Raw genomic sequence first — 66,995 nt, forward strand, 5'->3', positions numbered from 1 at the left:
CAGGATTTCAAGTATGATTCAGAAGATACAGACTGAAATAAACAGACTGCATACCAAGATGGATATGGATGGAGTTTGCAGCCATTTTGCGTCCTTTTATATGAGGAGTGGCCAAAGATGGGAGTGTTTGTGTGCAGTGTAAATGTACCATGTGTAAATGTTGCTGATGTTCTGTTTCTCTGCAAGTAGTTTATTAATAAGTAATTGTGTTCAGAAATTTGGAAGTCACTTTTGCTTACAGTTGACCTTATTCCTGTAGTTTTAGCAGATGTTAAACAATTGCAATTAGACCAAGAAAAAAAAAATCACTATTTACAGGTGATTTTTGACTATCCTTGTGGAACTTTTGGAAGAGTACAATAAGAAAAAAGGTTCTCTGTCTCATAAAAATAGCAGAATCCTTTGTGTCATAAAGAACCATTTTAAAAGGTTCTTTAAAGAAACAATATACAACAGATTCCATGTGAAACCTTTTGGATGCATTTTCTGAATAAATGGTTCTTTTTAACTCATGATGCTTTGTGACATTATTTATGTAAATTAATTTATAAAACAGTTATTCACTATGTTAAAATGTTACCCAGAGGGGCGCTGCTGAGCATGGATAGCGAGTAGACGTGTCCCAAACCAGCTCCTGAAACATTCGACAATAATTTAATGCAAACTTAGTTTACAGCTGTACACCTGCCAGTGTAAACCACAGTGACACATTTTACTAGCGAAATGTCAAAACCGAGAAAGACCACGGGGGAACGCGAAACTTCGACTCTAACGAGGGCCAAAGCGGATGACAAGGCGAAGGCTAATGACACCGAGCCTACCTTGGCTAACGTGATGAGTCTCATAAAGTTCAGGGAAGAGACTCACCTCGATTGCAGCTGTACAATCAACTGTAATGTCTTTTGGGGGGGGGGTGCTTGACAGATGTTGAAAACTCGCTGGGAGATATAGACTCCAGAACATTACAATTGGAGAGCCTGTGTGCCAAGCTAGCTAAAGAAAATGCTACCCTAAGTGAGAGACTAGAAGACCTGGAAGCTCGCAGTCACCGTCAAAACTTAAGAATGATAGGCATTCCGGAGGATACAGAGGGACCAAGGATTACAGAGTTTATGGAGGCATTTTTCAGCGAGACTTTAGACATGCCCAACCAACCGAATCAGCTGCCTATCTGTGACAGGGCTCACCGAAGTTTCGTTGCTAAAAACCCCAGGCGCCCCCCTCAACCGATCATTGTACAGGTGCATCACGACCAGGTGAGACAACAAATACTTCGGCGATCAAGGGAGAAGGGTGCGCTGACTTTCCAAAACAACAGGGTTCACATTTTCCAGGATTGGCCCCCAGACGTTGCGAAAAAGAGAGCTGCATTCAAGGATGTAAAAGCCAAGATGAAAGATCTCCCTGATGTACGGTATGACCTGATTCCCCCAGCAAAGCTGCAGATCACCTTCTGAGGTAAGCGACAAGTTTTTGACAAACCAGAGGACGTGGAGATTTTCTTTGCCAACACTATCGTCCCTGCACTAGAGACCACTCCAGATGAAGCCATTGGAGTCGAACATGACAGTGAAATTGCTGACTGATGCATAATTAATACAATTTACAATAACGTTACGCACGTCCTGTTAACTGCTGTCTAAGATGCGTCCACAATGAAGGGAGGATGGAAAATACCACATTCGGACACCAGATGTCACGTTGTTACTGTTGTTTGATAGGGCTCTAGTCTGTTAACATAGTGAGTAATGATTGATGTTTGCAGATTGATAATGTATATTATGTTAAGAAGCGCTGGTTCTAGTGCTAAATGCACCAACTTGTGCACTTCGACGGGAAGAATGGAAGTGTCAGGGGGGAGGTGGGTTTTGTTTCTGGGGGGTTTTGTGTGTTACTTCTTTTGGTACATTTTTTTTTTCTCCTTGTTTGGACAACATTTTTATGTTGTCTACAGTAGAAATGGCAGATTGCAGGGTACAAGTGATTCTTTTAAGTGCACCACAATTATTTACTTCTTATATTTCAATACATCAGTATAGACCCCTTTCACATGACGTCACCGAGCCACGAGATTTTGTTAGGCGCCATATTGGAAGACCAAGTACATGCACTCACAATATAAAACAAAGTACGAGCGAGAGTAAAGTGACATGATGGATGATAATTCTGGTTTTGTGAGTACATTACCAGTTGCAGAAAGGGCACGGTATGTGGAGAAACTGGCTGTGATTGATGGGTTTGACCCATATGATAAGACTCGGGGCAAGGGAGAATGGAAACATAAGGAGGACCTGACACCAATTCTGCCATCTGTTTGCTACCCAGACATTGTAAACTATTTGTTGTTTACACCCAGTGCCTACACTCAGTGTTCGAACTATGCCGATATTTTCGGGGGGTCTCTTTTTTTTCCCCTTGGGGCGCTTGCGCTTGTCTTGGAGTGCAGATCTCCAAACACATGAGAAGCCTATCTTGCGCACATATCACGCGGACTCCACACCTCCACACACGCATCGCGTCTGAAGTCATAACTCATCAGGGGAAATCGTGTCCGCATTGGCATGTTCAAAAAACAACCTCGCATCAACAATGATACCACACGCAAGAAAAAAAAACAGTCAGGCTACTCAACAACCAACCTGGCAGCAGCGAGCAAGCCCCAAACCATCCTAAATTATTATTATTATTATTATTAAATTGTAGAAGTCTGGGAGGCTTGCTCCTCATACAGTTATCAACTTGGGGCCAATTTAGCATGTTTTAAATCTGAATTTCTTGTGTTTGCTTACCTCAAAGTGTCCACAGATCATGCACAGACTTATCCATTATATCCACAGTTTTTTGCCAAGTCTCACACAGGTTTCTTTCAAGTCTACTGTTGGGCCAATAAATCATAAAACAGCTCAGATTTGTTTGTTTAAGTCGTTTGCCACTCCACTTTATTCTCGTGGGTTCACATACCGCTGCTGTTATTTTCCCCTAATCACGAGTTTGTTGGTCTTCCAATATGGCGCAGGGTCTGTTTACTTCCGGTTTCGGGTGACGTCAGTGAAAGGGGTCTATTGCTATTGAGGTATTTCACTCACGTGACCAAGTCATGTGACACTGCCATTTTGGACGGCACGGCTCGAATCAGTTTGAATGCGAGGAAGGCGACAAACGAAAAACATAAAAGAAAAAGGAGCGAGATGCAGAAAACACCTTCACTATCCAGCGACGTAGGGCATTTACAGGGCGAGCAGAGGGAGAGGTATTTGCAAAAATTGAGGTTAGCAGGCTTAGAGAACGACGTTTACCTGCTTCCACCAGGATTGTTCACTGACAGCTAAGATTTGTTCACATTTTCATTTACTTTCGGTCCTCAGGATAAACAAAATGTTATTAAATGTCATTGAAATAACTTCTTAGTCTGTTGAGACATGGCCCGTTATAAGTTTTTCCTTTACTGTATTTACTAGTTTACTGAGCGCACTCCGGGGCGGGCTGGCTGGCTGGCTAGCTAGCGCTCCGGGGCTAGCTAGCGCTCCGGAGCCGGCTGGCTGGCTGGCTAGCGCTCCGGAGCCGGCTGGCTGGCTGGCTAGCGCTCCGGGGCCGGCAGGCTAGCGCTCCGGGGCCGGCAGGCTAGCGCTCCGGGGCCGGCTGGCTAGCGCTCCGGAGCCGGCCGGCTAGCTAGCGCTCCGGAGCCGGCCGGCTAGCTAGCGCTCCGGGGCCGGCAGGCTAGCGCTCCGGGGCCGGCTGGCTAGCGCTCCGGGGCCGGCTGGCTGGCTAGCTAGCTAGCTAGCGCTCCGGGGCCGGCTGGCTGGCTAGCTAGCTAGCGCTCCGGGGCCGGCTGGCTCAGTAAACTAGTAAATCCAGTAAAGGAAAAACTTGAGACTGAAAGGTTTTAACAGTCATCCAAATGACTGACCGTAAACATTGCTACAGTAACATACCAGCTACTGTTGTTGACATTAGCTAGCTTGCCGTCCAAAATGGTGGACACCGGGGCGTCACGTGACCCTGTGACGTCAGGTGAAATACCTCAATAGCAGCCCTTAAGGTGTGCTCATGGAATGTACATGGCATTCATAACCCAATTAAACGGAAAAAAAAATCTTCTCAAAAAGGAGAAGATTCAGATAGCTATGTTACAGGAAACACGTACATTTAACTGATTCAGAACACCTCAAATTAAAAAAAGACTGGGTAAGTCAAGTATATCACGCCTCTTAACAGTAGGAGTAGAGGCGTTGCCATTTTGATACACAAGTCCCTTCCACTGACTGAAGTGGAGGTTAGGACAGATAAATTAGGTCGATACGTTTTAATCAAAGGCCTTTTATATGGAGAATATACATCTTTTTTGAATATTTATGCCCCTCCAAACCACCCAATAACATTCCACATGTATATATTTTCTATTTTTTCAGACTGGTTGTTTCCCTCTTCAGTGTTGGGTGGGGACTTCAATTGTTGTCTACATCGTCTTGATAAGTCCCATAAGCTGCAACTTAGGCCAAGTTTACATTAGACCGTATCTGTCTCATTTTCCTCGCGGATGCACTGTCCGTTTACATTAAAACGCCTGGAAACGCCAGGAAACAGGAATCCGCCAGGGTCCACGTATTCAATCCAAATCGTGTCTGGTCCGGTGCTGTGTAAACATTGAGGATACGCGGATACGCTGTGCTAAGCTCTAGCTGGTGTCGTCATTGGACAACATCACTGTGACATCCACCTTCCTGATTCGCTGGCGTTGGTCATGTGACGCGACTGCTGAAAAACGGCACGGACTTCCGCCTTGTATCACCTTTCATTAAAGAGTATAAAAGTATGAAAATACTGCAAATACTGCCCATTGTGTATTTATGATTGTCTTTAGGCTTGCCATCCTTCCACTTGCAAGTGGTAAGTGACGCGCATGCCCGACATGCACTGAGATCACACACACAGCGGCTCAGTCCCAAATCACTGCTCGTGCGCTATACTCGCGCGCTCTGTGAGCTGCGCAGGGCCGGAGTGCGCACCCTCCAGAGGGCACTCGCTGTTCAGGGCGGAGTGATTTGGAGCGCAGGATGCCTGCGGAGCCGAGCGTATCCGTGTATTGGCGTTGCTATGTGCACGCGAATCGTGTATTGGCGTTGCTGTGTGCACACTAATCGTTTTAAAAACGTTAATCTGATGATCCGCTGATACGGTCTAATGTAAACCCCACCTTAGTTCTAACCTCAGTCAGTCTCTCTTGCAATGCCTTTCTGAGTTAGGCCTGCTTGACACCTGGAGAACATTGCACCCCAATGCTAAAGAGTATACATTTTATTCAAATGTACACAAGACCTCCTCTAGAATTGATTATTTTTTTTACACCTAAAGTGTCAATGGGGAAACTTATTTCATGTTCAATTGGAAATATTTTGATATCTGACCATGCACCAGTGTTTCTTGAAATTTCATGTTTGGCTGAGAGACAACATGGCGGGTGGAGATTTAAAAATTACCTGTTAAAAGACCCCTATTTCAAAATGTGTGTCAGGGCACAGTTCCAATATTTTATGGCAGTCAATAAAACGCCCGAGGTAAGACCTCAACTCTTATGGGACACATCTAAAGCATTCATATGAGGGGGCATTATCTCATACATGGCACACCAAAAACAAAAAACCTCAAGCCAATAAGCGCCTGGAGTTGGAAAATCAGTTATCAGATTTACAGAGGAAGTTTAATGTTAGTCTATCACCTGAAATACGGTTACAACTTGATGCAACTAAAACTGCCCTTGAGACCATTCTTACTTCAGAGGCTGAGAAATCTTTACTTTTTTGTAAACAGAGGATGTATGAGTATGGGAATAAGCCTAGCAGATACCTTGCAAACTTAGTACGCGAAAAAACACAATCACAATAGACAATATCATAATAAGGACATTAATGCCATTTTCCAGTCCTTTTACAAAAATTTATACAAATCTGAGACAACACAGGAGTCCAAACAAAATATGCTGAGTTTGTCTAACATTGAGTTGCCCTGTCTCTCTTCAGATCAGAGGAAATCACTCAATGACCCCATTACTAGGGAAGAACTACTTACTGCAATAGGCCAACTCAGTAATAATAAGGCTCCTGGGCCTGATGGCCTCACAGCAGAATTTTATAAAGAATTTAAAGACTGCTTAGTAGAGCCACTACTTTCTGCACTGGAACAGTCTTTTGAAGATGGTACTCTGCCAAGCTCTGCAACTGAAACTCGTATATCTCTAATTCACAAGAAGGGTAGACTAGCAGATGAGTGTGCATCATTCCACCCAATCTCCCTGTTAAATTTACAGAAAACTGCTAGCTAAAATATTAGCAATGCGACTTGAGACTGTGATGCCACAGCTAGTGTCTGCTGACCAGACAGGGTTTATAAAGGGTCGCAACTCTTGTAATAAATGTAAGGAGGCTTTTAAATTTAATACCATATGGCACCAGGATGACAGACGAGGCATTGTGTCACTAGACGCAGAAAAAGCCTTTGACAGAATAGAATGGCCTTATTTGTTTCATATTCTAGAGTGTTTTGGGCTTGGGGATAATTTTATAAAATGGGTAAAAGTGTTATATGCTGCGCTAAAAGCATGTGTGCTAACTAATGGCAAACATTCTAATGTCTTTCCACTTGGGCGGGGTACTGCTCAGGGATGTCCATTGTCATCCCTCCTCTTTGCACTGGCCATAGAGCCATTAGCAGAGGCTGTTTGCACAGATTCTTGCATTAAAGGTATCCAGACACAAATGAAGCAGCATAAAATTTCACTTTATGCTGACATCCTATTATATATAAGCAAACCCATGGACTATCCGTCGCATTATTGAACTCATCGATATGTTTTCTACATTTTCTGGATACAAGATCAATTACCTAAACTCAAAGGCAATGTCTCTCTCCAAGCAGAATCCCTGTGTCTCTGCTGATACCTCCCCATTTAAATGGTCCCCCTCAGGGTTTACATATCTAGGCATTCATATCACCCCTCTCTTACCTGATCTGTATAAGGCTAATTTTGTTCCCCTTATTCACCGTATTAAACAAGACCTTGCTTGCTGGTCTGGTCTACCACTTTCACTTCTGGGTAGGGTGCACCTATTCAAAATGAACATACTCCCACGTCTATTATACCCCTTCCAAATGGTTCCAATACTATTGACACGCGCATCCTCTAAAGAGTTAAATAGTGCACTCATATCTTTTCTATGGCGTAACAAAGGCTCAAGATTGAAATTGGCAAGATTACAACTCCCAGTAGAGAAGGGTGGACTAGCTGTTCCCGACATTAAGTTATACCAATTGGCATGCCAATGCAGATATATTCGAGACTGGTTTCAGGAAGATCCAGAATCCACATGGCTGGATATCGAGTCTGAGAAAATATCCCCTATACCTTTAAAGAACATTCTATACACATCAAAGAAATGGGCAAGCTCAGCTGTCAAGGGAGATTTTCTTTTACAAAACACTCTTAAAGTTTGGAGGTTGATAAGGAAAATAGAAGGCCAGGATAAAGTCACATCTCTATTGACCCCACTACATTTCAATCCAGATTTCCCTCCCAGTCTTGAGAAAGGTTCTTTCAGTGTGTGGTATGACAAAGGCATTAGGACATTAGGGGATATATGGGTAAATGGCTCAGTGTTAAGCTTTAATCAGCTAACAACTGGAAAAGAAATACCAGCCACACAACTTTTTAGATATTTCCAACTGCGTAACTATGTTGTAAACACTCTCAAGCAGTGTCAGGCTAGTTGTACAACTTCCTCTCTGGAGATTATATTCATTGGCGAAAATGACTCAAAATTAGTTACAAGAATTTATTCAGAGTTCTGCAAGATGATGAAAAAGAACACAACAAAAGTTCATTCAAAATGGGAGGCTGACTTTGGTGTTCAAATACAAACAGAAGATTGGGACGAGTTGTGGATTAATCTAAATGGGTGTTTTACCACTAATAAAGCAAAGGAGTTACAATTTAGAATTACACACAGACTACATATCACCCCATTGCGACGTAATAAAATGAACCCGGATCTATCAAAGTTCTGTAATAAGTGCAAGATTGAGGAAGGTTCATACATCCATTGCCTGTGGGATTGTGTACACATTAATAAATTTTGGGGAGATGTACTAAAGGAAATCAATGTCATTGTGGGTAAAACAATTCACATCTCTCCTTTATTTTGTATCCTGGGTATGGACTACCCCCCAGCTATCTCTGTTAACAAGTTGATACTTGTAAAACTTTTGCTTTTCTGTGCCAGAAGATGTATTCAGTGTAACACAGTGGATAAATGGGGTATTGGAACTCATGCCACTTGAGGCCCTCAGCTTTTACTTAAAAGAGGAACCTTACAAGTTTGACAAAATTTGGGGGCCATTTATGACTTACCTGGGCCCTGACTGTTTAGAGACACTGACAAAAGGGGTATGTGGGTTGGCTTGGAGAGAATAGATTGTGATGTCCATATGATTATGCCTGTACACTCCTTATTCTTATTGTACTGAATTATTGTGCCTTTGTTTGATGCCAATTGCCATAACATGTAATTCTGTCTATGTTCAATAAAAAATAAATAAATAAATAAAAACTAAATAAAATGCAAAAAAAAAATGTTACCCAGATGACAATACAGCCAAAATGCTGCTATCACACATTGTGTACATCTGTGCACATGCATTTGACAGGAACGAAACATGAAATCAATTCTGAAAAGGAATGCTATTACACACATTCACTGTTCAGTAGATATCTGCCAGTTATTTGCCAGTTACTGCTTTTCTGTCCCACAACAATACCCCCCCCCCCCCATTTTTTTTCTGCAATTTGGTCACCTGGCTATTCTTGCCAAACAGCCAGCTCTCTATCTTATGATGACTACTAACGAGGGTGAAGACTATCATACATGCTTCCTCCAAAGACATGTGAAGCCCATCAACAGCTGCCCATGCTGTGTCGCAGGGCAGTTTAACACACATTTAGAGGAAAGTGCTGTCTGCCCTCTTCTGTATGCACCTCCTCACCGTTTCTCACAACTGGCTAGTGTCGCTGTGTATGAACTCGATCTCCAAATGACAGTGTATATACACTGTTGTGTATATAGATTGTTGTGTATAAAGATTTGGAGATCTTTCAAGTATGTAGTTATTTAACAGAACACTTAGCAACTAATGTCTTAAGTGCTTTTGATTCAAAATCAGTAAAAAGGTTGACTACAAAAAATGTGGTTCAGCTAACTCAAATATACAGTACGTTACACATACATGTCTACTTAATAGTAGACAGTGCTCAAAGAAACTAATCTAAGCCTGTTGTGTCATTCTTTTGCCCATTCTTGTCAAGCAGTTGAGGGAGTCAGAATGTCAGAATACTGTAATCCTTTTTTTCTTTTTATACCCCCACTCCGAAGGAGGGAGGGTATACTGGTTTACCTCTGTCCGTCTATCTCTGGGTTTGTCCGAAACACCCTTTTTCTCAGCAACCACAAATCATAGCCACTTGGTACCAAACTTCAGCTTGGGGTTCTATACAGTGTATACCGTTTTCAGGTCTGTCGCACATCAACTTCCTGTTTACCGACTGAATGTATTTACAAAACATATAGGGTGGATTTACAAAATTTTAGTAACACTTTTCTTCACAACTACAAATCACAACTGCTTGATATTTAGGACCGAGTTTCAGCTTAGGGTATACCGTTTTCAGGTCTGTTGCATGTCGACTTCCTATTTATCGAGTGAATGTATTTACAAAACATAGCATGGATTTACAAAATTTTCATACCATTTTTTTCCTCAGCAACTACAAATCACAACTGCTTGATATTTGGTACTGAGCTTCAGCTTGGGGTTCTATACCATGTATACCGTGAATGCATTTACGAAACATAAGGTAGATTTTGATGCCATTTCAAGAAGCAAAATGCAATTTCAAAATGACAGTTTACCAGGATGCTATTTGAAATACCCGGGGAGAATACTGCTCTTTACTTACTTGTTTCAGGGTTAATTATTCGTTGAAGTCAACATTCATAATAAGTGTCCTATTCCTTTGATTGCATTTTGATATGAGCGGGGGGGGGGGGGGGGGGGGGGGAATATGTAAGTGAGCAGTAGCTCACAGTTGATTTTTTTTTCTTTTTCTTTTTTTTTTTTTTTTAATCTACTCAAATTTGCACCTGAGTATGTTTAGGCACACCAAGTTATAGCTTGTCTGAATTGTTTCCCAACCTTTTGTATATTTCCAGGCAGAATGGTGAGTGTTGTTTTGGCAAGCCTTGATGGAACTGGATGATGGACATGATCAATGCCAAAATTATTTGGGACCTGAGCACCTACAACAGGCACTTACAGAGCCCTGCCCTAACTGCATTAAAATGCCATTAGCAATATGTGTGAAGCTTGCTTAACAGGATATGAAAGTACTACTGCCTATTCATCACCTTCCTCTAGCACTGTGCAGCCACAGCAAGTGAAGTAACAGCAGTTACAGCTGCAGAACCCAAAAGGAAATGTCAGATAAATCCCTTCACAGTGTGGTACAAAAGTGGGCAGAATACTCTGCCCAGCAGTTGCATGGATGAGGAGAGTGCGCCTTTACAGTGTGGGAACAGATTTTAGGAGCAGATTTGAGAGTATGGGCCAAATGGAAGTAGTGTTAAGTGTATTGAAGTATAGCCACCTGATATACAGATGCAACCACAACAGCAATGCTACATAGGACCTCACCGGTGGTCCTATGCAGCTCAGGAAACAAAGGTGTTTTCATGCCAAAACAGGGTGTGATCAAGTTTGATTTACAGAAATGACCAGGAGCTTCTGACATTGATACTGAACTCACACAACCAACACACAACCAGATGGTTCGCCCCTCTGCAACTAAAAGCACTGGAGCTTGATAACAGATCAGGGGCTACTGAACACTATCTGCATGGTATCATTTATAGTTTCACCATTGGTCGCTGCCAAATGCAGCAGTCCACCCTACAGACCAAAGACCTCAGCTAATTGGCTATACTGTGGTCACTTCTACAAAAATGGGCAATAAAAACATTTCATTTACCAAAGATCAAATGCAATTTAGAACCAAGAGACTTAAAGGTCTTCTGAACATTACTGTGGCTCTGTGTGAAATGTGAACAACCACAGTTGTTTCATAACCATAGATCTGAAGGATGCTACATAATTGTTGTAGAGCACAGACGATTCCTCTAAATATCAGTTCAGGATCCTTCCCTTTTTTCATGGGCTGAGTGAACTGAGGCACTAGGTCACATTTGGTGTGAAGGCCTTGAGTTTCACACTTGACCTTGGGTATACACAAAGTTTGAGGCTTGCCTCAGGGTCTGCGAGTACACCCTATACAATTGCCTGCTGGATCAATGACCCAACAGGAGGTATTTAACCAATTTCCTGATCACACATGTAGAAGCACTAGAAATAAAATCATGGAAAGTCACTGAACTCTGCTGCAAACTGTTCATTGACATTAGATTCAATTTGTGCATCATATGAGCCTTCTTAACAAAACACAGAGCCATCTCAATTATGGTTAGAATCTTGAAATTTTGACATCAGCTGAGTGCTTGTCCACTGCATTTTCTTTTTTTGTTTGTTTGTTTGTTTTTTCCCTACAAAGAGGGAAATTTATGAAAGATGCCTCCCACCATGGCTGGAGTGTGTGGGGAAAAACTTCAAGGTAGAGTAAAGGTGGAAAAATGAAATCACCATATTAACATCTTATTTACACAATAAACATCTTATTTATGGAGTTCAGGCTTCCCTCAGGTAGTTTCTCATGCACACCAAAAGCTCTCTCATGCACACCAGTGGTGGGTTTCCCCAAAAGCCTCTTAATGCTAAGAGCATCTTAACTAGGAGAGAGAGTGTTCATTGTGCTGCTCGTGCTACCATTTAATGATGATCTTTATGATATATGATGTTTTTTGGGAAACTGCACAAATAGATAGGCAATTATTATTATTATTATTATTAATTTTAATAAAAATAATTTAAACATCAGCCAACATGGGAGCACAAAATCACTTTTTGTGCATACTTGAGGTTGAGCAAGCTAACTCTGGAAGAAAACAGATGAGCACCTGTCTAAAAAGAGCTGCCTGCTGACAAATTTACAGGTAGATAGTTTAGTAACCCATCCGACAGACCATGGGTGCTGATGGCATCAATCTGTAACTAGACCATAGCTCTGTCTATTATTACTAATTAATATTACAAATGAGCTCTCCATGCCTGTTACCCATGAGACCTGGGGCCCCCACTGTGGCACAGTACAGATAATCAGTCTGGTCCCTGCACATGACCTGGCTTATGCACAGTCAATCAATCATTCTTGTGAGTGCATGTGCAAAAGCTATGCACTAGTTCTGAGCTGACTATTTGCAAATCATTGTACATAAACCCCTTATGCACCATGAATGGTGTTTTTAAGCATTAGCAGAGTCAATTAGAAGTGGCTCAATCTGGGTCTACCCTGTAGTGAGGGCTCTCAAGCATTATAAGGAACTGACAAACAGATGAGTCACTGACTAAATGGTGTGCTTTTGGGAGCACCATAAAGGGGTTTGTTGTCTAAAGGCAATTTATGCCATTGGGCACAATAATTATGTAGGACTGTGCAAATGTTCTTGCATGCAGGTCAAGAAGTGCTTTCTTCCATGGAAAGACATTTGATGCAAAGAATGGTTACCTCCTGGGTCACATTAAAAGGCACAAAGAACTAGAGACAAGAGGTTTAAGCTGTGACATGTGGAACGTGGGGTGGATGCGTCGCATGGTGAGTGGTAGTGCCAGTCTGACGGAACATGGGTTGATTACCTTTTTGATGAGGAAGGGTCCTAGGTACCTGGGAGCCAGCTTGTGGCAGACGGTTCTGAGTGGCAGATGGCGTGTGGAGAGCATGACTCGTTGCCCCACCCAGTAAGTGGGCTCCTTAGAGCGGCATTTGTTGGCCTGCCTCTTGGATGCTAGGGCGGAGTGAATGAGTTTTCTCCAGGCCAATGCCCACGTCCTCCTGCAGCGGCGTATGAAGGTCTGGGCTGAGGGTATGGTGACCTCCTCCTCTTGGTTGGGGAAGAGTGGTGGTTGGTAACCTAGGGAGCACTGGAAGGGTGAGAGACCTGTGGCAGATGAAGGAAGAGTGTGTTATGAGCGTACTCGATCCAGGGTAGGTACTTACTCCAAGAACTGGCATCCCTGGACACCATGCACGTGAGTGCAACCTCCAAAGCCTGGTTCGCCCATTCTGCCTGGCCGTTGGTCTGTGGGTGGAAGCCTGAGGTGAGACTACAGGAGGCCACGATGAGTTTGCAGAAGGCCCTCCAGAACTGTGCAGTGAACTGAGTCCTGTGACGAAGTCCAGCGCAATGTGAGACCAAGGTTGATGTGGAGTCGGAAGGGGTCTTAACAAGCCGACAGGGGGTCGATTGGCTGTCTTGTTCTGGGAGCATGTGTCGCAGACTGTCACGAACTCCTGGACATCTTGCTTGAAGATCACGGGCACCCAGTATGGTTTTCCGGCCTTGACCCTTATGCACAGAGATTCTTCCAGATTCTCTGAATCTTTTGATGATATTATGCACTGGAGATGATGATATGTTCAAACTCTTTGCAATTTTACACTGTTGAACTCCTTTCTGATATTGCTCCACTATTTGTCGGTGCAGAATTAGGGGGATTGGTGATCCTCTTCCCATCTTTACTTCTGAGAGCCACTGCCACTCCAAGATACTCTTTTTATACCCAGTCATGTTAATGACCTATTGCCAATTGACTTAATGAGTTGCAATTTGGTCCTCCAGCTGTTCCTTTTTTGTACCTTTAACTTTTCCAGCCTCTTATTGCCCCTGTCCCAACTTTTTTGAGATGTGTTGCTGTCATGAAATTTCAAATGAGCCAATATTTGGCATGAAATTTCAAAATGTCTCACTTTTGACATTTGATATGTTGTCTATGTGGGCGGCACGGTGGTGTAGTGGTTAGCGCTGTCGCCTCACAGCAAGAAGGTCCGGGTTCGAGCCCCGTGGCCGGCGAGGGCCTTTCTGTGCGGAGTTTGCATGTTCTCCCCGTGTCCGTGTGGGTTTCCTCCAGGTGCTCCGGTTTCCTCCACAGTCCAAAGGCATGCAGGTTAGGTTAACTGGTGACTCTAAATTGACCGTAGGTGTGAATGTGAGTGTGAATGGTTGTCTGTGTCTATGTATCAGCCCTGTGATGACCTGGCAACTTGTCCAGGGTGTATCCCACCTTTCGCCCGTAGTCAGCTGGGATAGGCTCCAGCTTGCCTACGACCCTGTAGAACAGGATAAAGTGGCTAGAGATAATGAGATGAGATGTTGTCTATGTTCTATTGTGAATACAATATCAGTTTTTGAGATTTGTAAATTATTGCATTCCGTTTTTATTTACAATTTGTACTTTGTCCCAACTTTTTTGGAATCGGGGTTGTAGTTAAAATGCTTTTTTCTATAAATAAATGCTTAAATTTTGCAAACTATACTAATTTCAGGCTTAAAATTCACAACAAAACCCAAACAAACAAAAAAGTCTCGAAATAAAAAGCAGCCCAGAATGACAATGGTTTGCTTCCTACCTGGAGGGATGGTCATATCAGGTGACATAAATGGGATGCACATCTGCTCCATCCAAACTGTCCACTAGGATCCCAAAAGATTGAGTGCTTGGCCCTCTTCTGTTTCTCTGTGAGGTTATGTTCTGACATGTCTTTTTATTAAAAGACATGTCAGAACATAACCTCACAGAGAAACAGCTGCTTTGCTGTAGTTGTAAACAATAAACAATTATCACCAGGTTCCATGGTACTGTGCTCACTTTAAGCAATAAGTGCAAGTACTGGCACCCAGGTGCTTCCTTCTTTTGGTTGTCTTCAGATGAAGACACAGCAGAGGATATACTTCCTGCGGCAGTTAAAGAAGTTCAACCTGTCAAAGACAATGATGGTGCACTTCTACACAACCATCATTGAGTCCATCCTCACCTTCTCCATCACCATCTGCTACGCTGCTGCCTTTGCCAGGGACAAGGGTAGACTGCAAGGTATCAATCGCTCAGCAGAGAAGGTGATCGGCTGCAGCCTGCCTTCACTTGAGGACCTGTTCTCCTCCAGGACACTAAGGTGGGCAGGAAAGATTGTGGCTGATCCCTCTGTCCCCAGACATAAACTCTTTGAAACGCTCCCCTCCAGCAGGAGGCTGCGGTCCATCAAGACCAAGATCTCATGCCACAGAAACAGTTTCTTTCCTACCACTGCTGGCCTCATAAACATGACTAGTGACCCCCACTTATTCTGCCCCCTCCCCGCCAGTACCATACCTCAGACTCCTGGCCCACTCTGCCCTTCCCCCCAACCTCAATAAACAAGACCAGTGACCCCATTTACTCTGCCCCCCCCAGTTGTTTACCTGATTTGCACATTTGTTTATCTTATTGTTTACTTGATTTGCACAGTTGCACAGTTGTTTGTTTATTTATTTTATCTTATTTTTATCTTGCTTATTTAGTTCTTATTTCTTAATAACTTAGAATAGACTGTTTTTATGTATGGTGCCTTGCAAAAGTATTCATCCCCCTTGGTGTTTGTCTTGCTTTGTTGCATTACAAGCTGGAATTAAAATGGAATTTTTGGGGGTTAGCACCATTTGATTTACACAACATGCCTGCCACTTTTAAAGGTGCACTTTTTTTATTGTGAAACAAACAATAAGATGAAAAAACAGAAATCTGGAGTGTGCATAAGTATTCACCCCCTTTCATATGAAACCCCTAAATAAGAGCTGGTCCAACCAATTCACTTCATAAGTCACATAATTAGCTGATTAAGATCCACCTGTGTGCAATCAAAGTGTCACATGATCTGTCACATGATGTCTGTATAAATCAACCTGTTCTGGAAGGACCCTGACTCTGCACCACTACTAAGCAAGCAACATGAAAACCAAGGAGCACTCCAAACAGGTCAGAGACAAAGTTGTGAAGAAGTATAGATCAGGGTTTGGTCAAAAAAAAATATCCCAAACTTTGTATCCCAAAATATCCCAAAATATCCCAGGGAGCACCATTAAATCCATTATAGCAAAATGGAAAGAATATGGCACCACTACAAACCTGACAAGAGAAGGCCACCCACCAAAACTCACAGACCGGGCAAGGAGGGCATTAATCAGAGATGCAACAAAAACACCAACGATAACGCCAAGGGAGCTGCAAAGATCCAAAGCAGAGATGGGAGTATCTGTCTGTAAGGTTTTATTCCTTTGTAAGGATAAATAATTGTAAGTATTTATTCTTGACCAAGAAGGCATTGAATTCTGTGTAACTTGACCAAGTTACTGTGTGACCTTCTGTCTAAGCTAGACACATTGCTCGAGACGTAATACTGATATCTTTTGGAACATTCTATCAGAACATAAGGTTGTGCGTAAATGTTGATATGAAATGTTTTGCTTATGATTGACTCAAGGCTCTACATATTGATGAAATTAAGATGTGATTTGCTGACTTAGCACAAGAACACATCCTACGGCGCACACACACACACACACACACACACACACACACACACACACACACACACACACACATAGCATAGCTGCATATCCACACGGACACACACACATAGACAGATATCAAACAGTGATGTCATTTCATCCACACAGATAAGACACGTATAAAAACCCTGTATACTCTCGTTGTATTGGGGGACTTGTGAATAAAGATGCGAACTACTTTGTGGGTTCCTGTCTTTCTTTCGCGACTCACCCCCAGACGTCTGGGTGACACGGGGGGACTGATCTCGAGATGGTGAGGGCCAGAGATGAAAAAGAAAAAACCTAACAATTTGGTGGCCCGTACGGGGAATACTTCCAATCAGGTAAGGGGTCTCTTTTAATTGATTAGTTGGGGGGGACTTCCGCCTGGTTGGTAGTATCAAAAAAACAACAGTTGTTTATTTATTTATTATTATTTTTGGTTAACCTCGTGTAGAGGCACGGGAAGATTTTTGTTTGGTTATCCTCGTAATTGGTTTACGGGAAGATTTTTGTTTGGTTATCCTTGTAACTTGTTTATGGGAAGGTTATCCTCGTAATTTGTTTATAGGAAGGTTATCCTCGTAATTTGTTTACGGGAAGGTTATCCTCGTGAAGTGAATGAGCTGTCACGGGAAGAGCGCGCTTTATGAGTTAAACCCATAATAATTACCCATAATAATTAATCTCGAGACTGTCCTTTCGTGTCACCAATGGGAGGGGAAATTGTGTTAAGGTACCCAGGCCCTGAGAAAAGCCCACGGGATTGGATGAATCGCTGTGGTTAGCATTCTACACAAATTCTAGACAATTTGGCTGGCTCAGTTTTGATTTATCCTTGTGCAGGCATTTGCAATCTTTAGGAGCTGTGTAATGTATATATATATATTTTTTTAATTGTTTCAGCATTTATATGGCATTATCAATATTCTGGACATGACCAGTCAGAACTATGTTTCTGGTGTGCATACATTTCAACCTTTGGTCAATCAAAGTATAAGATGCAAATTAAAATAATTTACCTAAAATTTGAATGATAATTAACAATGATATATCCCAGTTACTTTTTATTCAATATTAATAACAATAACCTTAAGAATGAATACAAAGCTCCAATGTTTTGACAAAAAACACAAAGTGTAAATGTTATGCGCTCTTTTATCATCGTGGGAATTGATTATAGCTCTGAATAAATATTGAGAAAAATTGGTTTTGTCTCACCCATTGATCTTGCACTCGTCACATCAAGTTAAACAGGTGTTGCAAAATTTACAGACCCAACGTGTAAAATAATAAAGACTATAATAATATGACTGCTCTGTTCTACTAACAATCTTGAAATTCGTGCCACATCCTCTTTTGATACTGTAGGTCATGCTCTCGCATGCCTCCTTAATTCTCGGGATGACACTTGGGATGACACTGATATTGGCTGTCTAAAAATCGTACATACTACTAGTATCATGTCTGATCTCTCCTCCAGCCCTCTAGGGATGGGGGAAGTACTCTTTGTTGATGGTTCTTGTTCTAAACCCTCAGACGGTGTATAATATTTATAATTGATGATATTTATAATACCTCTGTGGTTACTCTGTGTGTTCACTGCCTGATATTGTACATGAGGCATACACTCTTCCTTTCTCATTTGATTTTTGTCATCTTGATTGTGGACAAATTCTCTAAATGGGTAGAAGCCTTTCCTTGTTCTTTAGAGAACACGAAGGTAGTTACTCATATTCTGGCAAAAGAAATAATACCTAGTTATAATAATAATAATAATAATAATAATAATAATAATAATAATACATTTTATTTATAAGCGCCTTTCAAGGTACCCAAGGACACTGAACAGTAAAACAAATGAACAATAAAAGCAGAACAATAAAATAATAAGAAATTAATAATAATAATTACCTCAAAAGTCACACAAAACCTTTGTAAGTATCTCTCACTAAACTGGTGTTTTCACATTCCGTACCACCCTCAATCCTCTGGTATTGTAGAACATACTAATCAAACATTGAAAGACAAACTAACTAAGGCCATGCAGGCCACAGGTTCAAAAAATTGGGTAGACTTATTGCCAGCCACTCTGGCTGAAATTCGTATGACACTACGAAATTATTTTGGAAGACCTTTCCCTCTCCCCTGGAAGAAGGGAACTCCGGCTCCGGGTACCTCTGATTTGAAAACACATATGGATGAGTATTCTGCAGCCCTTATAGATAAGTTGCATAAAATTTGTGCCAAGGTCAATAGTACAATATTATCTCCACCAGGAGCACCCACACACCCCTTTCACGTGGGAGACAAGGTGCTGGTGTGTCTTTTTAAACGATTTGGACAATTGGGAGAACCTAGATATAGTGGGCCTGCAGAAATAGTCGCCATTACTTTTACTGTTGTTTTAACTGATCTTTTTCCACAGTGGATCCATGCCACGTGATTGAAGAAGGCTCCATAACAAGGCTGTGTTACAATGACAAGTTTGCTATTAACATTTTTTCTATGTCCCTATCCAGAGATCTTGCGCCCCGTTTGGGACCAATCATCCTCACTACAACCATGACAGTCCTCATCACGAGCTTTCATGACCACTCTACTGCTGCTCGGAGCAGGGTTACCCGCTCGAGCTTTGGTGACCACTCTACTGCTGCTCAGGGCAGGGTTACCTGCTCGAGCTGGACCTCGAGACAACATCTTTTGGAACCGGACTGCACAAGCACACACCACGCGTAGTGTCATACGAATTTCAGCCAGAGTGGCTGGCAATAAGTCTACCCAATTTTTTGAACCTGTGGCCTGCATGGCCTTAGTTAGTTTGTCTTTCAATGTTCGATTAGTACGTTCTACGATACCAGAGGATTGAGGGTGGTACGGAATGTGAAAACCACTTTAAGCCATACACTCCACAGAGTAGGGCTTTATGGAAAAGTGGCCAGAAAAAAGTCGTTGCTTAAAAAATCATGTTTGGAGTTTGCCCAACAGCATGTGGCAGACTCCCCAAACACATGGAAGAAGATTCTCTGACGAAATTAGACAAAAATTGAACTTTTTGGCCATCACGGGAAATGCCATGTGTGGCGCAAACCCAACACCCTGAGAACATCATCCCTGAAGCATGGTGGTAGCAGCATCATGCTGTGGGGATGTTTTTCATCTGAAAGGACAGGAAAGCTTGTCAGGACTGAAAAAAAGATGGATGGCACTAAATATAGGGCAATTCTGGAGGAAAAGCTGTTTGAGTCAGCCAGAGGTTTGAGACTGGGACAAAGGTTCATGGTCTAGCAGGACAATGACCCCAAATATACTGCTAAAGCTAGACTGGAGTGGTTTAAAGGGAAACATTTAAATGTCTTGGAATGGCCTAGTCAAAGCCCAGACCTCAATCCAACTGAGAATCTGTGGCATAACTTGAAGATTGCTGTACACCAACGCAACCCATCTAACTTGAAGGAGTTGGAGCAGTTTTGCCTTGAGGAATGGGCAAAAATTCCAGTGGCTACATGTGCTAAGCTAATAGAGACATACCCCAAGAGACTTGCAGCCGTAATTGTAGCAAAAGGTGGCTCTATAAAGTATTGACTTTGGGTGGATGAGTACTTATGCACACTCCGGATTTCTGTTTTTTTTATCTTAATTATTGTTTTTGTCATGATAAAAAACAATGTGCACTTTTAAAGTGGTAGGCATGTTGTGTAAATCAAATGGTGCTAATCCCCCAAAAATCCATTTTAATTCCAGCTTGTAATGCAACAAAACAGGACAAACACCAAGGGGGATGAGTACTTTTGCAAGGCACTATAGCTCCTTTATTAGAATAGACTGTCTTTATTTACTATTTATTTATTTAGCACTTTAACTCCAAGCCAAATTCCTTGTAGTTGCAACAATTACTTGGCAGTAAAGCTTTTTTCTGATTCTGATGAACTCAGAACACCCCCTTTCCCACACTCTTGCACTCCTAACAAGATTTAAGTCTTATGGTATGTTTGCACTATTGTGAATATGTTTTTCAATAGAGTTTTCAATGTACTTCTCTATTTTACTCTAGATGAGAGCATCTGGAAAATTATATGTACTATTACTACATATCAATTTGAATTCTAAAATATTTTTCTTCTTTATTTCTACTTTTTTGTTTCATTTAAAATGTTAGGTACCATTAAATAAATTTATACTGATTATTATAATACTTAATGGATAAATTGAGACAACATAAGTTTTTAACTCTGCTTTGCAGACGTCAATTAATTGTCATGCAGTGCTTTGTTCTTTTTACTTCTATTACTTATTACTTCTACTTCTATTGAAGATAATTAACATTAATACATGAAATCTGCTTAATAATACAGAAAATAATGGAACAATAGCTCCCAGAAACAGCTTGGCCAAATAAAATAGTTTGCATATTGCAAAATTAAATAATATTTCCATCCACATACTTTTCTTTGATTAGATTTTAGGGGATTATTAATAAGTCAGGGAAAAAAAAAAAACATTTGAAAGGCTTGTCATTGTCCAGGTGGCATAAAATTTGGTAGACTGATAGAGGCCTAGGCAAGAAGGCCTCTATCTGTCTCTATCTTCAAATTAGGTATGTGCCACTTTAGCCCTCTAGTACTACCAATAGTTCAAATCTAAACTTAATATTTGCTCATATCTTCGGACCTGAATGCTTTGACTATAGTCCTTTCTTTTGAATCTGTGGTATATGCCAAGTTCAAAGCACTGTTCTCATTTATTAATTGATTGTCAGGTGCCTGTAATTCGAACTAAGTTTGTTCAGCCATTTTAAAGGGACTATGCACTTGTGAATATATTATCCAGTTTTCAGTACTCTTGATATACCATTCCTTCTTCCATGTCTTAATATTTACTAAAATAATAGTTTAAGCAACAGTCACCTGCCAATCACAATTTAATGGCCAAAAATGATAAAATAATATTAATGTTGGCACATAGAGTCAGTGTTGTGAAACAGTGCTCTCAGCAGTGCCCTGAGTAGTCAGGGGCAGAACTGCAGCATTTTAGCCAGTACATTTGTACTGAGGCCCCTGGGAGGTTTGGGAAACATGCATTATGTCCAACAGGATACCAGCAGCTCTTATTTCAACTGGTTATTTAGAAGTCACTAATGCTCAGTCCAATTATCTTAGCTTTGGATTGTCTTAAGTTTCTAAATGTTGTTTCTAACAGTGCAGCAGCCACCAGCCTTTTTGGAGAAATTATCTTTTTTTTTTTTTTAAATTATCAGAATGCCTTTAAATTTATAATTTTGCATGAATATAAAAGTGGCACCCAAAAGTAGAATAGAAATAGAAAAAAAACCCAGAAAAGAAAGAACTAAACAAGACAGAGTTTCCATGATTAGATCAAGCTTTTACATCTGGTTATTTTGCTCCTTGGCTAATGGATACTGTAAATGTAACTGTTTGTTAACTCAGTAGGTGCTTTAAATGTACCAACATTCAATCCGCAAATAACAGCAGCAATTTATGTTTTTCTTTATGTTGTTGCATTTCTAAGTGTGACTATTTGCTGAAAGGAAGATCTGTTGAGTTGCCATCAATTTTTATTTACATACAATGCTGTGATTTTTAAGGCTTAAGCAGCAGTGCCAAAATCATACAGTGGGTGCAATCGCTAAAACTTGTGTCTCTGTGAATTACTTTGTGCTTTGCTATGATAGTGTTTGATCATGTTAAGCAGGTGTAGGCCATAATGGGGCTACCATGTCTACAAAATCAGTTTACCATTAACACTGTCTACAAAATATTAAGGGTGTTTGCACATGCAAATATTTTTTTCTGGAAAGCCAACATTCGTAGAGCATGTAATAGCAGGGCATAATGGTTATCATAACAATACACTCTTACAATGTTTTGTAGATGTACTTAAAATTATTTTAAATGTATTTATTTTATATTTATTTAATACAGTATTTTTAGTCAAGGCAGTTCTTTACTGTAATATTTTTGCATTTAATCAAGTGTTCATTTTGCTTTTCAAAGGCTAAAATATATGATGAATCCTGAATGCCAGAAAAATTTAAAAATAATCTTGTACAATTTTAATGCCAAATCTGAAAAGCAATAAATACTAAGAACATAAGACAGTCAGCCAATTGGAGTTAATTAAATTAAGCCTTTTTCACAGATATACTAATATTTACATGAATTTAATGGTAATGTTTCTACATAATACGCACAAAAGAAGCAGGACTCCCTCACCTCCTAAATCCCAACTTAATATCATTTGCATCATTTGTAGATACTGCTAAGAATTATTTGATTGATTGCCCAAACATGCAAGAATTATAAATTGTCATACATTGCCATGTTTGTGAATTAGACATTAAGGATTCCTACTTTGGGTTATATTTCCATTTGAAAATGAAGTGCTATGAATCGAGCCTTAGCGGTTTAAAAAAGATCACGAAATATATGTTGATGTGTATGAAATAAACAGCATTCTTTGTTTCTCTCTAGACAGTGCTCTGTTGTTGACTGCGAGGCTGTACAGTGTATGAGTGTGTGTAGTGTGATGTAATGCTGGGAGGGGGTACTCAGGCTGTGTTAGCTAATGAGGACTGAATGGATCTGGGCAGGGCTGATAAATGAACAATAACATCATGACCTCATAGAGAGAATACGCAAGCAGGGGAGAAACTAAGACTGTAAGGGAGAGGGTTGGCCTTCACAGAGATAGAGAGAGAGAAAGAGAGAGAGAGAAAGGGGAGGAGGGATAGCGTATGCATAGAAAAGACTACAGCATTGCACCAACCCCAAAGGAGGCTGTCTTCACTGAGGATTTTGGAAGAATTGCCTTTCTCTTCCGTTACATCTATCCATTTTTCTTTCCTTTTTCCACTATTATCCACTGGCAGTGATACCCACTCATCATTGCCCTCCCTGCACCAGGCTGTTCTTCCGGGCATGCTACTTAAGCCCAAGTATGGCCGCTTTCGCAACGACTCTGTGACCTCCTCAGACGACCTGATACAGAGCTTAGCCATGAGCGGGAAGGTGGCAGCCACAACAGTGGCTCCTTCTTCAGTACCAAACTCACCAGTGCCACCCATGGAGCCCACCATCCTCACTCCACCCTTAGTCCAGGCATTGGCTGAGTCTCCTGGCCTGGATGGTGAGCAGGACAGTGCCACCACCTTCTGCATGCTCATCCCCAAGATGCCCCAGTGGAAGTTCTCCAACTCACTGCTTAGCTGCAGCCCTTCTAGCAGTGCCAGCTCCAGTAAGGATTCTAACAAAACCTCCATGGCTAAAACATCCCCAGCCGCCTCAAGTATAGCTGCAACTTCCAGCGGTCCCATGACCAGCCTTGCTGCTGCACTTAACTCCTGTGACCCTGTCTGTATGGGTCCCTGTTCCCTGCAGGCTGTGAGAAGACAAAGGGTCGTTGCAGGCTCAGCTAGTCCTAGTGGCTTTGGAGGTACAGAGACAGCAGAGGGGAATCCAGGCAGTGCTGGGAGCTACCGCACAGGCATAAACCGCAGGACCAGGGTGGAGGGCATATGGCTTGGGGGAGAAGATCTTAGCCACAAAGGCAATTTCATCCATAAGCCCTCGCGGGGCTGGCTGCACCCAGACAACAAAATAAACAGCACAGGGGCCTCCTACATTGTCAAGGTGAGTTAATGAATTATTAAACAAAAAAATCTATCAAATATGTTTCAGGACAAGTCATTGCTTTCTCCTGAATATCATTTTGCAGATTTTTAGAATTCGGATGGCTTATCATTTCATTCATTAATTCATTTATTTATCTACTGCTTTATGTTATATGGTTCTAAGGAAGAGAAAAGACATTTGCAATTTTTAAAAATATTTTTACAAAAGTAATTTAAATAGTATAGCAAAATTTTTATTTATTTATAGTCAGTACAAGATAGGCACTTTTACATTTGGCATCATGGAAATGTAGCTGCAAAATCAAAACAATGAGCTTTGTCTTGGGCATAATGCCTGTGTCTAAGTTGTACTGTTGATGGCAAGAAGCAGGATGTCCATCCATCCATCCATCCATCCATCCATCCATTATTTATACCGCTTATCCGTCAGGATCACAGGAAGAAGTAGGACGTATAATTGAATTCAGTGATAAAGACACTGCATCAGCACAGTGACTGGGTGTGGGTACATATGCAAAAGACATTTTTAAATATTTCTACAGTTTTAAGGACCAGACACAAGTGTTGTTATATATAATAAGTATGTTATAAATTGTGTACTATCCCCACACAAATGCTATTGACCAACATTTTCATAATGATTATGGAATATTCCTAATATTTGCTCTCGCCTCTGTGCTCCCTCATGCTTCATGAAGTTGGCAAACTTATTGGCCTTAATTCTCCAGTTCTGCTAACAGCCTCTTTCTTTAATTCTCTTACCTCGGACAGAGAGAGAGAGGCCAGTCTGAGCATGCATAATTGCATTACTCAGGCACATTTCTCTATTCAATTACTTTTAATCACAATAATTTGTATCACATGTTTTCCAGAGAGCCCAGAATTATATTGGCATCACAATAAAATAAGCTACAATGCAACATTGTCTCAGGGTATGAATCTTTGCTCTAGGTGTCTTGTTTTGCTCTGCCTTCAACGATAGCATCTAAACACACATTGCAGGTTATCTGTAGGATAGCAGGTCCATTAGTTGAGTAGAATGGGAACATACCAATAGCCATGTTTCCAAATCTAGTGGAAAGACTTCCCAGAAGAGCAGAGGTTATTATAACAGCAAAGGGGGAATAAATCTGGAATGGCATGTTCCAGAAGCACACATGGGTGTGATGGTCAATCATGTGTCCATAAACAACATAAAAATGAACATGATAATAGATGAATGAGAAGATAGCAGAAACTGAAATAAACATCTGATGGAGTCTGGTATATTGCCATAGTATGTTCTGCCTGAATCACTGCAAATGTGATTTAATAGAACAACATGACTTCCATTCTTTTTATTCAGTAGTGTATAAAATACCACAAGCACATCCTATTATTTACATTTGGTTTTGTATATCAGAAAGAGAGAGTTTCTCACTCATGCACTAAACAATACTGAGGTCATGAAATCATAATGTGTGCAGGAGACAAATTATTTTATCATGCATTTAATTAGCTTTTTTTATTCAATGCATTTTCTTGAAAATAAATGTTACTCACAGTTTAAGGATAAACTGACCCAGCATTGATCTGACATGCTTACATCTCATGTAAATTTACTTAATAGCTTTATCCTTAATAATATTAGTCCTCTTGATAAGCAATGTCTGTGATAGAGATGTTGTCTCCTCCAATGCTCTCTAAGTGAAAATGTATTTAATTTTGGCCTCAAATGGCATTCCAAGTGTTTTTGTGTACAAAATGTATATGAAGAAATAGTTACAACTGAGATCAAATCAATATACTTTCCTTAGCTTGGAGGGTTGTGCATGAAGCTTTTTTCCTTAGACAAGTGGAAAGACTTTCATGGTTGGTTTGTGTGACAAATACTGAAATTAGCAACAAGTTACTAAATGTTATTTTAAATGATAGCTTTTAGTGTCCTCTGTCCGCCCATCCTGTAAGAGCAGTCTACAACATACCCATTACACTGTCTCTTAAATGTTGAGGATACAAAGATATATTTTGTTCTCTTTCATGGTGCTCAGCTGGAGGCGTGTGAGAATTTCTTTGCATGCTTCTTCCAATATCAGTGCGATGTATGTCTTCTAAGATCAGCATTACTTTGTTTGTTTGTGTATGTGAGTGTGAGGGTGTGTCAGCTGGCTGATGCAGGTCTTGCAGTTATTTTGTGACTGAAATTATGAAGCCAAGTCTTTGCCATTTGGATTGGTCTTTTCCCTTTTTTAAACATCAGTGGCTATCACAAAACAAAAGATTTTTCCTCTGTTTGTTCATATCGTTACAGTATTTAGGCTGTATTGAGGTGCTTAAATCAATGCGTTCACTGGACTTCACTACAAGAACACAAGTGACAAGGTAAGCTTCTCAGTTTGGTCTTTTAGTGGCATTAATGATTTGTAGTTTATACCATATAACTGATGTAAATTCAGTATATTGTTACAAGAGCCTTAAAACTGTTCAGTTTAGCATAGCACAGAAACATTTTGCTGCTCACAGAGCTGGTTTTCCTGCAGGAATGGTGCAGTCTTCTCCTGCTCCTGGTTATTGATCAGCAGTAACCTAATCCCCAAAGCCCACAGTGGCCTTAAGTGCTGCCAGAGCCAAGCAAATGCAGATAGACATGTATTATTGATGCTGCTGCTTAATGACTGAAGAGCTGCAGTGAGTTGGACCATGAAGAGTGTTGAAAACAAAGAAGGCTGGGGTAGAGTGGTGTGTTTGGAAGAGGAATGTGTTTGAGAGGAGTTTCACACTCATGGAGTGTTATAAAGTGGTGTACTGGGGAGAAACGCAGTCTCTGATTGGTAGAATGTTTATAGAGTAATATGTTTAGAGAATAAAGTCGACATGTATTCCTGATACTAACTTGCAAAAGCCACTAATGAATCTTTTGAGTAACCATGTGGCTAGAGACATCTACCATTTATTATATAAAAATAATTATATGACTATATTACGTAAGTATTGATGCTAAAATGTTTGAGACATATCTTGAGACTGATTAGATTGGACATCAATGATTATCTCTTGTGTGTATCTCTGAGTAGTGCTGATCATCTTACTGGAGGTAAAAAGCACAAATTATGTGGGTGCATTGGATCAGTTTAGAGTAAATTATTTTAGTATTGATTATTATAGACTGTGGACCTTTTGTTAAAAGAGAGATGAACCAATACTACAGTGCTATAATAATCTTATTTTATACATACGTACAGTATATTAAAAATATAACCTAAAAGTCTAAATGTGTCTTCAGAGAGGCTATCAACAGGCTGTGTGAAATAGTTCCAGGAGGGAAAGGGGTGTGGAAGAAGAAGGTGAGCACTTGAGAGCATACAAATTTATTTATAAAATGGGAATTTATATTAAAGATACATAAATTATGTAGCTTTAATATAAATTATTCTGATTTTGTCTGTTGCAGGCTGCCAACAAATCCCTTCATGCTGTCATGGGAAAGAGTAATTTGCATTTCGCTGGCATGTGTATTGCTATCAACATCTCAATAGAGGGGCTGAATTTGCTTGACCCGACAACAAGACAGGTTAGAATCCTTCACAGGTTCTAGTATCCTGAGCATCTTACAAAATACAGATGAGATGGGATGTGAAAACAGGAGTCAAAGACAATATCAGTATGAGAAAGTAATGGAAAGCTTATGTCAGTAGATCAGTCCAACCTTTTATGGAAATCAGTTTTGGCCTTTTATCATTATATTAATTTAGAGGTGCTCTCTCTCTCTCTCTCTCTCTCTCTCTCAGGTGATAGCACATCACCCTATGCAGTCCATCTCCTTTGCTTCTGGAGGAGACACGGTGAGGCCTCAAAACTCTCAGTCACAACATATAGTGTATCTTTTAGCAAGATGAAAACTTCCTTTAACAGACATCTTTAAAGGCTTACTGATTGTTTTCTTCACATTACAAAACACAATTTTTGGATCTTTAGGCTCATATCTAGCAGCTTGTGTGTAGTGGATTGTTTACGGATATCTTGATGCTATCTTGGCAAATAATGCTTCAATACAAATCATGCAGTATGCCACAAAGACTGTATAACTCACTGTAGCAAAGACTATGAAGAAGAACAAAAACTCATTTAATTAAAGGGTACCTGAAGTGAATTTTAATTACTAACTATTTCAAAAGATCACGTATGATACCAGTGGTTCCGTCATATAACATTCGTCATAAGTGCTTGTCAAGTACACGTGAGTTTTAAGTCACTGCTCCGCCAGTCAGGCATGGTCAGCGGCATGTTGCCTCCTTCATGGGCTGTTCTAGCACTGGTAGTGATGCACAGTCATTAGTTTGTCCGACTGATGGGCTGCAGTTGACTGGTTACTGACTCCATGCTGCAAACAACAGTCTAATGCCGCTTTTCCACTACCAATGTGGCTGAGTTGGGCTGAGCCGTGCCGTGCTGAGTTGGGCTGAGTCGAGCTGAGTGGGGCTGTTGGAGTTGCATTTCGACTACAACCGAGCTGAACTGTGCTGGCTGGAAGTGGGTGGAGTTAGCGAAAGTGGGTGGACGTCATGTGATGTCGTTAGGCGGCGCAAACAGTGACATCAGTGACCTTTTAAGCGGTAGTCTCACGACCCGGAGAGTAAACAATAAACATGGAGTCGTTAGTGTTGCTGGTCTTGGTGCTGTGGCTTGTTGTCACCGACAACGCCAACAGATACTGGCAAGAGCGTATAGATGAGGCGAGGCGCATAAGGCTTCAGAAATTCTCGTAATTCGTAATTCTTCTTCTTCTGGGTTTACGGTGTTTACAGATCCCAGTGTGCTCGCGGAGTGTGTGTGGGCATGTGAGGACACTCCTCCTCACCAATCAGTGCACAGGGGAGTGTCTCCTCACGCCCCTAGCCCCACTCGGCTCGGTTTGGCTCGCTTCAGCCCCACTCCAAAACCGTGCGAGTTTTGGGTGCTGGGTAGGGCTGAAGCGAGCTGAGTCGCGCCGCTCTGAGGTAGTCGAAACGCGAGCCGTGTCGGGCTGAAATGAGCTGAAGTGAGCTGAAAAAGGGTAGTGGAAAAGGGCCATAAGATAACACTTTATCAACAGATCTGCTCATAAGAAATATAAGAAATATTTACACTTACTCGAGCTGATCTTTGGCTGGATCAAGTCGAAGTAAAAAAAAGCACCTTTCATTGTCAGTGCTGCAGTTCTTAAGATTGAACTGAATCGCTGTCCTGAATCATGAACTGAATAATGAATTGATTTCCTGTCCTGAAATTGAATCACTGTCCTCATCTCATCTCTCATTATCTCTAGCCGCTTTATCCTGTTCTACAGGGTCACAGGCAAGCTGGAGCCTATCCCAGCTGACTACGGGCGAAAGGCGGGGTACACCCTGGACAAGTCGCCAGGTCATCACAGGGCTGACACATAAACACAGACAACCATTCACACTCACACCTACGGTCAATTTAGAGTCACCAGTTAACCTAACCTGCATGTCTTTGGACTGTGGGGGAAACCGGAGCACCCGGAGGAAACCCACGCAGACACGGGGAGAACATGCAAACTCCGCACAGAAAGGCCCTCGCCGGCCACGGGGCTTGAACCCAGAACCTTCTTGTTGTGAGGCAACAGCGCTAACCACTACACCACCATGCCGCCTGAATCGCTGTCCTGAATCATAAAATGAATCGTGGATTGAATCGCTGTCCTGAATCATCCGAAGCGCATAAAATCTGTGTGCCATCTCGCAACAAGTTTTACCTCCAAATAGCCCAAACTATGTCTGACAGATTTTATCCTGTTTATGGTAGGCGTTCCCACCACGAAAGAGAAACCAATCGAAACCGAAAGAGTGAAAGTGATTATCATGCCGTTACCATGTGAATAATCTTTTATGAATGCGGAAGTGGGCGATCAGTGCTCCGACTCTGGTGTGACCAAGTAAGGTGACAAGTTTTATGATTCATCTAATTTAGGTAATTTAAAAGCTATAATATTATTTGGCAGTGGGCACAGAGGAAAGTGTAAAGTATAACGTTTATGTCAATATGTTTATCATGCTTATATGATAAAAAACTCATGAAGATATTTATCTCAATACATAACCTACTCATTCTAAACCTCTGGAGCTTTGCCGGCGAAGCTCTCAACCCCAAAGTACAACCAAATCTACTTGCACATAATGCCATGAAATAATATATATATGCCCTAAAATAAAGATCTATTACAACTATTAGATCTATATTTATTCAACGTGTTCTGAAGTTAATTGACTGGGAACTGGGAATCTTGACCCACAGAACACTGCTTGTTTACTCGCACCCGATAACCCGGAATCAACGACTGTACGCCACTTCCTGTCCGACAATGGCTGCTCCCTGTGGTTCTGCCTCCGTGGGTAATTCATGGAATAAAATTGTCCACAAAAGTGCTTTTACAGTGTTTTTTTTACTGAATGTGCGCATCTTTTGTCTATAAATAATACATAAAGCATGATTAATGTTGTAAGCATGACCAGTACTGGTACACTTTAATGGTCCATCAGAAAACTATTTTGGATGTAATTCTTTATCAGGGATTTTTTTTTCATAAAAAAAGTCATGACACCAACTTCTGCTGACACTTTTTTCTTCTTCACAGAATACCATTAATTACTTCAGAAAAACATGCAAAATTTCAATGACTTGGCCAAATTTTAGTACATCTGGTCTTTTATGAAGCGTTTGTCACCATGGCAGGATGACTGGTCATTCAGAAGTTAAAGCGGCTCTTTAATTTCTAGTTAATTGCTTTGTTTGATGTGCCACCACAACTGTGATCAGGATAGAGTCGTTACTGAATAAGAATGAATGAATATCTGTCACATTCACAGCTGCTGAAAATGTTGTGGTACTGAATATAACAAAAGTCGTTTTATTTTTCAGGATACACCTGATTATGTTGCATATGTGGCCAAAGATCCTGTCAATCAAAGAGGTTAGTTGTTAATCTCAGAATTCTGCTACGGAGTAGGTTTTTAATTTAATTATGCACTTCTGCATTGCTAATAATTTGTATGATTGCATAAGCAATTAGACTATTGATCTTTATTATTATTATGCACATTTCTTCTCTGGCTATCTTCTCCTACAGTTTTAGAGATATCAATGCCATCCATCACTCACAGGTCTGTCCTAACACTGTGATCACAGCTTTTTGATTGGCCCAGTCATTCTTTTGTTTTTCTTTCCTCATTGAAATGAATGGGGAAACACTTGGGAGAACTCTGTAACCCTTCGGGTTTCCGATAGCCACAGTTCAAGAATATCCAATATTGTTTGGGTGGGTGGAGGTATGGTGAAGTTAGGATCCACAAGCAGAACACAGACAGTAATCCAATAAATAATATAATTTAATTCAGGGAAAAAAGGGCATGGCAAAAAGGCAAACAAACAGGACAAAAAAACAAATGGCAAAAATAGTCCGGACAAAATAAGACAAACAACTTGACAAAAGCATGAGACAGGCAGAGACAAAAACACTGGCGCAAAAAACCATGAACAAGAAAAGACCCTTAGTGCAAGAAATGATGAATCTGAAATAACCCTTAGTGCAAAAAAAAACACCATGAACCAGAAGAATGCTAGTGCAAAAACCATGAACAAGAAAAAGTCACTAGAGAAAACTAGACTGCATTTCCGCAGAGAAAATGCAAAGTGTGCTTGCTGAGCTGTAGCAGAACAGCTATCATGCTAGCATGCTAAAAGCTAGCATGCCAACATGCTAATGCCAACATGCTAACAACTAGTATGCTAACAGTTAGCATACTAACATGCTAAAAGCTAACATGTTAACACGTTAATGCTAACATGCTAATAGATAACATGCTAACAGCTAGCATTCTAGCATGCTAATGATTAACATGCTATTTGTTAAAATTCTAACACTTTAAGGCTAATATGCTGACAGCTATCATGTTAACAGCTAACATGCTAATGGCTAGTATGTTAACTTTTAGCATGCTAACACGCTGAGGGTGACATGCTAACAGGCTAACATGCTAACAGTTAGCATGCTAACATGCTCAGGCGAACTCACTAACAGCAAACATGCGAACTCTGCATGCTACCATGCTAATGCTAACATGTTAACAGCTCTCATGATAACATGCTAATGGTGAACATGCTAACAACTCGTGAGCTAACAGCAGGCATGATATCGTAATGGGTAACATGCTAACAGCTAGCATGGTAACGTGAATGCTTATATGCTAACTGCTATCGTGTGTGCGTGTCAGTATTCCTAATAAAGTGGCCATTGAGTTGAAGTTGATTTGCTGTCAAAGTCTCAAATGAGCAGATCCTTGCCAAATGCATCATCACCTATAGGGGAAGGGAGGAATGACTCAGTCAAGCTTCCATTGATTAGTGGCAAAATGGAGAAAAAATAGACAGATGAAAGGCAAGACAAAGACGAGTGTGGGTCAGAACCGATATCGTGTGTGATGGGTGATTTGGCCTGAGGTGCCATATGAAGTTCGGTAGATGTGTGGTGAAGTGTTACTGAGCAAAACTCCATTCATTTGAATGGGGCCAAAAATCAATGGAAGCCTATGGAGGTAAAAAGAGATGCGTGAAAACCAAGGAAAAGACGAGTGCAGGTCTCAGATGAGGGGATAGATCTGTGCGGGGACTTGGCCTGAGGCATCAAGTGAAGTTTCTTGAAGTTTGGTCACTTGGTTAAAAAAATTGATGGGGAGTGAAAGTTTTTCTCCTGAAACACCATTCATTTTCAATGGGGCCAAAAATCAATGCAAGCCTATGGAGGAAAAAGGGATGAGCAAAAAGAAAGGAAAAATATGAGTGCAGGTCAGAACCGATTGCATGTACGTGTCGGGGGAGTTGGCCTGAAGTATCACATGAGGTTTGGTGCATCTGCGATGGAGTGTGTCCGAGTAGGACGATTCGATTCATGAGCCCTATTCATTCTCTATGGGGAAAAACAACAAGAACAAGAGAATGGGCGCGTTGATCCAAAAGCTGTATACAAGCACACCACACCACTTCGGGCCAGACGTCTCAGAGTTGCAATGGTGTCTCTATCTCGAATGCTCTAGTAGTGGATCCAAAAATGTGTCGGAATAAGGCAGAATAAGTAAACTTAAGAAGAACAATAGTGTGCTTGCCTTCGGCTGCTGTGTGCTTGAGCAAGCACACTAATAACCATGAACAGTAAGAGAGACACAGAAACGGCTAAAGAAACAAATTAGATGTTCCGGCAAAGTCTGAGTCTGAAAACGGCTTATTTATACACAGCAGTGAAAACCAGGACGTGAATACAGGTGAGAGGAAATTCCTGTCCCGGATTCGGATCGGCGCTGGCATGAGAGATCCGTAATCTCCAGAGTGGATGTCCAGGGCGGAGCATGACAAATATAGCTGCTGAAAATTCCCAAGCCTGATCTGTGCAGTTACACTTAGCAGACTTTACTACTGTTGAACAATCACACTTCACATTTTCTTGTGGAAATGCATCTCTTGTTATACCATGCCATACATCTGCTTATGTGACCTGTGTGTCTGTGGAAGACAGTTTTCTTATGTTCATGTGGCAAGGTTATTTTTCCTTTCATAGGTTTGTACTTGTGGCCTGTAACCACTCAAGACATTTCTCATCCAACAGTTATTAGTTTTTGAGTATACACAAGATCACTTTCTTTCCCAAATTAAACATGCTTGGTTCTTGTACTTTCAGCATGTCATATTCTGGAGTGCTGTGCAAACCTTGCACAGAGCATTATCAGTACGATCGGCCAAGCCTTCGAGCTGCAATTCAAACAGTACCTGCACAGTCCACCCAAAGCCACGCCCAGCCTGGACAGGTGAAAGTTATATACTGTGCTGTAACCCATTTTTTTTTCATTATTTTTAATCATATTAAACTACTTCCCTGCCACCATACATTTTGCTTGTCGGTTTTGTGTAGCTTATGAGTGTCTATTCACAGAGGATGTGCAGATTTATTTTTAGCTTATTCTTATAGCATAGACCCAAAGTGAACAACTTCTCAAATATGAGTATTTCCCCCAGCCTGCACAGATAAAAGACAGTATCAGGATTGAGTCAGCTAACACTGATGTAAAACTTAGACATTCGAATGGTGTTAGAAGCAGTCAGAAGGATTCTTGTTCTACCATATTTCTTTTAGAATAATAATAAAAATATATTCCATTCTTATGCATATTGCTTCCAGGAACCATGCTACTTTTACTGATGATTTGGGTATAGCAATGATGTTTAAACAATATAGTACACACTGATCAACAACACTTGTTCTTTGGTGTCCCAGCTCCATTTATTGGCTGTGGAAAAGAGGGAAACTGAATACACACTGCTCATATTTCCATCATCTCCTGTTTTGGTCGAAGAACTAATAAATGGCCTCTGTCATTGTCCTCTGGCTTTTTGGGTAGTGCACTAACACTACCTGCTGTGTCACTAATTATTATCTGTGAAATGAACAATACACACAATTTAAGCTCATTTTAGCTTAAACTTATGAGGACACAAAGTTTTAAGTACTGTAATTTCTGTAAAACAGTGACTTAATTTTTCTGGCACCTCTAATTGGCCCTTCAGCTGCAGAGAATATCAGTACAGTGAGCCTCTTTCTGTAATATCTAGTGAGCTTTGAGGACAGTAGTAGAGATGGCTCGCAATTATTTCTTGTGGCGGTTCTATCTTGTATCGTGCCCTGGGTGAACCCCACCCCCTTTCAGTGCCCCTTATATAAGGGGCGCTGAAAGGTATTATGTAAGCTAGTTGGACAGAAAATAGAATATTGCCACCCTATGTGTAATAGCATCGCAATCAACATAGCAACATTGGCTAAAAATTTAAATGTTTCATTATTAGCCTATTTCATTATATCCATAATAATATACTCATGAAAAGATGACATAGCTGCATAGCTTTGTCTTTTGCACATTTTTCTCTGATTTTGCTAATTGCATTAGTCTTATACACGGTTAAAGGTAATAGAATCCTACACTCCCCCCTACCTCGGGCTTCAGTGGGGAGAGCTGAGGTCAATCTACCCTCTACGTCTCCCTCCCCAACTCGTACTTCTGAGTGAGAGATCAGGTCACTGACATATCACTGATGTGGTGTGTAAATGAATGTTAGAAAACCAATTTTGCAAATGTCACCATTCCAATTTATTGATTTTTTAAATTTTTTTTAATGTCCATGTTGCCCATACCTAAATCCACCACTGACCATTTCTGTGTTCATTTGAATGTATATTAGGGAAATGACACTGAAAGTCAGAGGTGGGTAGAGTAAGTAAAAACTACAAGTAAGCTCTCAAGTAAAAGTATTGTTACTTTATCATAATAATAATAATAATAATAATAATAATAATAATAATAATAATAATAATAACTCAAATAGAAGTAAAAGTACTCATCAAAATAACAGCTTGACTATGAGTAAAAAAGAACCTCACAAAATGGCTACTCAAGTAGTAACTTCATATGATGATGTATTACATCTATAATGGATTACATTCAAATGTATCAGAATATCAGTAAATACCAAAATAAAATAAAAAATTTAAGTTCTTGTCTAATAAACATAACATAAAAGCTGCTCATTCAAGTACTATTCCTAATTTAAGAAAGGAAAAAAACTAATATTTCCCAAATAAAATAAATTAAGGCAATTTTGCCACAGGTTAGTTTCGAGAGGGAGGGAGAGGGACCTGAGCAACACAGAGCCGTGTGTGTGTGTGCACGTGCACGCATGCCAGCCGAATAAACTAAAATCAATGGAAAGTGAATGAAAATAAAGTGCACTTTTTTTTAATTAAACCAATACCAAAGTCACAACACTGTTTAATCTCTTAAAACATAACACAGTCTTGGTCTTTATGTTTGTCAATTTGTTTGTTCAATCTCAGTGTATCAAAGCAGTCTATATTGTAGAAGCTGTGTGTGAATAAAAATAATTTAATAAATTAAATAAAAGTAGCATGAAGCATGTCGTCTAATGTAACGGAGAATAAGTACATTTTTAAGTCATAAATGTACTCGAGTAAGAGTGAAAAGTATTACATTACTACTCTTGTAAGTACAATTTACTGGAAAAAGTTTACTTAAATACATGTAACAGAGTAAACATAATGTGTTATTGCTGAAAGTTCTTAACCTAGTGGCAGAGGCCACCAGGTTTTGGGGTAAAATATCATAATACTTAGAAGAACAAATAATGCCATTTAGGGATGCTGGAAATGTAGATGCTAAAGGTACTACAAGACAAGACATTCCTTTTTTGATCCCCATGAGGGGAAGTTCAGGTGTTGCAGCAGCTCAAATACAAAGTAAAATATAGATAAATGTAGACTAAGTTTAAAAAAAAGAATATAATAAAAATAGAACTAAATAAGGACAATTGCTCACAAAAGACGGCAACAAACAATAAGAATTTGTACTAAAAAGAACAAACAACAAGAATAGCACTTCATACTTACACACACCATTGTTGTACATGCCTGACTTTTGGGAACTTCAATAAGCAAAATTCACGTCATCACCCCAGTGACAGTGGTTCATAAATAAAGTAACTGTCTCGTGCATGTGAAGCAAGTCTGTTTTTCTTGGGTTCTATTTGCCATTCAAAGTCTAATACTTGTTCAGTAAAGTTATCATGATAATATATCAGCTAATAGAGATTCTGAATTATAATTTCATCTCATATGAGTAAATCACAATATACACAGTCCTCCAATCCAATCATTCAAATAATTAAGCATTAATCAAATTTAAAAGTATTTAAAGAATAGGTCATCCAGTTGTAGCCAAAATGTGTTTTTGATGTTCACACTTAACACGTGTTTAGGAGCAAACTGTGTTTGGTGTGAGAATGCTCCTCACTGTGCCATGCTGCAACTTTTAATTTATTTCATAATTTCTTTGTCACTTCTCTTCATAATAATTATAATTATGAAATTAATTCCAATAATTATGAAATTGAGTGTATTAACCCTTAACACACGCGCGCGCGCGCACACACACACACACATATATATGTATATAGATAGACACACACACACACACAATATGAAGTTGTATTTATGCACAAACTGACATTTTATGATTATCTTAGAAATGTAAGGACAGAAGAGTCAGCATGGGACGATGATGACATGTTTTTGGAACATGATTACTACAACAGCATACCAGGAAAAGAACCTCCACTGGGAGGAGTAGTGGACTCGAGACTCAAGACGTCAACAGCCTTGCTGGGCCACATCCACAGCAAATCACCACAGGTACTTGCTCTAGCTTTTGTCTTTAGTTCACAGTCCCCTGCAGAGCTTCATATTTGCTCTGCTTCACCCTGTTCCAAATGGCTAAGGCAGTAGTTGGTGGGCTAAATCTATTGTTACTGCAAAGAAAACTGCAAATTGTGCAAGGCAACAGAGAATATTATACAGCTGGTAGCTAACTCTTAAAATGGACTGAATTATGGAGCTCCTGTAATATATTGGCAAGAAAAACTAATTTATCTTCTTATTCTAAGCTTGCAACCAGTAGAAATCTCACCACACCACTGGGGTCTTGAGTAATGATTGTATATATGGGTGGACACTGCAACAGTGGTGAAAAAGTGAAACCATACTGTCTCTGAGGCCCTCAATTGGCTGGCTGCATTACAACTTTTAACTATGTTATAAAAAATTAGTTCATGTTAGTGAATGGAAGGTATTCATTATTTTCAGGAATAGTGTTCTATCATTTTTTTCATATCTCCCCCAATATTTTTCTTGATGATAAATGTGTTTTATAGGAATTGTTTGATGATAATTGGGCATGATTGATGAGATGGTTGACATGACACTTATGGCCCTTTTCCACTACCCTTTTTCAGCTCACTTCAGCCCGACACGGCTCGCATTTCGACTACCAAAAACCAGCACGACTCAGCTCGCTTCAGCCCTGCTTAGCCCCTAAAACTCGCACCGTTTTGGAGTGGGGCTGAAGCGAGCCAAACCGTGCCGAGTGAGGCTGGGGGCGTGAGCAGACACTCCCCTGTGCACTGATTGGTGAGGAGGAGTGTCCTCACATGCCCACACACGCCCCACGAGCACGCTGGGATCTGTAAACACTGCAAACCCGGAAGAAGAATAATTACGAATTACGAGAATTTCTGAAGCCTTATGCGCCTCGCCTCATCTATACGCTCTTGCCAGTATCTGTTGGCGTTGTCGGTGACAACAAGCCACAGCACCAAGACCAGCAACACTAACGACTCCATGTCCTCCATGTTTATTGTTTACTATTCGGGTCGTGAGACTACCGCTGAAAAGATCACTGAATCAGTGACATACAGAGCATCGTGGACGAGTTCGCGGAGCGCAAGGCTCGTCGTATGCCCTTCAAATAATGCGCGCAGTAGGCTATTGATGTTTTATTATGAGCCATGTACAGTATGTCGCCTAATGTTTTTTTTGTTTCTGAGTTACATGTTCGTTTGAAGGACTTAATGTACAAAATAACATAGTTGCACCCCGTAGTGTTGAAATTGGTAAACACAGTGCATTCAGTGAGGTTTGCACCGCCCTCCTTTATTTCTGACTCTTCCTGTCACCGTTGCAACCTCTGAGCGCTCATTCGTATGCCCTTCAAATAATGTGCGCAGTATAGGCTATTGATGTTTTATTATGAGCCATGTACAGTATCCTAATGTTTTTTGTTTCTGAGTTACATGTTCGTTTGAAGGACTTGATGTACTAAATAACATAGTTGCACCCAGTAGTGTTGAAATTGGTAAACACCGCAGTTGCGGACATTTTGTAGCCTAAAATGATGTTATGATAAGCTTTAATAAAGGGCCCGGTCATTTGCCCCGCCCCCGGCCCGGCTCTGACTTGTTCCGCCACTGTCACTGATGTCACTGTTTGCGCTGCTTAACGACATCACATGACGTCCACCCACTTTCGCTAACTCCACCCAATGTGTCCACCCACTTCCAGCCAGCACGGTTCAGCGCGGTTGTAGTCGAAATGCAACTCCAACAGCCCTGCTCAGCTCGACTCAGCTCGACTCGGCACGGCACGGCTCAGCCGCGTTTGTAGTGGAAAAGCGGCATTAGTCCTCATGAAGGCAGGCACACTTTCCAACACACACCTGAAGCTCTTGACAGTACAGTTCATGTGTTCTGCTGAAAGCTGTTCTACCAGACCCTCAGCAGGGAGTTCTCTGTAGTTTTTATGGTATGTTGCTCATTTTGATTGTTGTGCTGATATAACAAGCAAATCAATGTCACTGAAATTAAGGCATAAATCAAGGCAGCTAACACAAGTTAAGTTACATAGTAATATACAATTGATGCATCACCTTAGCTAACAGTCAAAGTAGTTTGTTAAGGTTAGCTAGTCACTCCTTTTTATCCAAACCCTACCAACAGAATGAGTGAAGAATAAAAGAACATTTCTACATTCAGATGTGTAACTTGCAGCAGGTGTCAGAATGAGATGAAAATCATGGAGAGCAGTACTTTTTTCCCCTCAAAAACTCAGTTATGTTGAATTGACTGCTGTTCACCAGTATAGTTTTAGTTGGTATGTTACTAATACTTAGGTTATTTTTGATTAGTACGATAGATTAGCCAGTGTCAGCTAGCTAGCAACTGATAGATCAATCGGTCATGACGCCAATATCTTTTCCTAACTACAGTAAAATTAATATTCTTGCGCAAAATAATATCATGGTGGTGTAGTGGTTAGCACTGTTGCCTCACAGCAAAAAGGTTCTGGGTTCAAGCCCAGTGGCCGACGGGGGCCTTTCTGTGTATTTCCAACGGGTGCTCCCCCAGAGTCTAAAGACATGCAGTTTAAGCTAATTGGTGGTTCTAAATTGACCATGAGTGTGAATGGTTATTTGTTTCTTTGTGTTGGCCCTGTGATGACCTGGTGCCTTGTCCAGGGTGTACCCTGCCTCTTGCCCATAGTCAGCTGGGATAGGCTCCAGCTTGCCCACAACCCTGCACAGGATAAGCGGTTATGGATGGGATGGAAAATATCAGTTTACATATTAATTAATAACAGTGTACTTTTAGATAGCATTCTATGTGTTGCATCTAAATTGGCACTTTAGGTAATTACTCTCAACATGTATGCTACTGGCTTGAAGTGCAGGGTGTTTGTGACCAGTATGGGTGGATGAGAGCTGAATACACTGTCTGACTAGCCATATCTACTGTGCAGGCTTCTGCTCTATGGTCTCCCCTGAGTGGACTCTGCAACACATTGCACAAACTCAGTCAAAGATGATGACTCATTTTGAACAAAAAAGCTCCAGAATCACACAATGGGAGTAACTGGCACCATGTTGTCCACTTATATAAATAGTTATTGGTCTTGAGCCAGAGATTTCTTGCAGAGTCCTGACGATTCTGATGATGACACAGCCATCCATGGCTGGGAGGCAACAAAGGAAAATTGTCCATGTTTTCTCAGTGAGAGGGATGATAACTTCTCTCTCCCCTGTCAGTCACAGTGACACTAGCCAATCATGGGTGTGTGTGAGCTCATGTATGCAGAAGAGGGTAGAGAACACTTACCTCCATGTGTGTTACATTACAAAATGAGCAGCAGTTCCAAAATATGTGGATGGATGGCTTCTCGTGTCTCAGAGGAAGCTCCTTGGTTTGTAGCTATTGTGTATAGGGGAGAGCTAGCTGGTGGATGGAAAATGACAGGTGCCCAAACTGAGGACAAACTGCAGAAAAAATACAGGACTCTTCTAATGTTTAGTTTGATGCTTCTTACTTGACACTTATATGTAATTTATCTAGTATTAGCAAGTTAGAGTACTAGTTACTGAGTTACAGTGTATCTATCTATATATATATATAAAATATACACACACCATTTGGAGTACAGTTTCAAACTGATTCCAATTCTATGTACATTTGTAGCCTGGATCTACAGCTAGGAGAGACATGCCCTCACTACCTGCAGCTCAGCTGTGTTATGAAGTGCATTGGGACATGGAGAACTGCAGTAGCTCAAGTGAGACACCCTTCATTTAGTGCTGAAAGTAAAATACTGCATGATATTGTTCTGGATGTGTATGACAGTGAATTTGGTTGGGTAGTAATTTCTCTTTACACATTAGAATAAGAGTACATTAAAAAGTACATTAATTAAAAATACTTCATATAGTATTCAGCATTACTAAACAATTAAGAAATTAATCAATGAATTATTATCTAATGATAGTAATGATAATGCTATTTTCTGTATTATTAATCAGTTTTAGTAATGATAAATAGCATATTATGTTACCTAAGCTATTTTAAGCATTAATTGTGACATTTCCATTTGAATAATTACTATGAATTGATTAATTACTAATTGCAGTCATGTTAATTAAAATCTTAATTATATCTAAAAATTTGAATATGAAAATGAAAGAAATTATTAATTCAAGAAAAAAGTATTAAATTAATTAAACATAGAAATGAAAAGACTTAACTAGTCTAACATTAACTCATCAGATTTTAACATGTATCAATAGGTTAATGTTAATTTCTGTATTAATTTTCTTTGAATGTAATTGTTTAATTGTTAATGAAGGCCTTTGTAAAGTATCTTTTCAGAAGCATTTTATAATTGCAAAAAGGCATGTCTTTAATTTCCATAACCAGATTACACTTAACAAATGTATAAAATTTTACTACAGGATGTCATTTTTAAAAAAAATCTATTCCCTCTCTGATTTTTTTTTTAATCTATTCCCTCTCTGAATCTGCTGAAATGCATAGCTTAATGTCATGACTGGGAGTGCCAATTCATATTCAAGGCTGTGTCCCAAATCACACAGTACATAGAATGCCTAAACGGTCATGACACTTGTAATTGTTCAATATTACAGATATGTTATGAGAATAATGAACTGTTTATTCTGTTCTTTATTGAGGATGGCACTGCTCAAAGTGCTGAGACTGTGCTATACTGAGGCTACGTTTACATTAGACCGTATCTGTCTCGTTTTCTTCACGGATGCACTGTCCGTTTACATTAAACCACCTGGAAAAGCCGGGAAACGGGAATCCGCCAGCGTCCACGTATTCAATCCAGATCGTATCTGATCCGGTGCTGTGTAAACATTGAGATACGCGAATACGCTGTGCTGAGCTCTAGCTGGCGTCCTCATTGGACAACGTCACTGTGACATCCACCTTCCTGATTCGCTGGCGTTGGTCATGTGACGCGACTGCTGAAAAACGGCGCGGACTTCCGCCTTGTATCACCTTTCATTAAAGAGTATAAAAGTATGAAAATACTGCAAATACTGATGCAAATACTGCCCATTGTGTAGTTATGATTGTCTTTAGGCTTGCCATCCTTCCACTTGCAAGTAGTAAGTGATATGCGCTGGGATCACACACACAGCGGCTCAGTCCCGAATCGTGGCTTGTGCACTTCACTCGCGCGCTCTGTGAGCTGCGCAGGGCCGGAGTGCGCACCCTCCAGAGGGCACTCGCTGTTCAGGGCGGAGTGATTTGGAGCGCAGGATGCCTGCGGAGCCGAGCGTGTCCGTGTATTGGTGTTGCTGTGTGCACGGCTAACGGTTTTAGTGTAAACACGAATCGTTTTAAGAACGTTAATCTGATGATCCGCTGATTCGACGTAATGTAAACGTAGCCTGAGTCTGAGAAAGACAACATGAGGTGCATGCAGATCAACTTTCAATCCATGACACCACATTGCAAATGTACAAGTGTCCAAATATTTACTCCTTATTGGGTGAGAAGGTAGCCATAGGATGCATAGAAAAATGGTAAATTAAAAAGGCACTTCATGACCCCCATTTAGATATTCCTGTGCAATCATTTTCTTTACCCAGTGTGCTAACTGGTTTATAGAAAACAGAGTACCCTTTATTGTGCTCCCCAAAGCACACAGCTGTCAGTCATTTCCACATAGCACTAACAAGCCCTCGCTAGGCAGGGCTAGGCAGAGCCCATTCTCATCAAGAATGTAGCATGGTGCAAATATCTTTGAAAAGCAATGCACATATGGTGGTGTGGATCCCTGGGCTTGAATCCTATACAATCCTATACTAGCCCAACTAGTCAGTGCTGTAGAAACTGCCTGCTATTGTACAGCTAGTTCTGGAGCAGCTGTTATAATAATATGTTTTAATTCTTTCTAACCATAGTTGGTTAGAGTGGCTTACTTTCCATAGCTCAGATTATCAACCACCCAAAACCCTTCTGAAATCAGGTGGTTGATCATTTCAAAGTTTTTACACTTGTGTTTTTCAGTGACACAGATACTTTGAGTGTATTCAGGGAAAATGTTCTACTGACTAACTTTTGATGTCACATTCAAAATGTGTAGGCTTACAATAGTTCAGCATGCCATTTGCGGGCTATTGATCAGATGTTCTCCAATGTCTGAACACAAAACTAACTTTACTACAGTAGGAGAGACACAATACCATCACCTTAACTGAATGAAATCTCTATGCATCCCATATAATACATTCTACTATAGAGTCTTTCAAACAGGGTCGCTGGACTAGGTGGGAGGGGGTGCAAGAAAGGACATTAACGTGGCAGGACATGTGGAACATGGAGGGCTATAGAGTGAAATTCTTATTGTGCTCTGTGTACGACGTCCTGCCAACACTATCAAACCTTCACACATGGGGGTTAGCAGAAAGTCCATGCTGCACACTCTGTGGAAAACCAGCTAACCTTGAGCACGTCCTTTCCTCATGCCGTTTAAACCTGGCAGATGGGAAATTTCGGTGGAGACATGACCAGGTTTTGACCAAACTGGCGGAAGGTTTGGAGCAGGCCAGGAGGAAGCAGAGAAAGCCGTTTAAAGGACCACAGTACATCAAGTTTCTCAGGGCAGGAGAGACCAGCGTGTCACAACCAATGGCGAGAGGGATCTTGGCCACAGCAAATGACTGGGAGATGCGGGTAGACCTACGAAGGCAGCTGAAGTTCCCAGAAGAGGTAACGACCACAAGTTTTAGGCCAGATGTCGTTCTCTGGTCAAAAGGCACCAAGCAGGTTGCATTGGTGGAATTAACCATGCCTTGGGAAGAGAGGATGGAAGAGGCACATGAGTTCAAGTGTCGGAAATATCAGGCCCTCATCCTCGAGTGCCAGCAGAACGGGTGGAAAGCCTGGAATCTGCCGGTGGAAGTGGGTTGCCACGGCTTCGCAGGGAAATCACTCTGGCGGACACTAGGACAACTAGGCATTGAGGGACTGGCTAGGAAACAGCTTATAAGCAGCATGACCAAACAGGCGGAGGTGGCATCCCGGTGGATTTGGCTGAACTGGGATAAGCGATGGGAGAATGGAACATCAAGAACTTAGAGTAGGGTGTCAGCAGGTATAGGGTAGGGTCAGTAAGGGGCTACTGAGCTGAGTGGCAGAGGTGGGGGTAGCTCCAGGACGCTGGTTCTACGGCCAAGCCCCCTGGAGGCGTCATGGGACTAAATCGGCGAAACACCAGTGAAGGGGGGTGCCCATTTGACAACCCACTGAAGCCTCTCAGCTCAGGTCCTGGTGCCTCTGGAGGGGGAGGGGGTAGTGAGAGAGAGAGGGAGCGATAACCAAGCTACTGGCTCAAAGGTGGGATAGGAGGAGGGCCTGTAAAGTTGAGCCAGGTGCGATGAACAATCGTATTCTGCATATTCAGTGTTTGGATATTTCTGTTATTATTATTTAATGTAGTTCCAGTGCACATCACTTCAAATTTGCACAAATGGTGTCTTTTGACTTTGTACTTATAAATATGCACTAGAGGCACTGTGTCAAGGGCACAGTGGTATCCCATTTCCACAAAGGTCAAGATCACAGAACTGAGAGAAATGAGGCCACTTGTCTGGAATCTGATGACAAAAGGAAAAGGATATAATACTTCCATGGCTAATAATATTAACTAAGTTCCTATCTTTCACAAATTTCTTGATGCAGGCCAGTATGTGTCAGTAAAAAAAAAATGCAGATAATTGATCTGATGTGTCAGGGTCACTCCAGGACAAGACCAATGTTCCCAAATAAAAGCCCATATATGCCTTCCTATTCATGATCAATAGTAACTATGGGCCTATCTCACACCATTTTCATAATACAAGCCATTGAAAATATGCAGGTCATTGATTTGACCTTTCAAGGCCACTGTAGAGCAATTTTTTGGTGCCAAAAGAAAGTCCATACATGAGTTCCTATTCATGATTAATAGTAACTGTGGACCTATCTAACACAGTTTATGAGATACAGGCCTTCGAAAATACAGGGTCACCAATCTGACCTTTCAAGGTTACTCCAGGTCAAATTTTTTGGTGCCAAAAGAAAGTACATATATGACTTCCTGTTCAAGGTTAATAGTAACTATGGCCTTACCTTGCTCCATTTTTGAGATATAGGCCATTGAAAATATGTGACCTAATATTGGCCTAGATCAAATGTCAATAGAACAAAACTATAAATATTCATTAAGACATGTTTTTCTATGGCAAAGGAGCAAGGCTAGCTCAAAGACCATGAAAAATAGACAAAACTTTGACTTTTTGCTATAGTCACCTAATTGACAAGTTCAAGGTCATGTAACTCAGTGAAAATAGGTCAAATTGCTTAACTGATGCGAAATACTTTGAAGCCCCCCAAATAGGTTCTCCGTACCCAATTTGGTGAAAATTCATGAAAAAATGAGGGAGAAGTAGCGATTTAACACATAAGTGACCTTTGACCTAATTCTGGCAAAGGGTCAAGGTCAGAGGTCAAATGAGTGCAAAAAGTGTTAAGGTATAAGGGCCATGGAAGATGGCATGAAAGAATTTTGTCTAGCTTGTTCTGGTACTGTACCAGGTGGTCATTCATAGCCATTCCTGAAAAATGTATGACATCATAAAATGACTTCACGATGTCATGTAATGTCATGCATGATATGGCGATCACAGATGGTCACTATCTATATGCACACCAAGTTTCATCCAGATATCTTGAAAACTGAGTGAGAAATTACCCTACTACTCTGACATGGACACTAAACCTAAGCAATTTCAAGATCCCATTTCCACTTCAGGGGAAATGGGATCTTGAAATTGCTTAGGTTTATTGTGTCCTTGTCTTTTTAGTGTACACCTTAGGGTGTACATTAAAAAGTGTGTTCTGTAGGTGCTAAAGAAGGCATCTGGACTTGCCTGGAACTCTTGAAGAAGTTTCACCTCTCATCCGAAAGGCTTCTTCAGTTCTGTCTGACTAGTGGGGAGTTCCAGGTATTTATCCTCTAGTGCAGGGGTTCTCAACCTTTTCCAAGCTGCCCCCCCCAAAGCTGGTTCATTGCAGTTGGGGCCCCCCCTCCTCCTGGCGCCACCCCCCTTACCAGCCCCACCCCCACTACACCACCTTGCATAGATAGATAGACAGACTATTATTTTTAGGCCCACAATTATTATTATTATTATTATTATCAGTAGCGGTAGGTAGGCCTATCATCATTACTAGGCTATTGTTATAACTGGAAGTATCATCAGACTTCTAATGTGAGCTTGCAGGCATTATTATTATTACTATTATTATTATTATGAGTAGTGGTAGGCCTATTATCATTACTAGGCTATAGCTATATAATTATGAGGTTACATGTTTTGCTGTTATTATTATTATTATTATTATTATTATTATTATTATTATTATTATTATCAGTAGGCCTATTATCATTACTAGGCTATTGCTATAACTGGGAATTGGCACTAGACCTCTATGAATTTATGCTTTATTATTGTTATTATTACTAGGCCTAATAATAGGCATATCATCTGCATGTTTTACAGAAGCTTGCAGGTAGGCGATGTTAATGTGAGACCTGAGCCTGCTTTGCCTTGCAAAGATCCTCAATTCTTGGTGCAATGTCTGATAAACATAGCCTCAAATCATCCTCGATTTGTGCACGATTGCGGTATTTCATTTTGAGTGCAGTCATTTTTGAGAATCCTGCCTCACACAAAATGTGGACGCGAAAGGGAGGAGAATCTTCAAGGCAATGTCACAGAGTTGAGGGTATTCCTGCATCAATGCTGCCCAGAATGATGAAAGAGGGCAGGAGGTAAAAAGTTCCTTCAGCCTACTGTCACTCTTCAGCTCAATAAGCTGTTCCTGCATATCAATTGACAGCTCGTTTGCTGTGCACACAAATGGATCTCGAACCCACGCAAAAGAGTGATAATCCTCTTTAAAGTATGTCGCAAATTCTTTTCTCATTGCAGACAGGTGCTCAGACGCTGATTGAAATAGAGAGGAAAAATTGTGTGACGTGCCTGCATCAGTGATAGTCTGCAAGGCTGGGCAACATGTCGCAGTTCCCTCGACTGATGCGGCCATGCCAGAGGTCAATTTTTTGTGTGAAGGCGTCCACTCTGTCTGCGAGGAGCAAAATATGAGTTTCGCGGCCTTGCAGAGACAGGTTGAGGCCATTCAAACGGTCAAATATATAGACCAAATAGGACAGAGACACAAGCCACATAGTGTCATCCAGATGCTTTGCCAGATCTGATTTGATCTCTGTCAAAAAACACTTCACCTCCTCTCGCAGCTCATACAACCGCTGCAACACCCGCCCCCTGGAGAGCCAGCGAACTTGAGTGTGCAGAAGCAGCTGTTCGTGCCCTGACCCCATCTCCTGGCAGAGGACCCCAAACAAGCAAGAGTTTAGCGGCCGTGATTTGATTAGATTTGTCATTTTCACGGATTGGTTCAGCACGGAGTCAAAGAGAACCGGCATTTTTTTAGCAGCTAATGCTTCGCGATGGACCATACAATGTGTCCATTTCACAAGTGGAGCTACTTGCTGAACACGAGCAACTAGGCCACGCTTGCGGCCCGTCATTGCCCGTGCACCATCCATGCATAGGCCAACGCATTGGTCCCAAGCCAAACCATTTTCACGGATAAAAATATCAAGGAGATTGAAGATGGCTTCTCCTGTAGTGTGCGACTGAAGAGGCCGGCAAAACAGGACATCCTCCTCATTCGCCTTGTCACGCAGATACCTGACATAGGCGAGGAACTGTGCCTGCCCAGCAATATCAGTGGATTCATCCAGCTGCAGTGCGTAGTAAGGACTCTGTTTTATGAACTCTATGAGTTGCTCTCTGATGTCATTAGACATGTCTGAAATCCTCCTAGCGACTGTGTCATTGGACAGTGGTACTGCACCGAGTTTGGCTGCTGCACTATCTCCTATCATTATTCTGCACGTCCTGTGCGGCCGGCAAAATGAGAGTCTCGGCAATTGTATGCGGTTTACCCAGTTTAGCTATTCTTTTGGCCACTATATACGATGCCTCCAAACACTGTTTAGACACAGTGCTGTGCACTGAAATGGCTGCCTGTTGCTGATGGAGGCCATCAAGCTTTCTTTTAAAATATTCTGCCGGTTTATCTTTAATAGCAGCATGTTTTGTTTCGAGGTGCCTTTTAAGTTTGCAGGGCTTCATGCTGTCGTTTGCTAGCACCTTGGCACACATGACACACTGAAGTCTCAGATCAGCCGTGACTGTAAATCCAAACTGCAGGTATGCTTCATCGTACCTTCGAAGCTTTTTTGCAGCTGGTGGTGCGTCGGTTGCCTTGTTGGTCCTCACTAGAAATCTCTCCATTTTTGTTAATTATAATTTGGATGTGTGGCTATGTTAAGAAACAAGTATCGGGGACTAATCAGACGGGACTTATGCACGTTCTTTAATGCAAGTCTCATCTCATCTCATTATCTCTAGCCGCTTCATCCTTCTACAGGGTCACAGGCAAGCTGGAGCCTATCCCAGCTGACTACGGGCGAAAGGCGGGGTACACCCTGGACAAGTCGCCAGGTCATCACAGGGCTGACACATAGACACAGACAGCCATTCACACTCACATTCACACCTACGGTCAATTTAGAGTCACCAGTTAACCTAACCTGCATGTCTTTGGACTGTGGGGGAAACCGGAGCACCCGGAGGAAACCCACGCGGACACGGGGAGAACATGCAAACTCCACACAGAAAGGCCCTCGCCGGCCCCGGGGCTCGAACCCAGGACCTTCTTGCTGTGAGGCGACAGCGCTAACCACTACACCACCGTGCCGCCCCTCTTTAATGCAAGTGTTTAACAATTTTGCAGGCAATACTAATTTTATTTGAAGACTTAAGATTGTAGTCCTGAGTGAGTGAGTGAGTGAGTGAGTGAGTGTGCGATTGTCTTAGTCGTGTGTGTCGTATGTGTTGCAACACAGTGAAAAAGGCAGAGGCTTACCCTATTAGCTAAGTGCACGCTTAGCAGTTAAAAAATAGCTAGGGCTGAGATTGGGATAGTCTTTAAAAGACTTTTTGTGGTATTAGTCTTTAAAAAGACTGTTTGGGTTTGAAGTAAAGGCCTAAAGTAGATCGATATCAACACTGATAACAGATAGACTAGCGAGAGCTGGCACAAGCGAACTTGGCAAGAGACTAGACTAGAGTGAATGAAGCTCAACGTGTGTGCAGACGCTTATATAGTAGGCTAACCTAGCAGTTACATGACATCGCATCACAGGCTCAAAATACTACCCCCTGTATTGGTAAATTTGAAATGAAACTGTGTGGTTGATTTGTTTCTGTGTTGTAGTAGTCCAACCACTTGCATTTTCGACATGGGAATTTTCATGATTTTTTTTTCCCCTTCATCCTAGCCTACTCATGCCCCTCCGGGAGAGTGTCCGCGCCCCCCCAGTGGGGCGGGCCCCACCGGTTGCGAACCACTGCTCTAGTGGACCAAAAGCAAACCTAAGGAGAGTCATTGAGGTCACATGGGTCATTGACGCTCTCAGTCATCCTGTAGGTGTTAGGGTCACTGGAAGCCAGGTGTGAATGGTATTAGCAGTCTAGAGGGTTGTTAGGGTGATCTGTGGGTCACTGGCTCTCTCTGCTATCATGTGAGTCACTGAAGGTAGTTGAGTCTTGATGCAGATGTGTATTCAGTTTTCTGGGAAGTGTGCCAAGGACTGCATTGTAGGTGGTGTCTCAGACCACCTCCTCTGTTCAGTGATGGTCATTCCAGGTTGACGAAGATGGCTTCTTTTACTCCTCTTTCAAACCACCGGTTTTCTCTGGCTAGAATGTGTACATTGCAGTCCTGAACTGAGTGTCCTTTGTTGTTGAGATGAAGGTAGACTGCAGAGTCCTGGCCTGAGGAACTGGCTCTCCTGTGTTAAGCCATGCACTTGTGAAGTGGTTGTTTCGGTTCCCCAATGTACAGGTCTGTGCATTCCTTGCTTCATTGAATTGCGTACACTATGTTGTCCTGTTTGTGTCTGGGCATTCTGTCCTTAGGGTGGACCAATTTCTGCCTCAGGGTGTTACTGGGTCTGAAGTGTACAGGGATGTTGTGTTTGTAGAAGATCCTCCTGAATTTCTCAGATAGTCCATAAATGTAGGGAATGACAGTGTTCTTGCGTTTGTTGCTGTTTCCTTCCCTGTCCATTATGTTTCTTTTTCTGGTCTTGATGAAAGCCCAGTTGGGATATCTGCACTTCTGAAGTGCTTCCTTGATGTGTTTTTGCTCCTTCTCTTTTCCCTCTACTGTTGTAGGAATATTCTGAGCCCTGTGATGAAAGGTCCTAATAACCCCCAATTTGTATTCCAGTGGGTGGTGAGAGTCAAACAGTCAGTACTGGTCTGCATGTGTGGGTTTCTGGTAGACCTCAATGCCAAGGCTTCCGTCTTGTTCGATGTGCATGCTGCAGTCCAAAAAGGCTAGGTTGTTTCCACTGTCGTCTTCCCGATGTCTAGCCAATGACCCACAGATTACCCTAACAACCCTCTAGACTGCTAATACCATTCACACTTGGCCTCCAGTGACCTTGACACCTACAGGATGACTGAGATCGTCAACAACCTATCTGACCTCAATGAGTCTCCTTAGGTTTGCTTTTGGTCCATTAGGGGATAAATACCTGGAACTCCCCACTAGTCAGACAGAACTGGAGAAACCTTTCGGATGAGAGATGAAATGTCTTCAAGAATTTCAAGCAAGTCCAGTCACGTTCTTTAGCACCTACAGTTTACAATGACCTGGATGACTTAGAACCTTCACAGACATAAAAAGTGTGTTTTTATAAGCACATTTTCATAAATATATGTTTAAAAACATTTTTTAAAAAGTCCTCTGCAGAGATGGGAAAATCTGGAGGAATGGCTATGACCTAAAAAATACTCCATCATTCAGGCCTTTATGGTCGAGTGGCTAAACAGAAGCTAATCCATTGTAAAAGACATACGCTGCCAAAATACCTTAGAATTCAAAGATGGTTTTGCCCATATATTTCAAACTATGACCCATATATGATGAAATCCATGTTGGGTACACTCCAATCATGGCATTGTCAATGAAATTCTCCAGATATGCTCCAGATATGATCCAGATTCTTGCAAAATTTTAAAAAGATATCTTCAAATTCTTGGGGTTTTGGCCCAGTGATATGACAAGCATGAGGAAACAGGTTCTCTGGTCTGATGTGAGAAAAATTTAACTTTTTAGGGATGACCCCCAAGTGCAACATCTGGCAAAAACCAGGTACTTTTTATCAACTGGGTAATACCATCACTGTTGAAATATGATGGTAGCAGCATACCTCTAATATGTCACCTCAAATACTTGAGCTGGTGTTCTAGCTACACCCATCAACTTACTCCTCAGATAAATCCAAACTTGCTTACATCATGGGATTACTGAGAAGATATGTGTTAGCTTGGGCTACCAAACTACAGTTAGTGTGGGAAAACGAAACTACAATCTGTTCCTCTCTCTCTAGCGTTGTCACAGAGATGAAAAATGTGTTTGGCTATCCAGTTCAGGGAAAAGACACTGCCAAATGACTGCTTGCTCTCTGCCAAGGGTCCTGTAGTGTGGCACAATATTCAGTGGAGTTCAGGAATCTGGCTGCAGACATGGGGCAAAATGTGGAGTGACTGCAGGGGGTCTTCCTGAACAGGCTGAGTGATCGAGACAAATATGAGTTGGCAGCAAGAGATGAACTGGACCGCCTGGACTCCCTGATCTCCCTAACCATCTCCTCTGTGAGTGGCTCCAGTTTCACCTTATCTCCTCGCCTCATGTCCCTTTAGTGGACCCTCACCCTTGGCAACACCATCCCCACATTGACAGGCCGACCATAAAAATAATTGGCTGGAGCGCTTCTCTTGCTTGCAATCTACTCTCCCTTCAGTCATTTCATGGCCCCCTTGTCTGTCTCAGAGTCCCGTGACCTGTCCTCTGTTCCTACTGAATATCATGATCTGGGCAAGGTTTTCAGTAAAGAATGTGCTCTCTCTCTCTCTCTCTCTCTCTCTCTACATCAGCCTTATGATTGCACCATAGACCTCCTTCCCAGAGTGTGACTCCCCACCAGTCGGCTTTACAATCTGTCCTGTCCTGAGACATGGAAGCCTACATTAATGACTCCCTAGCTGCAGGCATATTTCAGCCCTCTTTGTCCTCTCTGGGTGCTGGGTTATTTTTTGTGACCAAGAAAGATGCCCTTGTATTGATTTCCGAGGGTTGAATGCCATCACAATCAAACCCCTTCATGGGGCCACTATGTTCACCAAACTGGACTTACGCAATGCATACCATCTAGTTAGGATACGGGAGGGCGACAAGTGGAAAACTGCTTTTAACACCCCCTTAGGCCTAATAATGCCTTTCGGCTTAACTTGTTCCAGGCACTAATTAATGATGTCCTTAGGCTTTCCTAAATCATTTTATCTTTGTACACTTGTATAAACATTCTCATTTTCTCTCAGAGTCCCCAAGAATATACCCTCCATGTGTGGCAAGTACTCCAAAGACTTTTGGAAAACAAAAACTGAAAAATGTGATTTTCATGTCTCTTCAGTAAGTTTCCTTAGGTATATAATTGAGAATGGACCTTGAAAAGATCCAGGTGGTGGCAAAGTGGACTAAACCCAAGACCTTGAAACAACTGCAGTGGTTTTCAGGCCTCACCAACTTCTACTGTCATTTCGTAAGGGACTACAGCTGTGTAGCGGTGCCTCTCACAAAACTCACCTTTCCCATGACCCCATTCTCCTGGACCCCTGAAGCTGACCTCACCTTTGCCAAGCTGAAGACACTTTTCACATCTGCTCCCATTCTGGTACAGCCCAACCCTGTCTGCTAGTTCCTCATGGAGGTGGATGCCTCTGACACAGGGGTGGGGGCAGTTCTTTCCCAGCATTCCATCCCAGACCTTAAACTTCACACCATTGCCTTTTTCTCTCAACATCTAAACCCTGCTGAAGCCAACTATGATGTTGGGGACAGAGCATTGCTCCTAGTGAATTTCACATTGAAGGAGTGGAGGCAGTCTCCTCCCAATTGCCTTTTAGTGCCAGACTCAGTTCATTCCCAGGTGCTAAAAGTAGGTTCACACTTTCTGGTTTGCCTGTCACCCAGGAATCAGCCATACCCAGGGTATGGTTCACAAAGAGACAATGTCTCATTAAGAGACATTTTTGGTGGCCTATCATGGAAGCCAACATCTGGGCCTACATTTCTGCCTACACTGTGTGTGCTTGCAATAAGACATCCCATCGACCACCTTCTGTTCTCCTTCATCCCCTGCCTGTAGCTCATCATCAGTTTTTTCCAAGTGGCCCACTCCTGGCCTTAGGGCACGACTGTAGGCAGAATCTAATATCTAACAGTCGATTAAACTCGTTAGAGTCCATCATAGTTCTCTTTGCTTGGGATCGGTTGACCCCTAGCAACATCTCGATATTGCTCCAGATCTTGTTAGGAGTTTTTTTTTTGTTAAACAACATCTTCTTTTGCAAAGCACTGTTTTCCATATGGCATAAATGGCCCATATATTTCAAATATTGGGCATGGCAAAAGTCCCTTATAGAGCATGAATTTGTAATTTTGCGTAGATGCTTGTTTGAAATCTTGAAGGCCCAGTTGATATCTCCTTCTACTTGAGTTGCAGGATCTACGTCTTTCTTTCTCTGGACGCAAGAGGGAGCATTTTTTCTGGCAAATCCACCTGTTACCATCTTTCTCAGAAAGCCATTCCAGACATTCTCAATTTTGTATAGGTCGGCTGCTGACAATTCGTATGTTTGAATTCCATATAGCAATCTCGATCTCACACATGCCGTTAGGATCTTCATACGCATACTCAGATATATTTCTTTATCAGTCAGACGGTGCTTTACTTCCACTTTTGGAAAGCAGATGCAATTCTTGAGTGCAAAGCTGCAGATGATTTTTCCATATTAGTAATTATATGACCTGGGTATCGAAACTCCCTGACATTATTTATGCTGATGTTATTTACAGATAGTAGGGATTTCTGAGTCTTGATCGACTCGTTGACATTGAATGCCATGGACTCTGTTTTAGAATAAGACATCTGAAGTCAGAATCTTGATAATGTTCTGTCATATATATAGCAAGGATCTGATTAAGCTCTTCCATATCTTTCGAAAAAATTACCACGTCATCAGCTAGTCACCCATGGTCACATATTAAGCTTGATTTTGTCACCAGGCTACCCCTCTCACAAGGTAACACTGTTATAATCACCATCTTTGACCACTTTTCAAAGATCGTTTGCTTCATAGCCTTGTCAAACTCCCCACTGCCAATGAAACTGTTGACCTGGTTCAACAAGGTTTCCATTCATCCACTCAGACATCATAGCTGAACGAGGCCCTCAGATCCTTTCTCATGTATGGAGGTCTTTCTGTCAAGCACCTGGAGCCACTGTAAGTCTGTCATCCCGGTTCCACACCCAGATTAACAACCATACAGAATGGACCAACCAAGACCTAGAAGCTACATGTCCACCCTAAACCCTGCCTCCTGGAGCACAGGCCTTCCGTGGGTTGAATGTGCCCATAATTTGGTGACCAGTGCCTCCACTGGTATGTCCTCTTTCAAGTGCTCCCTGGGTTATCAGCCCCCACAATTCCCCACTTATGAGGATGACATCACCATACCCTCTATACAAGCCCACCTCCAGCGATGTTACAAGGTTAGGAAATCCGTTGACTGCAACTGATGAATTGCCCACTGTCATCACACACCCGCATCCAATTACCCAGTTGTGTCAGAAGGTCTGGCTTTCCTCTAGCAACTTTGCCCTCAAGATGGATTCCAGACAACTCATTTCCCACTACATTGGTTCATATGAGATTGAATGCATCATTAACCCCTCTGCAGTCAGACTAATGTTGCCCAAGTCCATGTAAGTCCACCCTACTTTTCATGTTTTCCAGCTCAAACTGTGTCCAGCAGCCCTCTGGCTGATCCTCTTCCATCTGTCCAGACCATTGATGACCATCCAGCTTACACTGTCAGATGGCTATTGGACATGTGCCACAGAAGCCATGACTACCAATATCTCATGGACTGAGAAGGATCCTGAGGAGCATTCCTGGTGTCCCCAGGATATGATCCTGGACCCTTCTCTCATTTGTGACTTCCACCAGGATCCCAGCAAGCCCATTAGGGGAGGGGGGTACTGTCATGGTTCTGGCCATAGCTCCTGTTTTCTCTCTTCTGCATGTGTCTCAGCATCATGGGCATGGCTTCCCTTCTATTCTCCCAGGCTTCCTGATGGCAGAACACCTGATCCTCATTCCTGTGCAGTATAAGGAACCTGGCTTTTCTTCAACACACTGCCAAATTGTTGCATCAGCCTGAGTGGTAGATTATATTCTAGATCACTTAGTATTGTGTGTGCTAAGTTTTGTTCTCCATTGCTTTTGCATTTATTTAACCTGTTTCCCCATGTCTCCAGGAATTCTCCTTCTCACCAAGATATTCACTTCAGCCTGCAACTTGCTGATCATGTCCCAGCCATGCTTCCCCATCGCTTTCTTCCCCATCAGCCCTGCCTCACCTTGCTGCCTACTGACCTCCCACCACTGGCTCAGTGGTTGAACACCATACTCCCACTGTGGGGATCTGGGTTTGTTTCCTAATCTGGGCAGTTTCTTTCCACTACCCTCTTTTCCCTGCCTACTCCAACAATTCATAAATCAACTTCAGTTTTTTTTCTCCTTGCTTTGCTTTTGTCATGGATTTGGAGCCACCTACTACTCCATACAACAGAGTCTTCCTCCACACCCTTACAGACCGGAGTTCTACAGAGGTATTTAGACCCAAGAACTGAGAAGACTCAGACACCAGCATGGAAGCCTTGCCATCCTCCACCAAACCCAACAACAAGTACTCCTCAACCTGTGCAACAAGCGGGGTGGTACTGAAGCAATTCATCACTTGACTCTCGACAGGAATGGTGGAGTGCCTCCAGTGCCACCGACCCTCATTCCTGGATGAAGCTGATCAGATGCCGTAGGATCACATGGTTGCAATCCAGGCATCTTCCTTTTTCCTCTCTCTCTCTCTCTCTCTCTCTCTCTCTCTCTCTCTCTCTCTCCTACTCCTCCAGGTCCTATCTCCCCAAAACTGGCCTACCCCTCCACTGGGTCCCAGCTCCCCCAAAACCAGCCACCCAAACCTGGTTTCTCTCTTCCATTCTCCTTCACCTTTGATTCTCCCCTAGCTCTCTCTCTCTCCACACGGGTAGAACATTCAGTGCCCAGCAGGACTACATGACCCAGTCACATGGACCTCATCACCATACTAAGACTCCTCCAGCCACCCATACCAGTTACCCGAACTTAAAAAATGTGGTTTTGGATGAGCCCAAGGATATGGTCAACATGGGAGTAATCAAGGAGTCTCACAGTGGTTGGAGCAGTCTGGTAGCCTTGGTGCCCAAAGAAGATAGTTCTGTCCATTTTTGTGTGGACTTTAGGAAAGTGAATGCGGTGATGAAATTTGACACATACCAGAAGCCAAGGACTTGAACTGTGAACTGGAATTGGGGGAAAGCCCTGAGCTAGTGATGGCGCCTTTTTGAGTTGTTTGATTTTTTTTATTGAGTTGTTAAAGGTGTGCTAAAAAGCACAGTGCAAATGCCACCCTAGAGCTATTCCATCTGTCTCCTGAACCTTCCTCTGCACCATTACACACTAATAGTACAAGTGTGATGCCTCACAGGATTCAGTTTAAGATTTTAATATTCGTTTTTAAATCCCTTCCTGGGTTATCTCCTTCTTATTGTTGCTGATTTGCTACTATTAGTCCAAATACTGCATCAATATCTCTGAGGTCCTCTGGCCAGCTTCTTTTGTCCACTTATGGTTTAAAACAAAGGGTGACTGTGCTTTCACAGTGATTGCACCAAAGCTCTGGAATAGCTTACCATTGCACATTAGATGTTGTTCTTCTATTTTAGTCTTTAAATCTACACTGAAAACTCATCTGCTTTCATTATCATTTGAGGAGAATTAAATGTATTACAGAGCAGGTCGTGTATGTGTGTTGTATGTTGATTTTATACCTTTTATCATATTGTGATTTAATGATCAATGTAAAGCACTTTGGCCAGCAAGGGCTGGTGTTAAAGTGCTACATAAATAAAGTTGACCTGATATATCCTTAATTAGCCATTTTGCATCTTTGTATGGCTGTGCACCATAATCTCATTTTTTAATCACTTCTAGGTGTGACATCTGATGGGTATTTGAGAGCAGATGGACATCCTACTAGTAGCCAGGATTATGAGGAGCACCTATATGTGAATACACTGAACCTGAACAACACAAGACCATCATCAGATGCACAGGAAGAACACAGCCCTGGGAGCCCCAAAAAAGACATCTTTGACATGAGTATGTCAGGTCAAAGGCCACAGTCTAATCTAATGTCGGTCTTCTAATATAGGTCTACACCTTTAAATATGTCAATAGTTTTCCATTTAACTAGCTTTATTGTTTTGTATTCTTGAAAAAAGAAATTCATGCCAATCTACAAAATGACAAAATTTAAAACCTCAGTCAAACAATTCATAATTTCAAAAAGCAGTATATTCTGTAGCAGGGTACAAAGAGTTTATACTTATAATTGACCAGTCTGCCTCTATCCACTTTGCCCCCAGGACCTTTTGAAGATGCTTTGCGTCTGCATGAGGCTGGTAGTGTGTGTTTGCTGGAAGACAAGTGGCCAAGTCCCCCACATCGCAGAGCCCCTGTAGCCCCGACTGAAGAGCAGCTCTGTCAAGAAGCCTGGTATCATGGGCGAATGAGCCGCCGGGATGCAGAGAAGCTCCTGATCCATGATGGAGATTTCCTAGTGCGGGACAGTGCCACTAACCCAGGCCAATATGTACTGACAGGGATGCACTGTGGCCTTCCAAAACACTTGCTCCTGGTGGACCCAGAAGGAGTGGTGAGTCATTGGGTTATAGTTTATTGGTTATGTGCTAGGGGTTATTCAAACATGGCCCTTTGCATTGAGGATTCCTGTTACTGGTGGACCCCAAAGGAGTGGTGAGTTCATGGGACATAGGCCAAGATTTGAATACCCATTTCAGAGTTCGGAAGCAGTTCCTTTGCACAAGTGATCATTTTGTATTTTAAAGCTCATTGTGTTCAAAGAAGAAGATAGCTTGCTCATCAGGGATAAATAAATTTATTAGGGATAAAATTAGCTCATATGTTTAAAGTCTTTAATTTTCTGTAAAGCTGCTTTGTGACAATATCTGTTGTTAAAAGTGCTCTACAAATAACGTTGACTTGAACTTGTACAAATTTTTATTGACAGAGATTATTGTACAATAAAGTGGTAACTATTTTTTAACGAGAAGAGACTGAGATTCTTATTTTGTTTTCTTTGTCGAGAAGAGACTGAGATTCTTATTTTGTTTTCTTTGTCATTGGCAGGTACGCACTAAAGATATGCTGTTTGAGAGCATCAGTCACCTAATCAACTATCACCTGAACAACAAGCTGCCCATTGTAGCAGCTGAAAGTGAACTTCATCTCCAGCAGGTGGTGTACAGAAAATAATGACCACCAATTAAACAAGTGTGTGTCAAAATTAAAAGACAACTTTTGCACACGCCTATCTTCACATAAGGAACAATCTGTAGTACAATTAGATTGTATTGTATTAACATACATCCCATCCTTCATTGAAATATTGTAAATTAGTAAAATTGCCCCCAAGTTGAAAGAGGGTGTGAATCAGTGTGTACATGTTGCCTTGTGATGGATTGACGTCCCATCCAGGGTGTATCCCCATCTCCTGCCTTGTGTTCCCGAAATTGGCTCCGGATTCACCACAATCCTGACCAGGATATAGTGGTTACTGAAAATGAGTGTAAATTAGTATGAATCTTATTATTCTCAGGTATATGAAGCTAGGCATCATTTTGTGCGGCCAACCCTGGGTCCCTACACCTTCGCCTTAAACTTAGATTCTAAACGTTTATTTTACATTATTATTTGTGTGAATTAGACAATTTCACAGCTGTCAGCAGAACTCAGAAGCACATGAATACTTATAATGTGCTGGTATTAAATTATATGAAAAAGGCACACATTTTTAACTGTGTTAAAACTTTTGCTGTGAGATTTTTTTCTCAGGATGTAGTGCTTTTTTTATGTTTATTTCCCAACAAATGGTCCCTTGAACTCATAGATTTAGATAGAATGTTAAAGAAATTCTTAGAAGGGACTCAAGTACCCATAGATGTGTTCATATTAGTAGTTTAAAGTACTTAGGTGTTTGCCCTCAATATTTTAGTGTTGTTTTTGAAAGGGCAATGAAGTGAAATAATATGAAATATAAACAATAATATTAATGTTCCAATGGCCCTAGATATCATTCTTTTTTTAAGCTGGAAAATCACCATTTATTTACTGTGCATTGTCTATCACAAGTAGCTGTAATTTATGACAAAAACATCATAAATGCAAACTTTCAGTTGATTTTGCTCACTGTCCTTGGCATGGCTTTTGAAACCTTGAAGGAAAAGCAACACAGAACAAATTACAGTGAGAACAAGAAGTAATCCATTACCTAAATTTTATGGCAATCAAGCTTTATGCAGAGTTAATGGTCCCCCCCCCCTTTTTTTTTTTAAACTGTCGGTGTGTATATTTGGATTGGATCTGGCTAATGCTACAAAGCTATCTTGAAAACACAGCGCTGAAATAAAGAGTTGATGACAAAATACACAAGTGTGGTTTCCCAGATGTGGCAAACCTGTTAAATACAAATCAGACACAGTCCCTAGTGTATTTCTGTATGTGGCACACTGCAGATATGAATATTTTGCGTGGCCATCAAAAGGACTGAACAGCAAAAACAAGCCAATATGAGCTCAGCAACAGCTCTGCTTAACATTCTGTTACAGCAGTTTCTAAATTTATTTATTTTGGCTCTTGAGTAGGAGGGATGCAAAATATAAATATCAATTATTGTTTGCTCAGCTGTTATGATTGTTTTATTAGATGAATAAAAGAAGGATATTTTGGAGGGGTTACTGTGGATGTATATCCAGGTGTGAAAGGCATGTTCTATTTTTAAAATGATTAAGCTCATCCATTAAATGATATTTGAAATATTTCAAGCATTATAATTTAAACAATTAACAAAAAATAATATGGTATTCATTTAGTTTCACTCTCCACTGGTACCACTCTTTTGTCCAGGTCTACATTTGTGGTCAGAAGTTTACATACAGTGGCATGAATGTCATCTTGGATATGAAGGTCATGGCAATATTTGGGCTTTCAGTAATTTCTCTTAACTGTTCTTTTTCTGTGGCAGAATGTACAGCATACACCTTTAATTAAAAAAAACCACTAGAATTTGGTGCACAAGTACTAATTTTCTTTGGGTTTTCCGAAATCAACACATGGTCAAAACTATGCATACAGGGTCAAAAATATACATACAGCACACCTAATATTTGGGTAAAATGTCTTTTCGCAAGAGTCACCTTAACCAAACATTTTTGTTTTATGAACAAGCTTCTGGCAGAATTCTGGATCGATATTTCATGACTCTTCATGGTAGAATTGGTAGAAGTTTGGGTTTTTTTTTTCTTGGCATGGACTCGACTTATAAGCACGATCCATATATTTTCAATAGGGTTGAAGTCAGGACTTGTTTTAAGCTTAATGTTAGCCTGCTTTATACTCCACAACCAGCTCTGATGTGTGTTTGGGTTCATTGTCCTGTTGTAACTCCCAAGTCGTGTTCAAGTTTCTGATGGTTTATGCTGAAGAATTCTGAGGTAGTCCTTCTCCTTCATTATTCCATCCACTTTGTGTAATGAACCAGTTCCACTGGCAGCAAAACAACCCCAGAGTATGATGACGCTACCACCAGCTGGTACAGTGTGTCCCTCTGTACATGGTGGTCTCATCTCATTATCTCTAGCCGCTTTATCCTGTTCTACAGGGTCGCAGGCAAGCTGGAGCCTATCCCAGCTGACTACGGGCAAAAGGCAGGGTACACCCTGGACAAGTCGCCAGGTCATCACAGGGCTGACACATAGACACAGACAACCATTCACACTCACGGTCAATTTAGAGTCACCAGTTAACCTAACCTACATGTCTTTGGACTGTGGGGGAAACCGGAGCAAATCCACGCAGACATGGGGAGAACATGGAAACTCCGCACAGAAAGGCCCTTGTCAGCCACGGGGCTCGAACCTGGATCTTCTTGCTGTGAGGCGACAGCGCTAACCACTACACCACCATGCCGCCCTACATGGTGGTCAAACAACTCAATTTTTGTCTCATCTGACCATACAGCTATCCTCCAGAAGGCTTTTTCTTTGTCCGTGCGGTCAGCTTCAAGCTTTAGTTAAGCTTGAAGGTGTCAATTTTGGAGCAGGGGGTTATTTCTTGGATAGCAGCCCCATGGTGATCTGAACTGTAGACAGAACTTCCAGTACATGGCAGGGCTGTGCCATGGTGGTTCCCAGGTTGTTCCTGACCATCTAAGCCAATTTTTTTTCAGCTGAGGGTAACAATTTGGGTTTTTTGAAGCAAAGTGGCTTGGCAAAGTGACTACACCTCACAATAACTTGGATACAATTGTTTGAACTGATCTTGAAATTTGCAGTTGCTTAGAATGGCTCCAAGAGACATTCTGGAGTTGTGTATATCTACAATCCTCTTTCTCAGATCTGTACTTAGCTCCTTGGACTTTCCCATTTTACTGTATTGGTGAATCCAATGTGTGCTGTAAACAAACCCTTTTTATGAAGGCACAGAGAAGCTACCAGCTGTAGTCAATCATGATCACTAACAGGAAGTTAAAAGACCTTGGCCTTGGCAAGATAGATATTTTGGAAGTTTTGATATCTCTGAATTAATAATCTAAGTGAGCATATGTAAATTTTTGACCCTGTATGTATAATTTTGACCCTGTGTTGATTTCAGAAAACCCAAAGAAAATTAAAACTTCTGCACCAAATTCTAGTGTTTTTTAATTAAAGATGTATGCTGTACAATCATTCTGCCACAGAAAAAGAACAGTTCAAAGAAATTACTGAAAGTCCAAATACTGCCATGACATTCATATCCAAGATGACATTCATGCCACCGTATATAAACTTCTGACCGCAACTGAATCAATTTGGATGATAATTTTGGCAGAATAAGTGGCACTGCATGAGATTAAATTGTCAGTTTGTTGTGAATCCATTCAGCAGCTCTCTGAGCATATTTGTGTAGACTGTACTTTGAGGCCATTTAAATAAAAATATTTTTGTCTCACTTATGTCAGTCACCTACTATCATTAATGGGAGTATTCTGAGTATCATTACTGAGGCATGTGTTTCAGTAAAGTATTGCTGAGCAGTTGAGGACACATATATATGTGGCTAAGATGACATCCCTGATTATTGGAAAAAATGTCTGTGGAGTTATAATTTAGCACTGCTGACTGCACATTACGCAAAGTCTGAATTTCACTTATTCATCAAGTAAGAGTCACTACAGCATAAAGTTATATAGTTATATAAGATAAAGTAAATGAATTATTTAGTAAGTATTAAGTTTTCCATGTACAAAATCCTCATGTAGAGAATGTACAGACTGAAAACTATTTACAGCTTGAATATTAAGTTTCAGAATGATGTGTTTGAGGAATCCATAAACCAACACACACTTGAGAGTGCCACATGTTATGATCAAATGCACAGTACAAGTCAAAAGTATGGACACACCTTCAATTTCCATGTTTTTTAAAAATTTTATTTATTTTATTAACTTTATTAATTAAAAGTCACTTCATGTCTTTAATGATGGATGTTGTTTCTCTTTACTTAGTTGAGTGGTTCTTGACATAATATGGTTACTACAGTTGTGGAATAGGGCTATTTACTGTATTTATATTATTTACTATTTACTGTTATGATCTTGAATGCGGGCGGCACGGTGGTGTAGTGGTTAGCGCTGTCGCCTCACAGCAAGAAGGTCCTGGGTTCGAGCCCCGGGGCCGGCGAGGGCCTTTCTGTGTGGAGTTTGCATGTTCTCCCCGTGTCTGCGTGGGTTTCCTCCGGGTGCTCCGGTTTCCCCCACAGTCCAAAGACATGCAGGTTAGGTTAACTGGTGACTCTAAATTGACCGTAGGTGTGAATGTGAGTGTGAATGGTTGTCTGTGTCTATGTGTCAGCCCTGTGATGACCTGGCGACTTGTCCAGGGTGTACCCCGCCTTTCGCCCGTAGTCAGCTGGGATAGGCTCCAGCTTGCCTGCGACCCTGTAGAAGGATAAAGCGGCTAGAGATGATGAGATGAGATCTTGAATGCATTAAGGCGGCAAGAAATTCCACTAATTAAGTTTTGATGAGGCACACCTGTTAATTGAAAAGCATTCCAGGTGAATACCTCATGAAGCTGGTTAAGATAATGCCTGGGCAAGGAGGGCATTAATCAGAGATGCAACAAAGACACCAAAGATCCACAGCAGATATGGGAGTATCTATCCAGAGGACCACTTTAAGCTGTACACTCCACAGAGCGGGGCTTTATGGAAGAGTGGCCAAAAGTCATTGCTTAACAAAACACATTTGGAGTTTGCCCAACAGCATGTGGCAGACTCCCCAAACACATGAAAGAAGATTCTCTGATCAAATGAGACAAAGATTGATCTTTTTGGCCATTATGGGAAATGCCATGTGTGGCACAAACCCAACACCCTGAAAACACCATTCCTACAGTGAAGCATAGTGGTGGCCAATGTTCCCTCTAATTTTTTTCAGCACTGAGCAAATTGAAATGTGTCTGAGCGGCATGCTTCAGCACTGTGAGCAGATTTACACAACTGCGATCGGGATAATAATGCATAATAGATTATAATCGCAGCAATATGTCTTTAATCTTATTTATTAACTTCTGTTCAGTATTCAACTGTTTAACAACAGGTATAGAACTGTGATTGTGTTCACTTCCATGAGATTTTAACAGTCTGGGCTTTAAGAACTTGGGTAGACCTGAAATATGTTAATTTCCATCTATGATTTAAGAACTTTGGTAGGCATTTAGAACATTTCTTTGTGATTGTGTTTACTTCAGTCGTTTTAAAGAATGTAGGTAAGTCTATACAGTAGAACTTAGAACTAGTCTCATTATCTCTAGCCGCTTTATCCTTCTACAGGGTCGCAGGCAAGCTGGAGCCTATCCCAGCTGACTACGGGCGAAAGGCGGGGTACACCCTGGACAAGTCGCCAGGTCATCACAGGGCTGACACATAGACACAGACAACCATTCACACTCACATTCACACCTACGGTCAATTTAGAGTCACCAGTTAACCTAACCTGCATGTCTTTGGACTGTGGGGGAAACCGGAGCACCCGGAGGAAACCCACGCGGACACGGGGAGAACATGCAAACTCCACACAGAAAGGCCCTCGCTGGCCCCGGGGCTCGAACCCAGGACCTTCTTGCTGTGACGCAACAGCGCTAACCACTACACCACCGTGCCGCCGACTTAGAACTAGTGATTGTGTTAAATTTGTGTTAAACTGTCCATGAGTTAAAGAAGGGCCTGAATGTAACTCATCCTCCAATTTGCATGGAGACCTCTCTGTAAGGGGAGTATCTGAAAAACACAAACCAAAAGAGTAACATCCACTTACTATTGCTCAAAATCTTATACCAACAACATTTTCAAGCTTTTTTCTAAATTACAGTTTTTAATCATCATACAGTGATGCAGTAATGCAAGCAAGATAACAGGCTACATTTGGTTACTGTCCAGTGTAATATGAAAAATAATGAATATAAATTATTCTACCTTAAATCTTCTCTCGTCTGTCTTTGGCCCCTTTCCAGTGGATATAGACCTTATGGAGATTTATGGGACCCTCTGCTTGTCTTGACTTGATTCTCATCAGTTGGTCCAGGTGTTTGACCTCAAGTCGGTTCCGTGATTTTGTCTTAATGCGATTCATGAGACTGAAACCTCGTTCATGGTCTGCACTAGATGCTTGGAATGTGCCACATATGTCAATTAGGTGTATCAGATCTGGAAACCTCTCACTTCTCATCGACCAGGTTATAGTCTCAGCAAACGTCTGTATTGCTCCCGTTTTTCTTTTTTCTTTAATTATGAACTTGAAATCATCGTATTGTTGGGAGATCCGTGTTGTGACGTCCTCTCCCGTATTATCAAGAAGTGCTTGAAACTTCTCTGTCAGTTTAGTGATGTAGTTCACCCCATGATCAAAGCCAAACGTTGAATCCAGTGTGTTGAGGTCAAATGCAGCCCACTCTTTGAGCTCATCTTCAGGAAAGCGAGCATCTAAATGCTCACAGACTTTGCGGACAAAAATAATAATGTCCGTTGTATTTACCGCATTCTCACTCTCCAGCAGTTCACTCACATGTCTGCTCCAATGAACGTGTTCTCCTAGGTACTGAGTGCATAGTTTTTGAATTCTGGCTCTGGCGAGACAATGCCCATCCATGACCGTGAGGTTGCTACGCTGTAAACTGACACAGAGCTGAGCTAATTCTTCCAAAACATCTCCAAGCACAGTGACCGCAACTCTGTATTTGGAATCAGTCCATTTTCGATGACAGTATTTTGCAATTGGATCATTGGCAGCCTCTTTTGTGCAGTATTCTGTCAATACAGAGTAATTTCTCAAAAAAGCACAGACAGCTTCATATCGGGAAAGCCAGCGCACTTCATTCAAAGGCCTGAAAGACAGCAACTCCACCTCTAAAACATCAGCCAACTCCGTGAACTTAGCTTTCTTCACTGATGACCTGCTAAACGTTAAGTATACAGTCCTGAGCAGTGTTTCAACCTCCTTCATTAAAGGCACATCATCACAAGCGTCATCAATTCCCAAATCCTCCCTATGGGCCACACATTGTTGTTCAGTGAGGTGTGGTATCTGCCTTTTCAGTAAAGCAGTGACTCCTCTATGTTTCCCTAATATAATAGAGGTTAACATAATCTGAGGTTAACATGACCATTTTATTTAAGTCTAGCGCGTGGTCTGCATAGAACTTTACAATGGCATCCACAATGTTCTGAGCGCTGCATCCTGAAAGCTGAATAATGCCAGCAAAGACAGTCTTGTGATGCACCTCATTTTGCTCACGAAACTTTATGTACAACACAAGCATCTTATGCACTGTGATGTCAGTGCTTTCATCGGCAATTAATGTGTGAAAACGGGCGTCCCGTACACTGTTCATAATTTCCCTCTGAACAACAGCATTGATTGATTCAACAAATTCAAATGCGTAATTCTTGTTTCTCCAGCTGTCAGGTACGTCTAAGTATTTTGCCGTATGATCATGGATGTCTCGGACTGACAACATCGATGCATTTATTTTTATGGCAAGAAGCACATTGTCAATTAGCATT

At 41.4% G+C, this 66,995-nt stretch overlaps 2 protein-coding genes across 3 annotated transcripts in view; both read left to right on the plus strand.

Moving 5' to 3' along the window:
• The window catches only part of rex1bd (required for excision 1-B domain containing), a 36,233-nt gene extending 35,721 nt beyond the window's left edge, over positions 1–512 (plus strand). For both annotated transcript variants that reach the window (XM_060941815.1, XM_060941814.1), the window contains exon 5: positions 1–512. This exon is cut by the window's left edge and continues 37 nt beyond it. In XM_060941815.1, coding sequence (XP_060797798.1) covers positions 1–36 — 36 coding nt within the window. In that variant the 3' untranslated portion in view covers positions 37–512.
• Positions 513–23,509: 22,997 nt separating this feature from the next.
• On the plus strand, positions 23,510–59,150 carry shc2 (SHC (Src homology 2 domain containing) transforming protein 2). The gene is made up of 12 exons (XM_060940619.1): positions 23,510–24,220; positions 26,513–26,583; positions 27,485–27,545; positions 27,653–27,772; positions 27,990–28,043; positions 31,120–31,171; positions 33,929–34,055; positions 37,339–37,504; positions 41,155–41,248; positions 57,807–57,974; positions 58,241–58,530; positions 59,025–59,150. The coding sequence occupies exons 1-12, from the start codon at positions 23,510–23,512 to the stop codon at positions 59,148–59,150; spliced, it is 2,040 nt and encodes a 679-aa protein (XP_060796602.1).
• Positions 59,151–66,995: the final 7,845 nt, after the last annotated feature.

The sequence above is a fragment of the Neoarius graeffei genome, chromosome 15 (genome assembly GCF_027579695.1).
Source record: "Neoarius graeffei isolate fNeoGra1 chromosome 15, fNeoGra1.pri, whole genome shotgun sequence".
Lineage (NCBI taxonomy): Eukaryota > Metazoa > Chordata > Actinopteri > Siluriformes > Ariidae > Neoarius > Neoarius graeffei.

Bases quoted from the DNA above. Each gene is read 5' to 3' on its own strand.
- shc2 (XM_060940619.1), top strand. From the start codon at position 23,510: ATGCTACTTAAGCCCAAGTATGGCCGCTTTCGCAACGACTCTGTGACC. The intron at 26,584-27,484 runs GTAAGCTTCTCA...ATGTGTCTTCAG, and splicing joins ACAAGAACACAAGTGACAAG to AGAGGCTATCAACAGGCTGT. The intron at 28,044-31,119 runs GTGAGGCCTCAA...TTTATTTTTCAG, and splicing joins TTGCTTCTGGAGGAGACACG to GATACACCTGATTATGTTGC.